We start from the raw sequence: 69,182 nt of genomic DNA, 5'->3' as shown, positions 1-69,182 counted from the left end.
CTGTCCACTTTCTCCATACCTATTCAACATTGTACTTGAAGTCCTAGCCAGAGCAATTCGACAACAAAAGGAGATCAAAGGGATACAAATTGGAAAAGAGGAAGTCAAAATATCCTCAGCTCTTTCAATTGCTGGGTCCGTTTCATGAGTCAAGTCTCAGTGCAATGTCAACTGAGAAAGACCTTTTCTGAGCGTCTCTCCCATCAATCTCCTTCCCAGAGTTCTTTACCAGTCATCTGTTGTTAATTTTATCTACCAATGCCTTACTTACTTATTGTGTGTGTGTTCATGATCATTCGCAGCACCGCGTTCCAACAGGACAGTGCAGTTGGGTGGAACATGTCCATCATTCTGCGCTGACTCACACCTTGTCTATTCATAGTAAACAAATGCTCAGCACTCGCTGAAGTGATAAATGGTCCAGGAGTGTAAGAGAGGTGCTGTGATGCTTAAGCTGACACTTGAAGAATCCTGACTAATAGATGAGTTGATGAAAACTCAAGATTAAGTGGAAGAAAGGTTTTGAGGGGCTTTTCCACCTCGACTGAGAAAATATATGTAAATGTGCGCATGGACATAAACAGAGTAGAAGATGTTCCCAACTTTCCAAGGGAAATGACAACTTCAATTTTAGATAAAGCGACCTTGTGATGCTATGGAAACTGTAGGTGGTGATGTCCTGGGGACTCTTAGATAAGGAAAAGCAAGGTAGAAAATTCTTTGTTAAGGCAAATTAGTTCACATGCACACACACAAACATCCTCCCAACCACCCCCTCCACACACACACACATACTCACTTACTCACACACACACACACTCATCCATACACACTCACAAACAGAGACACACATATCAGATGCTGGGGGTTTAGAATAATTTCCCTTTCCTTATTTTAGGATAGCATTAAGCACTGGTATTATTTTTAAATTTTCACACCATAATTTAAATCAGTTTTAAGGCAAGAAGGGGATACGATTTCACGTTCACAATGCTTGATTTTGTACCGTGGGGTAGCTGCACAGTTTTCCTCTGAGGCTGCTTTTCCTTACTTCCTCTCTTCTCTTTGCTTCACAGCCCGCCCCCCCCCCCGCCCCCCCCCCCCCCGCCCCCAACTTCCCCCTTCCAGGACTAGCTTGACTCTTCCAGGGAATTTCAATCACTTCCAGATGTTGGGCAACATAAAAGATTATGATACTAGGATCTTCAAAGTTCTTAACTCTTACACTTACTTTTTAATTTTAAGTTTTTTTTTTCATTGTATCTCATGGAACAGTGGCACTATGAATCATTCTTTAACACAATTTTGCATCCATATTCACATTTTGTCAATTTCTCATGTCTCTTCCTTTCACCATCGACCTCAGTGACTCTGTTCGTGGTATTTTGTGTCATTGTTCAAGACAAACTGAGCCCCTCGCCAGGAGTGCACTTTCTGAGTGCGTTTTCTGTGTCTCTCAGTGGTGAGGCTGAGATTCTCCTTTGAGCTGCTTTCAGCAGCTGTGTAAATACAGAGGGGAAGCTCCAAGTAGACAGGAGGGGGGCAGTTGGGAGTTATTTTCCTTTCCCTTCTGTGTTTTGGAATGCTGTCCTGAGAACCAGGAACCATGAATTTCATTGGCGCCTCCACAAGGCACCTTTCACACACACATTTAAGGCTTTGAAGGTTGAACAATGCAGGTGTTAAAATGACAGTGACTTCTACCAATTCTCCTAACAACCATGTGTTACAAACCCTTTGCTCTTGTGTATATTTGGTGCAAGGGAAGTATATTAGTTTCTTAGAATGGACATGACTTAACAAAATACCCCATACTAGATAGTTTAGACAATAGACATATATTCTTATAATTGTGCTAATACAAAATCAACAGAGTACTTACTTTGGCTTTTCTGGACATCTCTTTGTCTTGTACATAGCTCTTTCCATCCTCTGTCTTCATGAGTTATTCCCTCTGCCTGTGTCTATGTCTGCGCCTTAGATGTTCTTTTTGAAAGGATAAACCACTTAGCCCTGAGCCAAGGGTCCAACCATATGACCTCATTTGACCTTAATTACCACTTTAAAGACCTTCTGTCTGAGAAGTCATAGTCTGAGTTACTAGGGTCTGGACTTCAGCATATAAAGTTGTAGAAGATGCCATTCACCCCTCAACAAAAAGGAAACATGAGGATAAAGACGATAGTGTTAAGAACCTTACTCCAGGCTAGAGGTTAGAGCATTGCATTGTAGGCTATACATGAAACAGCCACACAATGAACCCCATCACTACCAATTCCTCTGCCAAAATTCATTTTCTTCCTATGTTATGAGTTTCAGGAAAGACCTTCACCATTCCAGCAGGAGCAAAGCCTAATTCCTGGAGCCATCTTAGCCTCTCTTCCAGCTTGGCTCTTGTGTGGTGTGAAGACCCTAAGGAGGTCTGCAAGCCCACCTGCATAATTAACTTGAATAATCCCTTCTTTCCCTGGCTCTCTAGCTTAATTTGAGCCATTCACAGTAACTCACTGGGATTAGCCAGATAACGTTTTAATTGAGTTCACTCTTTCAATTCTAACCATCTTCCATATTCATATTCATTCTCAAAAATAATGTTTCTTGGGGGAAGAAATCAGTTCATGTCACTTTCTGGTTAAATTTTTGCTGGGTTTGTATTGTGATAAGGATTGCATTTGAATTTTGTAACTTGAGTATGCAGCATGATTCTTCACCATCAGTTGGGTTGGTTGAGTCCCCATAACATTCCCACCCTCTCTAGTCTACAATCAAATTCGAGGATGTCAATTCCCATTGACTAAATAATTAGGATCTATTTCTCAAAACTGTCTTGCCTGGATTTGTGGGTTGTATGAGGAGTTAAAAAAAAAACAGCAGGTAAAAAGCCAGTGTGTCATCAACAATGAGGAAAGAAAAGAGGGGTATCAGGGAAGCCATTAACAATGGCATCTTCTGCTTCCCGTGACAAAGACAAGCTTAGAATTCTGCATGGAGGAATACAGAAACTTTCTAAATTGTACCAGGATCTCAATGGTAGATTCCCAAAAGATACAGACTGGTGTGTGTATATGTGTAGAAGTAACAAGGATTGAATCCAGACGAATGCATGCTAAACACTTACCACTAAGCTATATTCCTCAACACTAAGGTAAAATCTACTTCAGCCTCCATAGTGTTAAGGTTGCAGGTGTGACTCTCTGCACTGAGCATCTCAGCTAAAGTTTTGAAAAGGCAGGAGGCAGCAAATTGAAGAAGGGGCTAAGGGGAAGGGGCAACGCATGTGCAGTAGTGAGAGTCACTGGGGAGGAACACATCATTCATTCTCATCAGAAGACTAGATGTAGCCAAGGCTAGAGTAGACATGATATGTCATCTAAGATTTATTCTAGAAACTTCTCTATAAGGCTTACTCTTAACCATGTGCACAGTGCTAACTATATGTGAAACACAGGCCACAATGTCACATATGTAACCCTGTGGGATAAACCTCAACTGAAACCTGCTGAAATGCAGACAAAAAGACTGTACAATCACCCAAAGTTTCATAGATATGTCTTTAACCATTCTCCGTATAGCCTTCTGCCTGGGATTTGTGATTCCAAGCAAAACATTCACTGAAACACAGTCACAGGAATGCACATCTGAGAAGCATTGAGCTGGATGAGATGAGGGTGTACATGAGAATGAATTTTCCAGGAGGGACAGTCCTGCAGCCTTTCTGATCTACTCTGTGATGGAATAGTCCCTGGTATGCTCACAGCCAGGGACAGAGTGCGTGAGTCGAGTTCTAACCCAGGGTTCTTCTTGGGTATCACGAGCTGCAGCATTTCTAAGCTTATGGCTCTTCCGGTCCTGCCGCCCTGGCTTGATATGCCCCTCCCCCTTCCTTGGTTTACTTGAGCCGTCTTTTTTCATGAATTCAGCTTAGGCATCAGCTCTTCATGGAACTGACGGTGAAGCATAGTTTGGTTCCGCGCTTGCTGTACACAATGCGTGCAGAGGAGAATGATATATCTGTCCTTGTCGTACTGCACCAAGTCTTTGGCTTTGATTCTTTCTCCGTCCTCTAAGCTCACAAACGCCATGAAGATAAAGACATTTGTCTACTTTGTTTTGTTTTGTTTTTCTCTTTCTTTAAAGAAACCTCGATTCTATCCAGGGGCCTGTACCCACTCCATACGGTCCGCATCACTCAAGAGAGGCCCTTTCCACCTCAAGGAAAAGACCCGATTCTGATCGTGTAAGTCAGTTTTTCTCAACTAGGGGGAGCTTGCCTCACAGGAGGATTTGGCAACATCTGGGCACATAGTAGGTTGTCACTATGTGTTTTCTACAGGCATTTAACAATGGACAAATGTTTCCTCAGTATCCCATCGTTCACTGTTCCAGTAAAGATTCAGTGGGTCCCACATTTGAGGTTTGAGACTTTCCTGGACAAGGCAATTGTTGAGAGACTTTGCTTCCTGATTTGTAATGGACCAGGATGGATCGGTTACACTCCATGATTAGGAGAGAAGCAAATGTTGAAGTTGGAATGTTGGACTGTGGTCTTTGAGGCTATAAGTGGCCTTTCTCTTGTGAAAGAACAAGTGGTGTCATGATTCAAAAGGAGAGCAAGCCAACTGCACACTCTGCAGGCCAGGCAGTAGTGAGCAGGAGATAACAGTCAGGCAGCCATGAAACAGTTATTGCTAAAGCTCTTATGTGAGGTGGCCTGGTGTGAAGTCCCTTCTATCCTTGAGTGGTTAGTGCCATCCCTTGGAACCAAGAAGGGACTCAAAGGTGCTTCTTGAATGGCTATGTTATAAATGTTTTCTGGAACATAACAGATGACTGGGCTGTGGTTTTGAGCCAGTGTTCCTAAATATCTGTCACCTGATATTTATGGCTGCAATGATAAAAAAAACTAATATTTAATTAATCCAAAATCGTCCTGGTTTTCAAAAGATACCTTGGGGTAATTGTGTCCATGTAGAAGCAGTATGTGTATGTGTATTTGTGCTTGTGTGTGTGTTTAGATGTTTATGGGCTCTCGTGTGGTGTGTGTGTGTGTGTGTGTGTGTGGTCTATGTGTAGGCCAGGAGTCATGAACAACTTTTCCTGTGAAGACACAACATGCACATATTCACTTAGCTCTGAAAGGCAACCCAGGACAGAGTGAAGTAATGACTGCATCAATGTCCAGTTTGGTGGACTAATGAGTTCTTAGTGGGGTTACTAACAGGAGCAGGGATACTCAAAAGCAGCGACATCACAGAAAACCCACACCAACATATCTCACAACTCAGGAAGGCTACATCCATGGAAGTCTCTGCACACACTGTAAGCAGCTTGATGTATCCAAGAACTTTCTTCCCCACGGCTTGGTGGGACAGTCTCTCCCCTCCCCCAGCCTTTGTTTAATGGTGCTATCAAGCTGGGGAGGGGATGGGGAATTCAAAGCTTCCCTTTCCATAGAAGGAGGTGTAAAATTCATTTACCTCTTGAGTTTTAGGAACTTCAACCTCTACCACGATGTAAATGTTTCAATTCAGAGGGAGCTGCTATATGACAAACATTATATCTTGTCTGTCTGTTTTTCTTTCTTTCTTTCTTTCTATCTATCTATCTATCTATCTATCTATCTATCTATCTATCTATCTATCTATCTATCAATCATCTATCAATCCATTTATTTATTTATGTGACTGAAGAAATATTTTTATTTATCTATTACTTGAGAGTCTCACCTATACCTGACCATGCTTACCTCCCAGCCCTGGTGGTGCCCCTCCTCTGGAACCTACCCAACCCCTACCAAAAAAGGGCAGGACTGGGGAAGAAAAACTTAGTACATTTTGTGTTGTCCATATACTCACTGGAGCATGGCCACATTCCTAGTGGGCAGCTTCACAAAGGAGCATGAGTCGTTCTCTGCATCCTCACCAGAAGTCATCAACTGAGGAGAGCTCTGCTGTGGCCAGAGAGGAGCAGGGCCAGCCCTTTAGTGCCTGCACCACAGTCAGCCAGCATGGAGGAGGGTTGGGGCCAGCTCTCTGTTGCCCATAGCACCACTGGGCCCCTGCCTCAGCTATAAGCGGGGTGTGAGGGCTGTGGGGGTAGGGGTGGGGGAGGAGAACAACTATCCTTTGCCCATGGATATCAACATGGCTTCAGGCAGTAGCCCAGACATCTATGTTTGCATGCACTTCATTAGTAACACTGGCCTCAGATATCAACAGCCTCTGGCCTTATTAGCACCAACAACCCACTCATGGCCCTCAGCAGCTGAATGGACCTGAGGCCTCAACATAGCCTCAGGTGGCTACACAGGCCACTGACATCAGCATGAGGCAGCGAAGCCCAAGGACATCACCAAGGTGTCAGTCAACAGCACAGACCATATATGTCCACTTGGATCTCAGGCTTCACACTGCCTGGTGCAGCGCGTGGACCAGAGATACCAACACAGCTTTTGGTTGCATCACGAACCATGGGCGGTCATTCTTCGAGGGGGTCCAATCCAGAAAGTGAACCTTTCCTCATCTCTGGCTTCTCGTTGCCCAGAGCCAGGGGCAAATCCCACAGTCACGTATCATGTTCCAGGCTTGAGCCTGTGTCTGCTAAGTTCCAGACCTTTGAACCCCATCCATCCCACAGACCCTACTGGGCAAAGAGATCATGTTGACCTCAGGCCTCTCTCTCACCATCTGGTACCATCACGCCTCCAGCTGGGCCTCTCTGGATAGCGTGTGCACAGGGCTCTGTTTTTCTATCTGTCCCACCTCTCCATTGCATATCTGTTCATCATTGTGGTGCAAGCCACCCCATACAGCGAGATCTTTGAGGCAGGTGCTGGGGGTCTTCCACTGTTTAATTTTGAGAGAAAACTCTTACTGAGCCTGATGATCTCTTATTTAGCTAGGGTGCCTGGAGAGAGAGAGAGCTCTGGGAAAATTTGCTTGTCTTTGTTCCCCCAGATTTGGGGTTCCGTTCACCCCCCTCACCTGACCTTTTAGGGGTTTTAAGGATCTGAACTCAGGTCCTCCTTTGGGTGCAGCAAGGACTTTGCAGACTGGAATCACCACAGAGGTCAGAGGACAAATGTGTTCGTACATTTTCTGTCTTTTTTCTTAAATCTCTCCGACCCCCCCCACCCCCCCACCCCCCCCATCTCTTGTCTTGAGGATCAACTCAGGTCCTCTGGCTTGGTGGCAGATCCACTGAGCCATCTCTCCTATTCAAGATTTAACATCTGACAAGTTGCTGGGATGGATTTCTGGTAATCTTTGGTTTGGTAGTGAGTGGGGGAAAGATGGCAAAGATCTCCTGTGAAGTCCCTTTGACCAGCCTTTCAGGGGTTCAAACTAGAGAACCGATTTCCTCAGGGCCTCCTCTCCCACAGTCAGACTATTACTCTCCACATTTTCTTTCCAGTATTTTCTGACAGGAAAACATTGACCAATGTCAGGGAAATTTGCTGACTTGCTTTTCTTCTCTTTGTTCTTAGCCACACACACCCCCCTTTCTGCATATTTCCATGCTCTCTGCCCGCAAACACTCCTGGGGGATACAATGACAGTCACATTTTTAATGGAGTCTGAGATCTTTCGGGCTTCCAAAGCACCCTACACGTGTCATTCTGAAAGGTACTTGTTGCTCAAGCTGCTGTTGTAGTTTGAAAAGCACTCCAGTCTTCCAATAAGCTTGTCGTTATTTTAGAATTATGCTTGTAAACGATTACTTTTCAAGGTTTGTTATTTCTGTATCCAGTGCTTGACTCAAAAAAAAAAAAAAAACAACATTCTATAAATATACGGCTTAAAATTGAGTTTTGTAAATGTGTCTTTTCTTTGTTAAAATGGAAAACATTGCTTTTAATGACTAGGGGTAAAATGTACATAGCAAATTTAGAAGACATTGGGAACCTTTATCCAGTGACACCTACCGCCCCCCACCCCGCCCCCGCGTCTCTTCCCTTCTCCTGTCGCTTCCCCCTCCCATACTTGGCAAGGCAATTTAATTAGGAACTAATCTTCACTAAGAAACCTCTGACAGTTACCATAGTATGATACCCTGCTGTCCTGGCAACGCGACCAGTTTGTTGCAACATTTCTAGCTATTACTTTACTAGGAAAAGATCAATTTTTTACATGAACTTAAAAGACAAAACAGATCCTCCCCCCCCAAGAAACCCACAACTCAAGGAAAGTTGCTCTACAGGGGCTGAGCATGAGAACTTCGAAAGCCGGGGGGTGGGGGGGAAGAAAAGCTCTAGGGTCGAGCGTCTCCGGTTGCACCCACCAGGCAGCCCTTTTCTTACAGTCTGTGCGCGCGCGGGGCTGAAAGTGTCCGAGTGCGCGCGTGTGATTGTGCACGCGACCGTGCGCATGTGCGTCCTCCTGCCCGCAGCCCCTGACCCCGCTGCGCCAGCCTCGCGGGCTCCAGGCTCGGGCTTTTCCCGCGCGGGGGCGATCGCCGTGGGGAGCCCGGACCAGCTAGGATGGGAGCCTCCGTGCGCGTCCCGATGCTGCCGTGGGCACCATTTTCTGCTATGCTCAGGACAGGCACATAAAAGGGAAGGCGGCAGGGCCGTGGCTGTCCCGGTTCCCTCAGATGCCCCGGCCGCAGGTTTATTATTACAGTAGGGCTGCGCCGCCTCTCCTTGGCGGGCCGCCTCCGCGCCTGGCACGCCCCCAAACCGCCGCCTCCGCCTCCTTATTTGTCTGCAAAGCCGCCGCGCGGCGAGGCTGCGAGCCCGCCAGAGTGCGCGCTGCGCTCCCGGGGCTGCTCGGCGCGGTCCCCTCCCCCCCCACCCTCCCGGGGCCCTGTGCCCTACGGCGGCGACAGCGCGGGTGCGGGGGCCGGGGAGCGCGCGCGTGTTGGCCGCGCGCCCACGGGGCCGCGAGCCGCCGATTCCTGCCGAGTAAGCAGTCTGGCTCCGCGGTGGCAGCAAGGCTGGGGCGCTGGCCGCGCGCCAGCTCCATCAGAATTAGCTCATTGTTCACTAGTACACTAGCAGAAGAGAGGGGAGGAGGTGGGAGGAGATTGGGGGGAGAGAGAGAGAGAGAGAGAGAGAGAGAGAGAGAGAGAGAGAGAGAGAGAGGTTGAGATTGAGAGACTGATTTAAAGAGAGAGACACGAGACACACACACAGTCTTGGAGAGAGCGCGCAAAGGCAGGGAACCCTTCCCCTCCTTTTCCGAGGCTGCACTTCTTGGAAGTGAAGCGGGTTGGGGTTTTGTTTCCCTTCCCCCCTCCGCCCTCCTCTTCCTCCACCCCTTTCCCCACCCCCTCCCCCTCAGCTGTCTTTCTAGCATGATGCCCTTTTTCATCCACATTTGTGTTTCAGGTGTAGAAAGCAGAGAGTGAACAGGGAGCGGGGCTTTTGTCTGTAAGTATATGCCATTCTCATCCCCAGCTGGGAGCGCTGCTTTCTCTTTTGTGTCGGTTCCTTGCCTTTGCTCTTAGCTGGACCCTTCAACCTTGCAGAGTACATGCTTTCTCCCTCTAAATTTTAGAGCTAAAGCTGACACCTTGGAAAAATTGTGTCATTTCGCTCCTGCTGCATTAACGCTGGGATTTAACTTGCCCCCCGCCTTTGTTTAATGCACAAGTTGAGAGAAATGAATTCTTTTGTGAAGGGGTGGGGTTTTGCTTGCTGGTGTGGTTAATGTTCTTGCTAGTTGTTGAGAGCTGTTTTGTTCCTTTGCATTAAATGCACTTTGGTGCATGCAAGCTTCCCCTCCCTTAATAAACCCTTACACTTGATTACTCTTTCAGGGTTGCTGCTGCAGCGGCGGGCGGCCGGGGGAGGGGGGCTTTACGGGTTTTAGCTCTTGTAACACTTTTTTTCCTCCTTGCATTTTCTTATAAAGCAGTTGAACTTGGAGTGCGGGAGCATTAAAGATAAATGACTACTTTTTTTTCTCGATGCTGCTAATAACCTGATTTGCATTTGTGTTTCTATAACAACATTATGGGAAAACTCTTAGTGCCTCTGATACTGGTTTGGAGAACTTCTAGTTTTTCCATTCATCTGAATTTTTCCGTAACTTGCATTAACAAAAGAGTTGTGTTCTAATGGGATAAAGGTGGAGCGGGAAACCACTGCAGCATGTACATTAATGTTTATTTGCTTTGGGGAGAGGGCATAATGGTGTATATTCCTGACTTTCTCCCTTGTGTAGGTTTTTTTTTTTTTTAAACACGGAAGGTTATGTAATGCAGTGCCATTTCCAAAAATATCCACTCTGAGGCATTACACTACGGTGGAAGGCTGATTCTTGCTCTGCTGTCTTGATTGCAAATATACTGCCAGTAGTATGTTTGGGAACAAAGAGCAGCCAGAAAACAATCTATTTTTATCACTTGGGTCTACTTTTAAGTTGCTAAATCTTTTGAACTGCAATTTAAAGATGAACCAGACACTAAGAATAGCCGGGGAGTGCAGAGCCAGGTGCCAGGCATTCCTTTGTCCCCTATGTAAACCTGTAGACCACTTGGAAAGCCCCTTCAGGGAAACGTTTAGAATAATTTGCGTGGGACGTGTCTTTAGCACACAAAGTGGTTCTTTGTCTGTGACCTCTAAGGAGACATTTTGCATTTGCTGACCTGTGGTGAAGCAGTGTGTCTACTGTATTTAAACATATTTTGCAGGTTGGTCTCCCTGGACTGAAGAAAGGGAGAATAGAAGCCCAAGACTATTAAGATTCTCAAAATGGTAAGAAATGGTCAACAGAGGGAATTCTCAGCTTATCAGTTATCACATAGAAGTATCAGGCTCTCCTTCACCCAGCCTAACTCTTTATTGTTCCCGCCCCATCTGACCTTGGTTCTTTTTGTCTCCAGCATGTAGAGCTTTGCAGTATAGCAGTCTATAGGGTTGGATGTGGTGACTTAGAGCTATTCACTTGCAGTCATTTTGAATACAAAGCTAAAATTCTTGTCTCAGAGAAAGGATGTATTTAACTCAAACAACAGGACCTATTCTGTTCTTTAAGAAGATTGACATGTTGTGACATGCATGAAGGGAGACCGGCAGGAAGGCTCAAACAAAGCAGTGGCTCTTACATTACAGGCAGCTAAAACTTACCAAAAATCTGCGAGTCTGTGCCCAAGTCACAAGCTCTAGTATAGGCTGTCCTTAACAGTGGTAGAGATTATTTTTTAATGAAGACATTATGTACTGTTATTCAAATATATGTGCATTTTTTTTTGCTGACTTATAACTTTTTTTTTTTAAGAGAAAATTCAGTTTTAGAGGGCAGGCATATTAACCTCTAAATTAAGATGTAGCCATTTCTTACAAGGAGTATACAGAGAGGACAGTTGAATTTCCGATTAAATGAAGCCACATAGAAAATATACATCGAAAGCAGCTAAATACATGCGCTGTACTTCTGTGGGAGGGAAAGCAATGACAGAAGTGTTTTGAAGCTTCCTTGCAGTGCAGCGCGCCCTCCTGAAGATGCTGAGGGTCCTCAGAGCACCCAGGTCCTGGTTTATGTGTATGAAGCCTTAGTTCACTTCCCATTTTTTTTTCCTTTTCATTTGTCTTCGAAATGAGGGTGGAATTTAGTGAATTAAAATTGGATCTGATGATATACTTGATGTTTTCTTTGAGAACAACTGAGACTTAGCTTCCAAGAAGAAGGATGAGTCAGAGGCAGTTAAATGAGTTCAGATTGGCTTTCATTAAGAGTGAGCTTTGTAATTTTTTAACATATGCCTTGCCTGCCATTGCAACAAGTGGGCGTCCAAGCACCAAGCAAAGTAGGTTTTGCTTGGGCCAGCTTGCTAATGAATTAAAGAATCTTGGGGAGTCAGGGCGGAGGGGTGTGTGTGTGCGGGGGTGGGGAGGGGGTGCAGAAAGACAAAAGAGGCAAACATAAAATCAAACTAACCAGTGGGTTCTTTGCAAACAGTTGCCTTCATATTACCTCAGCAGTTAAACGTTTGTGTGGAGTACTAAGGTGGTGGTGGAGTGTGCTTTGTTTAGTTCTTTTACTGGAGTGGGCACCCCACTTTGTCTCTCTCCTAGAGCCCTACTCACTTTGTATCACTGTAGCCAGACCACAAAGGCTGTATATTGCAATGTATCAAGTGACAGTTTTAGTTAAACATAAATAGGCCTGTGAACCCTGCCAAACCTGGTCATATAGATCAAGGTCAAGGTAAAATACCAGGTTTCTGTCGTAGGGGGCGGAGTGTGCTTTGTGGAGGAGAGACACACCAAGCTGAGGGTGGAAGCCGGGATCGGGATCGGGATCGCTCAAAGGCTCAAAGGCAGACAAATTACTATTAAATGCTGATTTCTTCCTGTAGTCCGTGGTGTGTGGTGGCAGAGAGCATGGTCACACTTTGTTTCTCTTGGGAGGATTTTTACCCGCGAAACCAAAAAATTCTCACAAGTTTTCGGTGCGCCTTTCATCAAGGCGTGAGTCCTTCCTGGCACAAGCCCATTGCCTGAAATAAAACCACCAGCAGTTATTGTCTGAGGGTGATTCCAAGTCACTTTCTAGCAATTCTCGTATCTGGAAAGTCCCAGTTCTTAAAAATTCCTTGTGTCTAGTAATGTAAGAGAGAAAAAGGTTCAAATATGTATTTTTAAAGCCTGATACTAAAGATGTCTTAAACCTCTTTCTTTTTAGCAAAATGAAGTTAATCTCCTTTCTTTGATTAAAACTGGAACTACTTTGTAAAACTCTTTATCTAGTTTTCTTGAAGATTTGGATCATATTCTCAATGGGGAGCAGGGTGTTTAAATACTGACCAGCTCTGGAATACACATGAGCAATTGCTTTTTCTTTAAACACACATGTTCATCTACATAATGTAAAATACTGCAGGGAATCTGATCTCTATATTCTAAAAAGGTTCATTTCAAATACAAATTTATAATCTATTCAGTCCAGTGTAAGAAATTAGTCAGTAAACTCTAGAATCCTACAGATTATGATTAAATCTCTTGATTTTTTTTTTTTTTTACATAGTCTGAGTTGGTAGGGTGTACTGGTTAGCTTTTGTCAACACAAATTAGAGTAATCTGGGAAGAAGGGACCCCCAACTGAGGAAGTGCCTCAATTGTATTGGCCTGTGGGCGTGTCTGTGGGTCATTTTCTTGATTCATGATTGATGCTGGAGGGCCCAGTGCACTGTGGGTGGAGCCACCCCAAGTAGGTGATCCTGGCTTGTATAAACCAGCTAGGTGGGCAAGTGGTGAGGAGCACTCAGTAGCAGTCTCTGCTTTATTTCCTGCCTGCCTTCGGCTGCCAATCTTGGCTTCTGCCCTGGCTCCCCTCTGGATGGACCGGAACTTCAAGGCCACATGAACCCTTTTATGCCCATGGTTGGTACCATCTTACTTAGGGCAACCAAAACCAAACTAGAACATAGAGTTTCACAGTAGTAATTTGGAGACATGCAAGATTCATAGAGTGCCATTTGCATTACTAACATAAACAGGTGAGGAAGTAGCATGGTAAATGTGAGTGCCTTCAGTTCTCTGGCCTTCGCGCATAGCTGTGCGGGGTGCCAGTCACATGATTTTGCTGTTGGAGGTGATTCCTGAGGCGGTGCCACCCAAGAACACTGTGAAGTTGTTAATTCTAAGTATCGTTTTTTGCACCTTTATTGACCTTGCCGTTTTTATCAATGACTTGTTCTCCAGCTTTCTCAGTTTTCGTAGTAAACATGCCATTCCCTTTACTGTGTGCAGTCTGCAGAGTCTGCATAGCTTTGTAATTACCCCGGGTCTATAGGGATCTTTGATTCGTTTTTCATTTCCTTTAGCTCTTGGGTTTCAATCTCTAAGTCTCTATAATGTGTTGCCAACTTGTCATTTTACTTTATAAGTACATATGACCTGTATATGACGAGGAGAAGGGGTCAGACTATATAGATGATCCTATTGCAGTTAGTTTGAAAAGCCAGATTTTTACTCCACTGCCATAGTTACTGTCCAGGTAGGAGGCCTACCTCCCAGTGTGTGTCTGCCATGCACTCCCAGCAATAGAAGCACAGGCTTGGAATGTTTTTACAGGGATCTAGGAACTGGGGCCATTTTAGTTCTCTATGGCTGATACTTTACAAAAGACCAGTTGGCTCTGTGGTACCTTTCATGGCACTGTGCTTTCTGTACGTGCTGTGAATGGGCAAGCTCCCTCAATACCCCCTACACATAATCATCCCTGGTTTAAGGGAAAATGTCAGGACGGAAAGGGTTGCTCTTGCTGGCAGCCCTTGTCAATGGGTTTGGAATGCCAATTGACTAGTTGCTGAGGTGACTTTTGGTGCTGCCTTGGAGGGTAATTTTATATGGTACCATCTTGTGTTTCACCAAGCCTTCCTGTGCCTTTGAAGGGGAGAAGTGGGGATTGTTTGGGGAATGAGGACAGGAGAGATAATCAGTCTATCGGGATTTAGCTCCAGTCCAGCTTCCTCTTGAGCTATATAGATAGGTTGGAGATGATACCTGAGTAAAATAATCTTGGAATAAATAGCTATTCAAAGTGTGTTCTATTTTACCACTATGCACTTCTTAAAAAGTTAGATATAGGTCAGATTATCATAAATATACGAAAGGAATTCACCTCGTTTTAAATCTGAAGAAGAAATTCTTCTAAAATCAGAAAATGCACTTGTAAAATACAAATACTTTGCAAAGTATTTGAATGAATAATGCCCAGTTAAGAATTTTGAACAGTTAAATATTTATGTACCTGGTCACTTAAAACACTCAAGTGCATGCCGATGCCTTGGGCGAACTGAAGGTGGCGCTAGAGTTGGTGCAGGGGCTGCTAGGTCCTAGACCCCATGCTGTCTCATTCGTGCTTGATGGGTGCAAAGTCATCTAAGACTAGATCCTCACAGCCTCAGTGAAATGGAAGAGTGAAACACTTATCCGAATAATTATGCTTTAAAAAAAAAACCCTTTGATTTCATCTGATTCATCTTGGTAATTCAAATGTTGCTGCGGTGACATAGAAGTGGATTTGCTTGCCTTATCTGTATAATTCTTGTGCTGTGCAAGAAAAGGCGAGGGATAAAGCAATCTTATCAGCAATTTCAATCCAGATATACAAAGGGGACACGATTTCAAGTGTGCTTGGACTGTGTTATCTTGTCAGATGATCCGCTGCAAGATTCCAACTTTAAACTGCTCTTCTGGCTTGAATTAGAAAATACGTTAGCATTGGGGTTAAATTTATCCAAAATAGTTATTTAGGGACATTTTTATCTTTGAGAAAGCTTTAATAATATTTTCTCTCATTAGCTTAAAAAGACTACAATGCTTGTGACCGGTACATGGTAAATATTGTCAGCCCTGCTAGTTTGGGACTTACACATTTAAATTTCTTTCCACTAAGTTCTCAGTATCAATTTGCTCGTTAGTTGCAACGATATGATAGGAACCAACCTGATGACATCATTTGTTAGCAGTTCATAACCTTTTTCCTGTCACTCAACTGATTATAGACCTACAAAGGATTTGTCTACTTCATAGATCATGCTTAGAGAATAGTAACTAGGAGGCAGGAGCTTAGTAGGTATTTTGTGTGTACACACTTATGTCTATTAAGTCGGATGTTTTTAAAATTTAGCACTAATGAGTAGTGATTAGTTTTGGTGAAGTAGACATAATTTGTATCATTAACCTCTCCTGGTCAAGTGCCCTGAACCTGATGTGGCTGTAACTTCAATTTACACAATGAAATTGCTGGCCATTTATTTGTTAAAGGGGCAAGAAATTCTGTGGTCAAACCATAAAGTGTGGCAATTTCCAAAAGAGAGTAGCCTGGACTGCTGGGGTCCCCAGGGCTCAGAGCCACGCCCCGAGTGGGCAATGAGGCGCCTGCACTCTGGGTCTGATCCATCTGTGGCCCTCTAAGCTCTCAGCAGCTTATCCTACAGCTGTAAAAAAAATCCCCTCCTGAATCCAAGAGGCGCTTCACTGCCAGCCTCGCAACTTTAACACTCACTTCTTTTGAGTATAATCTGAGCCTTTGGCCCCAAGGACAGAAAGGCAGCATGCTGAACACACAAGAATAAGAAGAGTTAGCTGTGGGAATAGATGTCCTTCACCTCCCAACTGCACATCATTTTCAAGTAATCATGCTTACTTACATTGCAGAAGGCACACACCTGGACCCTGACCTCAGCACATGCGTATTTTAGTTGTCGATGGAAGACTAACACGCACAGCAAATGTAACACTGCAAACCTCCACAATCCAGAACTATATGTAAGATTCACAAGGGGATACTGAGGTTGGAGATGGGTGGTACTGTTGGAAGGCTTTCTCGTTAATGAAATAGAAATTGATCTAGAGCTAGAACTGGCAGGTTTAGAGCATGCGTGCCACCTCTTAACTACCCACGGCTGACTGCATCAGTCAGCCTGAGTATAGTGTAAGAAGCCCCAACACAGCATTTCAGGAAGATATGCTCAGCTGACTGGTGTTAGCACAAAGCCTAAACCCTATAAGTGAAGCGTTTCTCCTTGATAGGGAGTAATATGCCTTACTACATTTTCTATTCCTAGGTCTTGAAACTTGTCTTCACTGAGCATTGGGTGCACGAAGAATTAAGGATATTTAGGGGCAGCAGAAGGGAATTCCAGGTGAAAAGGATATATCAGACATGTATACTTTCAAAAAGCATTTGATTCCCGTTAAGAGGCTCTGTGCTATCAAGGGTGAGTCTCAAGAGTCAGACCTGGAAGTCAAGAGCTTGATTTGCTAAGCAACAAGAAGCCATGGTGTGGGTGTCTTCCAGATGGCCGAGTGTTCTAGCTCAGGTTACCAGACTAGCTCAGGTTCTTCGCCTTCTGACTGAGCAGAGTGGGTTGGTTCCCTAGCCCATAGTCTCTGGTTAGAAGTACAGCTGTCTTCACAGCTCCCCTCCTATCCTTGGATGGAGGGTTACATGGTGGGGAGAGGGAGACCCAGGCCAGGGACTTGGAAAGGGAGAGGGAGCCTGCCTGTCACATTTCTCAAGGCAGCAGCAGCTGTTTTCTGTGGCAAATCCCCCAGGATTGTCCACAGAGACAGAAGTGCTTCCTGCTCTGCCAGATGCCTGAAAGGAGACACCGTGCTCCCTCTCCTCAAGCAGACAAGGTGCAGGTTCATGCTGACCACATGCCATAGGGATGCAGCTACCTGTCTCTCTCAGGTCTTCCTGACTAACTAGACATACTTCAAACTGATAAGACTGTTTGCGCCCTGACTTGTTCATGTTGTCCATAGTCGTGAGTAGCAGAGAGAAATCTCCTCACACGATTCACAAAAGTTGGGGAAAGCCAAGTCTGCCCAAGAGGGACTTTTTCAGTCTCACTCTGGGAGGTCCACGTGCAGTGTCAGGATTGGCATAGCCTCTCTAGGTGAGTCTGGCTCATCCCTGAGCCTTTCAGTGAGGGCAACATAGGTAAGCGTTGGCCTGAAACTGTTTATCTGTCCTCCATCTTTTTTTTTCCCCAAATATGTTTCATGTTTTCAGCTCATGGTTTTAGATCTTCCTAAATTTAATTTCTGAGGTGAAACCAGCTTGCCAGGAACTGTAATCCATTATTTGTAGCAATGAAAGGAGTTAGTCTAGGTCACTTGTTATTCTTGATGTGTGTGCCAGGGTCCCTTTCTTCTGTGCCTTTGCTTTCTTGGTCTGTAAGGAATGCAGTCCTGACAAAATAAAGGTGTTTTCAGTCTGAGAATGACGACCCCTGGTGGGAATAACCCCGTGGACCTTGTCAATGTATCAGACCAGTACCATTACCATACATACATGTTTTCCTGACCCACTAGGGTCCTAACCTTGGTACTGACTGACCATATAAGCCCGTGTTTCTTGGTAGCAGTAAGGCTGTGATGTCTTGCCCCCCTCTCTTTCCTCTGTGAGGAGGGTGGTGAATTCAAAGATGGGAAAGTTTCATCACTCAGAACTTCCGAATAGCTAGCAAACCAATTTGGCATTGCCATTACACAGCACAGAAACAAACCCCAACCTTCATTAACATGTTCTAATGGGACCTTGGAATAGAGCCTGCATCCATCTATAAGCCAGGTTGCTCTCCCCACTCATGTCTAACTAGGATCTGGCACATCCCCAGCGATCAATAAATGTTCTGATGCTTTCTGAATAAATAAATGAGTCGGTGGTCGTGGATACGTGACAGCCTGTCATTTCTGTCCAGAACCAGGTGGCCTATTTCAGAATTTATAACCTTGAACAGCCTGGCCCTGTGCAGAATCATAGTATCTCAGATCGTTAATCCTGTGGTCCAGAAAGTGAGATGGGTCTAGCCAGATGATGCTTTCGTTGAAGCAAAGCCTCTATCATGAACATTCCACAGTGTTATTGAGGTGAGGGGAACAACTAAGTCAGATCTAACCATCCTAGAAGCACAACTCTTAAATTCTGTGCTCTCTTCTCTGACACCTCTTTAAGCAGAAGTGCTCACACATTAGCTCAGTTTGCCATTTCCAGAGAGAGCCCTAGACCTCATCTGGGGTTCTGGCTGTGGAGTACCATCATGCTCTCAGTTCGTAGTGGTGTGTCTCCAGCAGCCAGCAGGGATCGCCTCTTGGTACTCTAATGGATGTGCTCATGGTGGTGGAGAAGAGGCTTCATTGGCTTCACAAGGTGATGAAATCTCTAAGAACACAATCATTGCTGCCTGTTTGCCCTCGGGGTGTTGTAAGCAGAGAGACAGAAGCATTTAAAAGCCCTGATGCTCGGTGGCCCAGTGTCCGTCCTTATTTTCGTGGAGGACAATACAAGAATCACTTGAATTCGAGATGATGGAAACAATATAAGGGAGGGTGGCTGAAGAAAGGAAGGCCTGTTTGATCCTTTTTGGCTGAAATTGGTAGTTAGAGACACTGATTGGAAAAAAAGGGGGGTGGGGGGGTAGAATTGCCAAATAGCTGCTGCCAGTGAAAATAGTGACTCCAAGCCACACTGATAGGGAGTAAAGACAGAGGAGTTTCAGAGTGTGCACAGAGGCACTGCTGTGCCTGACCAGCTCCAGCCTTCAGCTCCTGCACTCAGATCGCCATCACACACAGCTGTCCTTTGATTACTGGGGCAGGTAACAGCCTTCCTGGTGGAACTAGAGTTGATACAGTTCCAGCAGGGAAAAATACTACAGGCCAAACAGGGAGAATTTTACAAAAGTTGTTTTGTTCAATACAGGCCCAGGCATTTTGAGGACACTTTTATTGGATAAAGTTGGTGTCGAATACAGGAAACCGTCTTTGGACAGGAAAGAGCTAGGATGTGAAGACACTGCTTCTTGGACATTCTGGCCCACAAAGGAAAGACCACATTTAGTAGTTAGATGCATAGAACATACTGACTAAGGGGGTTGCAAACATGGCCCTGATAAGTATTTGATACTAAGTACTCAGTACTTGCTCCACAGGAGAGTTTCATATCCTTTACTAAGTTATCCTAGTAAAGTTAACCTAAGGCTCATTGGGACCAAAGTCTGAGAGTTTGTCAGGCACTTGCTAAGTGTAGCATATTAGCATGTGTGCAGCTGGCAGCATATAGTGGGACATTCACCCCAGTGCATTGTAGGCACCCAGTTAAACCAGCCAAAACAGTGGACACTGTACAAGGTATCCAGCCATGCTTGCAGCATCAGAGGGTTTCAGACTCACAGTCCTGCAGTATCAGAGGGTTTCAGGTGTTCTATGATTAAGACAGTGAGAAATGAATTATACTAACCAGCTCACTGCTTTCCTGAAGAGACTTTCTTTGATTTTGTAGCTTGTGATTTATAGGTGTGTGTGTGTGTGTGTGTGTGTACATCCTTGCATGCAAACATAGAGGCTTCAGGTTGACATCCACTTTCTTCTTCCATTGTTCACCCATCTTGTATTTTATGTCAAGATTCCTTGTTAAAGCTGGGACTTGTGATTTCTGAGAGCCTGAGCAGCCAGTCCTTGGATCCACCTGTCTCCACCCAGCACTGAGGTGACAGACACACACTACCACACCCAGATTTTATATGGTACTGGGGATACACACTATGGCCTTCATTCTTGTGTCAAGTCCTTTTTCCCACGGAAACATTTCCTTAGCATCCGCACCCCTTAAAGCATTTTGGAAAATTGTGTTTGCTTCTTTGGTGATCTTAGTTCAAATCAATGGGACATTACTTCTTGATAAAAATGTGCTTTCTAGTTTTAAAAAGATTACCAAGTGCCCACCAAATACCTACTACTTCACAGAAAGTAAGAACTTTGTACATTTTTTTTTCACGAATTGATTGGACAATTGAATTTAACCAGTTAGTAAACACAGACTCAGATTGTCCGTTTATAGCTCCTCTAATCCCTCTTGTTCTTATACTTTCAGTTTTTGATTGTCTAGATTTGATTTTTCCAAAGCCCAAATGGTTAGAACCAGACCAAGTCTCTGACTTGTGATCTCTTGATGAGTTGGCTCTAACTACACATTACCCAGTGCCTTGGCCTGACAGCTTGCTCAGTTCTTGATAACAGAATCTTAAATTATTCACATCTTGTTACCATGGTCTGGGAGCCAGATCTCCACATCTTTTCATTTAATCATTACTAAGTCTCTTCCTAAACCCCTTTTCCTGAGGACTGTTTTTGTTTTTTCTTTTTAACTTTAGTTGTATTATATGAGGCTTGGTTGTCTATACTGTCACAATCAATTCAATCAAAGGTTCAATTAAGTTTATTCCTTGACCTCATAGAAGCAACTTACTTGCAGTATAAATTTGTGCTAAATTTACTGGCTGTTCTTATCCTATAACTTTGATTATAGTTGAATAGAGACTTCGGTGTGGTCTGAAGATGAAATAGGACACACTTTATTTCATGCTGTTTGGTGTCTTTCTTCCATGAAGACCTAGTAATTGGCTTGCTAAATTTCTCCATCTTTCCATTAGCCTGTCTTTAGAACTGTCTGGATTTCTACTACATTCAATGAAAGTTTCCAAATTAATCCATGTTAAATCTATTTTCCTTCTGAATTTCTGATTCTCGTAGCTCGCTCACTACCTCTCTGCTCTGACTGGCGTTATTTTCTTTCTTTTTAGTCAAGATCACATTATATTTTATGCAATGCATGGTTCGTCTGCACAGATCATTGCTAAATTCTCTTAACTTAGCAGTTTGTTTTAAAGTTGACTAGAAATTTGAAAAGCAAAGCTATAGCGAAGGAGATTCCAGATGCCTTTGATGAGAGAGAGCGATGTGCAGAAGGAGAACAGCCTTCATAGGCCATCGGGGGAGGAGCTGCTGGAGAGTTCATTTGGGGGTCATAGTGAAACTGCGATTTCTCAGCAAATGTCTGCACCGTTTGCTGCAGCAATTGCAGTTACATTCATATTGTGTTGAATGTTTCCTTCCAGGGAAAATTTGAGACACATGGCAGAGGAGTAGGGGAGAGGGAGACAGAGAGAAGGAGAAGGGGAGTGGTTGGGGGAGGGGAGAGAGAGGGAGAGGGGAAAAGAGAGAGACAGAGATAGAGAGAGAAGAAAATTGAGTCTGCCAGTGTTTCTTAGGTTAGGTTCAGGAATATCCAAAATTTTAAGTTAGCCATGTTAAAGTCTCTGCTCACAGAATAGACTTCCACAGCATCAGTGTTAGCACTTGAGCACCGTGAAACAAGTCCTATGTCCTCTGAGACTGCTTCCCCTCCCCCTTTAAGGTAAGTTCTATTTGAAGGAGCCACTGTTTATACTGGAAATGGGTTTTAGAAACAACAAATAAATTGAGAAAATTACTTTTGACAGTGGGTTTCCGAAATCTAAAATTCAACTTCAGGGCACTCAGAGTGGGTGCCAGCACCCTTGGGGTTGAGAGCGAGCCCCAACTCTCAAAAGGGCTTCAAGAAGTCACTCCAGGTGGTTCCTGAGAGAGGCACACAGTGTCAGTACTGACAGGCGGGTCTGTGAACATGGGACATCTGCCTTCTCCATTGGCTGTGTGACCCTGGAACAGATACCAACTTTCCCTCAGTGTTTGCATCTACATATGGTATGTGGGAGGAGGGTGGTCCCAGGAGCACCCACTTATGTGCTTGGCCCTGGCACAAATATTTACTGTGTGTCAGTTCCTCACATCCTTACAATAAAATGGTGAGGAATAAATTATTGATTAGTGCCTGGTGCTGGGGTGAAACTGTGGTGAAATGCTGGCCAGGCATGCATAAGGTACTGGGCTCCCTCCCCAGTACCACTAACTCCATAAATAAGTGCACATGCCTTCAGCTTTTTAAAAAACACACATATAGACGGGGTTGTGTAGCATAATGGTAGAATGAATGTTTAGCACCCACAAGGCCCCGGACTCATCTTCAGCAAGGGAAAAGGGAGGCAAATAGAAACACCAGAATGTTATGAAGAATTCTATGATGCCTTTCTACATGGAAGTGTGGGCCCCTGGATTTATATAATCTGTCTCTGGGTTCCCACAACCCTCACATGTTTTTCATGCTCTTCTCGTGGAAGAGTAGTTTTGATGTTTGGTTTATAGTGGAATAAAGACTTGGGATGGGGAGTAAAATAGAGAGCTGGTGGGTAAAGTCAGGGTTTAGAAAGATGGTGTGATTTTAAAATGGGATTTTCCTGCTGGTTAGAATGCAAGTGGGACCCTTGTCGGGCGCTTTACCTTCCAACTCGGGGTTCCTTTCACAGGCGCCTTCACACCCCTGGAAGCAGTGTTTCTTTCTTGGAAGTGTTACACTCTTTCCACTTGGAGTGGAGGTCTTCCTCTGGACCTCTGCCTCCCAGGACTCCTCAACAGAAAGATGCCTTCAGCCTTCAGACCTTGCTTCACTGAGTGTCATTGAAATCCAGGCAGTGTTGAGAGCTGTAGCCCATCCGTTCTGAGCTTATTCTGTTTCTTGCGTCCTTTTAGGCGTGTGCTAGTTTGTCTAGAGGACAGGCTATGAGAATCTGCTTAGTGGCCTCTTTCGACCTGGGCCCCTATAGGATGTACACACGGATCTGTAGATACTGTTCCTTTATGTGCAAAGAGCAGATTTTATTGTGCTGTGTCTTCTTGTGGAGAAAGCTCTTTCTCTCCAAACCTGGAGGTCTGTTAGGATGCTGTGAAGACACCTCAGTCTACCCGACAGGACAGAGCTCTGCAGCACTGACCAGTGAAATGGCTTTTGCCCAATGCCAAGGTAGCCCAGGCTGCCAGCAGAAGAGAGTCCACCGAGGAGAAGAGCGAATCCTTGCTTTTGGAATGAACGCTGTGGAGGCCATGCAGGTTTTCTGGAAAGCCTGTTCTTAGGTCTTTTACACACGTCACCTAGATAAATGCTCCAGAATGTTTCCAGACCTTCAGAGCAGCAGTCTGTCCTTTTATCCACCCAGACCAGGGAAATTCAGATTCCCCGTCTAGATTATTAAGTACCTTAGTAACATTTGATTAAAGACCTTAGCAAAAGAAATATAGTTATAAGCTATTATTTTTCCATTTGGTAAAGTTTTTTTAAGTTATTAATGGGTAGCATAGTAATGTTTTGGTACAAAGATGGTGGAAATAGCGTCCCTGCTGATGAGAAGTCAGACTTCTAATAGTTGAGGATTGAAACCTGATGGTTGCCGTACCCGGAGTTATTGACACAATTATCATCAAGGCTATAGAAACTTTGGGGCTGGTTCCTTTATTTGTTGGATTTGTTTTAAAGTAATAGCTTATAAAATTTAAAGTAATAAGAAAAGTTACGTCTGGTGTTTCCTGCTAGTCTTGGGACTAGCCACTGGGTGTGCGGGATGGGGAAGGGGGCAGCGGCAGTGTTGCCTTTTCTGTGGTAGACAGTGCCGCCCTAAGGTTCAGTTGCAGTTTGATCCGCTGGGTGTAAGACAGACTAATACCCCAGTGTTCTCCCTTTTCCTTTTGATGGACCTTCAAAGTCGGATCACAAGATGTAATGGTTCTCCTTTCTTGCTGACAAATGAAAATAAATTCATCTAGTGGGACGAGGTAGTCCAGACTTAGGACTCAGATGTGTTAAATAAGTATTTATTGTTTCTAATCCAAGGAGGTAAAAGATTTTATTAACATTTTTGTTGGAGTCGTGGGGGTAAAGAGACACTTATGCTCTGCTGTCGAGCCTCAAAAGCTTTTTGGCTATAGCTTAGCAAAGGCTCCATTTTCTTCTTTTTATTCTCTCTTTCTCGTTCGCTCTTTTTTTTTTTTTTTTTTACTGAAAAGGCAAATGCACTGTGGCCTCTGCTTTGAAACGATTTTAATTACTTTTGTTTAATTAATTAATTAGCGTGTGCATATGTGCACACATGCCTGGATGTGTGCACGTGTGTCGTAGGTTAGTTGTGCAGGTTGGAAGATGGGAGTCATCAGACTCAGCAGCGAGCCTTGCTTGCTGGGGCATCTCACCACACAATTCTCATTGTTCAGCCATAACTACATAATCTCAGAATTTAAAAAGCTTTTGGCTCTTCATTTGGAAAGGCTCTTCTCAGACACTCTGAGCTGTTCCAAAGCTTTAGTCTTGTGCTTTTCCTCGTGGTTTGCTTTGAGCTGTTATCAGCTGTTTAGACTCTGTTTTGTCTTCATTACTGAAAAGTCACCCATTAAAGTCCAGATCTGAAGCACTGAGCTTACTTCCTTGAGTTTAGACCGCACTTGGCTCCGATTCCAGACTAACCTCCGGTCACGGGGAGGTGTCTTGGCAGAAATGTGGTAATCCCTCGATGCCTGCCCTCTGTTTTGGGTTTCTGTAGTCTTTTAAGTGTGTTGGATTGTGCTAAGCTTCTTCCTATTGGGAAAGATGAGGTGGGGATGGGAAGAGGAGTTTGTGCAACATAAGAAATGTTTGCTAGTGACATCAGGGCGTCAGGACTGCTCTGCTCTGTTAAGCCAGCAGGCAGCTGCTGCACATAGACTTGAAGCATATACCATCAAAACCTAGGAAACTCACGGGATGAGTGGGTTTAACAGTGGTGAGAAAGAAAGCAGACACGGTTGTTAGCCTTCTGGGTCTTGTTCCTGCCTTGGTTTGTTGCTACCTTTGAAAGTCTTTGCTGTTATTCTTAGAAAACTGAATCTAAAAAAAAAAAAAAAAACAAAAAAACACAAGTCGGTAGAAACAAACAGACTGTTACATTGTGGCACAGAGTGGCGGTGGAAGCTTTGTGCTGATGACTAATTTCACATGTAAACACTTTCATTTTGTTGCCAGCAAGGAGATTTTCATTTCCTTTCTCTGCCTAGTGGAAGTCTAGAATTAAACTTCTACAGCTGTCACGTTCCCACGTTGTCATCAGCGGCCTCTCATGGCGGCTTTACAATGAGCAGAAAGAGTTCAGAGGATTTCACTATGAAAGGCCACACAGCTTGTTTCAGCAGTCCGACTGATCCAGCAGAGAATTACCAGTCTTTGGATGGTCCAGCACATGTCAGATGGTCACATAATCTGCTACAGAATATGAGTCGGCTGTGAACATTATCTGGGCCCATCACAGGAACACCTAAAGTCAAGCTGATACCATTGGGTCTGACCAAGGTGGGAGCTATCCCTGTCTTCTTTCTTGTAAGGTGCAAGCATCTTCCCCACCTTACTTTCTTCATGTTAGGGGCTTACTTGTCAAGCCTATGGGGAGCCCGGGGGCGTCAGCAGAGATAAAGAGGCCAGCCATTGCTTCTTGACAGGCAGACTCATAATGCATTCCCTCTAATTACTCATTGTTCTAATAGCGTGTGTGTGTGTGTGTTTCATTTACTTCTCAACCTAGAGTGTTTGCCAACTTAGGCACTAACACCTTTATTATGCTTTCTGAAATTTGCAAGGAGTATATCCGTCATTCTGGTGGCCAGTGTTCTTCATGTTTTCCTTTGCATCTTCCAATGGCGATGCATTTCTCCCCATGTGCTTTCCCTTGATGGAGCTTTGTCTGGGTTCTGCAGGCCTCTGAGAGCCAGCACTGTACCTCATCTTTTGCACCATCTAGCCTTTGGTACAGTGCTGCTTAGAGAAAGTGGTCTTTGCTCCTGGTTTTAGTTTCAGCTTACGTTCTTCGCTCCGGTGACCAGCAGCACTTGGGACTCAGTGGCTTCTGAGGAAGAATCATAATTGTGATACTTCAGGGGATATTTACCAAAATTAAGTGTATGCATATGCACATGCATTCTCTTTGAGTTACAGGACTGGGTTTCACAATTTCTGGCTAATTAGGCATAGTAGAACATGTGCATATACAGGCACACACTGTTTAATTGGCAGGGAGATTATGAAATATACCCCTTTGCTATAGAAAGAATTAATTATGGACACCTGCTGCCCTGTTAGTCTGCTTTCTTAATGGCAGAGGTGAGTATCTATCTTTTTTAAGTCACACATAGGACAGGACATGTATATACATTCTTGAAACACAATAGACTCCTCCAAGGGAAAAGAATTTTTTACAATTATAGTCACTCACAGCTAAGCCATGTGGCAGTCTTTACTTCAGATTGTTGCGAAGGTTTGCCAAACAACTAAGTAAGAGGCATTTATCTATGTGAAATATATTTGCTCAGAGTAAAGATATAATTGGAGCCTTTGTTGGCCATTATCTCTGAACAGTTCTCTGAACGAAATGTTGAGAAAAGCAGTTAACAAACAGGGAACATTTAGAAGCTTCTAAATTTCCAGCTGGTGATACATACAAATCCAATTCTGTTGTGGAATAAAGGGAATGGGTAGGAAATAGAACAAAGGACTTCTCCATTGCTCCTAAACGTGGATCACAAGACTACTGAAAGACAAATGTAACAAAACAAATGTAAAAACAAATCAACACAACAAACACCCAGCACACTTGAAATGAAAAGCTTGAAACAATTTAGGCAAGGCTTTAGGTTGCTTTTTTTCTTTTTTTTTTTTTTTTTCCTTTTCTTTTGAAACATGAAAGACTCTTTTTTGATTCCTTCCCTTCAAAACACACACACACACACACACACACACACACACACACTTTAGTTTTCTAATTTGGAATACTAGTTTTAGTTACAGTTTATATCAAATACCAAATTGCTATCAAGCTGATTACTGTATAAGCTTAAAAATTAAAGTTATTTTTACTGTGGCCTTGACAAAGTAAAATATGTCTTCAAAGAGAAGAAGAGGAAGAAAAGGAAGAAAGGAAAGAAAGAGAGCCTTTAGTCTTTAAGATGTACATTGTGCTGGGATATCAAATACTTTAGAGAATAAGAAATAGTTGATTTTCATCATAAGCCATAATTGAATGTATGTCCTAGATGTACATGTGTTTGGTTGAGTTCTTCATATGTTCCTGTTCCCAATTACTCATCAGTGACGTAGCCGTAGCTTTGTGGGAAAAGTACATTAATGAGAAATGAACACAATGTCAGGCAAAATCAAATCAAAAATGCTAAATTCTTCCTTTACATGTGTCCCCGCTGTCCCTACTTGGAGTCTAAGAGAGTAGTATTCTAGGAGGATTTGACTGAGATTAGTTTTTATTATTCTATATGGACGACGATTTTGAAAGAATAAAACTATTTTAGGGTGTTTTCGTGCAAGTTACCCAGAATGTTTGGGTTTGTGAAATATAAACCACCACTGTCACCCAAAGTAAGAACTCAATAAAGTGTGAAAAAGAGAATGACTTTACTTTTCATGAAAAAAACATGAACTGTAATCCAGGGTGATGAGTGTGGTGAGAGCCATGTGTTGAGTTTTGCAGCACAAACCATTTGGTACCAAGGAGAGAGAGAAACTTTGCAGTCAGCATGTGCTGGGGACTCCAGGTGGATTCATAGTACCGTCCTATTGTCTGGCTCTCAGCAGCATCTGCAGGTCTTAGTCACAATCACGAGTCATGGCTAGCTCTCAGTACCCCTTGCTAGTTAGTAAGCCAAGAGTACAGTAGCCTGTGACACTGTGCTGTTGAGACTCTGGGAGCCACAGTGGGCACAGGGCAGCCCCTTGGAGCACATCACCCTTGAATTTGCCCATCACTCTCTGTTCCTGGCTTTGCATCTAATAGTAGCTGTCTTCCTTCCCAGAACTTACTGATAACAGTCCTATGCTGCCCGCACTTCTGAATATTGTACTAAATGTTGGTTTTGTTGGTTCGTAGTTGATACGTGCTCTGATATGCTAAATGCTGAAGTGATGTGACTTTATTAAAATGGAATGTCCCCAGAGAAGCACACAACCACAAATGTCACTTCTTGACTTTGTCTTTGGTTCCTTGGGAAACCATTTTTCACTATTTGTTTTTTTAAAAATTGTGGTGATAGTGTTGAAATGTGATCAATCACCGTGAAAATCAAAAATCTGTGAAAGGAAGGAGGGGTGATGTGATGGATGCTCAGGCTCAGAAAGCAGCCACACTCCAAGGGGAGGAAATGCTTCCACTTCTTTTAAGAGCCCAAAGTGGGTGGTAGCTCTGGACCAGGCCTGTTCTGAGAGAGGGATGGTAGAGAATAGATAGTTTGCTTTAGGGAATAATCTACAACCAGAGTCACAGTGGGAAGAAGAGTTTAGATCAAGGAATGTAATTTGAGTTGCAGTCCTGACCGCAAATGTGTCGCTTTGGGCAAATCATCCTGACCTTTCTGCGTTTTACTTCTCTCTTCTGTGTAATTAAAATATTCCTATTCATAGGCCACCTGTCAAAATAGATTAAATAGTGTATGCAGTTACTCGGTGAGCTGTGGTGTGCTCTGAGCATAACTGATGGGCCAGCCAAAACACTAGGTTATCCAAAGTAATGAACACGAGAGCCATACACGCTTCCTGATTCGGACCCACTAACCGACTAGATTGGTGCAGTCATACAAAATATCAGCCATGAATTCAACAGTTAGTGCTTCCAAGGCTGAAAGTGACGCGAGAGTCTCTTTGTTAACCTGTTAATGAGAGGTGCTTCTTAATGATTCCTGTATAGGAGGCTTCTTTCAAAACTCAGATCTGGAAGGAGTCTCATCTTCCCTCCCTGGATCAAATGTGAATTAGCTCTGACAGATGGCTGTTGGATTCTGTTTCTAAATTTTTAAAAAGAAGATTTCACAGTTTTCCACTCTAAATTCTTTTAGTAATTTTACAATCCCTGTGCCAAGATCTTTCTTATAGCTGACCTAAATCTGTGGTTTCTAGTTTCAGGCCTCCCCTCCCCGTCTTGCTTTCTGGAAATAGAGAACAGCTGGTCAACCACCTTATGCTAATAATCCTTTGTATATTTAAAGAAGACTTACTCAGCTTGCCTCCCTCCTTCTACCTCCTCCCACCCTCAGAATCCATCAGCTCTTATTATCTGAATCATTCATTGCCCAGCTGCTCAGCACCCTGCCCCTCTCTCAGATCCCGGCTGCTTTGGGGAGCTAGCTGCAGTGTGGTGTGAGGGAGGGGCTGTGTGGAGCTGGGGAGGATATAAGACATCTCCGCCCTCCTTCTTTGTTCTGTGTTGGTGGTTCCTTAACCTTCTGATAATAGAAGGCTAATTCCTAACAGTGTTGATGACTACCTAAACACTGATGTCATCAGCAATGAGGTTTGCAAGGGTACTCATGGAATGCACGATGCTTTCAAAGCTCTCCAAGGTGACTTAGTGCACCCTGCCAGACATGCCATTAAGCTGCCAATTTGCTGGCTAAAGATAACATTGATTGATATCTCTGCCCTGCTGGACCCCATCTTGGAAGAGCGAAGTTGAAGCTGAAGTTCTCCTGGGTGCAGTGCATGTTTAGAAAAGGTCTAATGAGTTTCCTGGGACTCTAAGCAGGAGGTGGGGGCTGGGGGGCGGGGCGTGAGGAAGAGAGCTCAGAGAACTGAGAGTTAATAATTAGAGAACTGAGCTATGAGAGAGGAGGCTCTATGTTTTCAGGGTGGGATCTTGTGTGGGATTTAAATGTGTGTGCTTTTGTGTCTCCACAGGTTTACTACCCGGAACTCTTGGTCTGGGTCAGCCAAGAACCGTTTCCATACAAGGAAATGGAGGGAGGTCTTATTAAGGTGAGAGCGAGCCTGAGCTGCCGTTTGTAAACACTGTTTTCAAGTTTGAAGCATAAGCACACACAAGGAAGAAAATTGGGCTTATTTCAGTTTCATCTCAATATTCATTGTATATCCCATAATAATCCACTAATATGAAACTATGATGATATTGGAAATCATGTATACCTATAATCCCAGCACCCCAAAAAGCCGAGGCAGGAAGACTATTGAAAATTTGAGGCTAGCCTGGACTACATAGTGAGATCCTATCTCAAAACACCAAACAAACCACTTGCATAGCCAGAAATCAGTTAACCTTCCCGTTACCTTCTTTTTGTGACCTGGATTCAGATGCAAATGTTCATTTAGGCATCATTGAATCAGTCAAATGTATGTTTTACGGATCTTAAATTTATCTCAATCCTGGTCAGGCAAATTTCAATGTAGATATCAGTGATAAATCCAAAACCACAACCAGGAAGCAAGGTTAAGAGTGGGTGATGAGGTCTTGAAGTGATGGCTGCTGATAGTACCTGCTCATCAGAGACAACCCACAAAGCAAAATGGGAAATCATCACAGACTGTTAGATTGTCTTTCTTCTGGTTATTAACCAGAAACAGTCTATATCAAAATGGTTTTGGTGTGACATTTTGTTGGGCCAAACTTCTCTGTCTTGAGGAATTTTTTAAAAATTAGTACTGTTCTTGAAACAAACAAACAAGCTAAATCACCCGTTTTCCTGGAGCCACTTTGAACAACAAGGTGTCAACTTGACCTTAAGTAGGCTGATTGTGCCTCTTAGCAATGACCTGCTGGCTTCTCAATAAAGACAGAATCCATTGAGATTTAGCAGTTCCCATTTAGCAATTTTATGGAGCTAGGGAGGTAGCTCTGTGCTTTAGGCCTCTGATTCTCCTCCAGAGGATGAGGGTTTGATTCCCAGCACCCACACAATGGCTCACGAATGTCTGTTACTACAGTTCCCGGGTATCCAACACCCTCTTCTGGCCTCCTGGCACTGCATGCTTGTGGTTCCAATACACACATGTAAGCAAAACATCCGTGCACAGAAAAATAATAATATTTTAAAGTCTTATGTCATTGGACAGTGGTACTACCCAGGTATAGCATTGCTGCCAATTTCCTGTAGGAGAAGACCTTATTAACACTAAATGACAGAATTCCCGTTATTGACAGAATTTTCAGAAATTGTAGTCCTGTCCTCTGCCAGCTCGCATGGAAAGAAAACAAGCCTGAGTACTTTTTTTTTTTTTTTAAGTTTTGCAGAGAATTTCTGAAGGTCAAGTTGAAACTTTTGGCAGAGATGCAGATGGACGAAAATTCTGTGGGACCTGATGGAACATAGTCTGTGCTAGTTGTATAGAGCTGGGGTGAAAAAGAACTGGGGTAGACACTCAACCACAGCCCACAATTGCAGCACCAGCACACAGCTGAGAAACGGTGTAACCCTTTATCACCAACTCACCCCTCCTCCTCCTTTTCCTCTTCCTCCTTCTCATTATTACTATTACTACTATTATTTATTGTTACATTATTACTTTGATGGTTCCGGAGATAGAATGCATGCTAGGTACATATTCTGCCTTGGGCGACATGCCTCACCCCTTACAATTATTTATACACATACATGTGTATTTTTGTCCCTAGATATTCTTTTCTGAGCAAAGCTAGGGCATAATTCTCCTGAGGTAGCTGAGGGCGAGAAGAAACAGTGTAGTTAATTCATACCTCAGTCAGGCCTCCCCACAGCCCTCCTCCATACTGGCAATATCAAGCAGGTGGGCGAGCCCAGATGAGGATCCTCAGTGAGGTGTGAAGACAGCAGTCCTTCCCTGCATTTCTTGCCTACACTATAGCATGCGCCATGGTGGACACAGTAAGAGGGGCAGGCTGTCAGCCATCTTGTTATATCTTCTCTAAACATGAAGTAGTCTTTTAAACATAATATAATTGTCCTTTTTCCAGAAGGACACTTCTGGAAAAGCATAACTTTGCATACTTGCATGAAAGATAATCTCAGATTACTTAGTACAAAGCACATTACTTAGCATCGGGCTGGACTAGCAGTCATCAGCAGTATCCATCTGGATGTGGCTTCTGGCAGAGCAGGCTTGCTGGGGCCACGAGCACCTCGGCTTGCCATCCATCCTCAGACTTCTAGATTACTCAGGTCTCTGTCGCACAAGGATCATTACCTGTCGGTGGTGGAGAATGGTAACTGCGTCTCCTCAATGACTGTAAAGCCACACTTCTGAGGACAGGAAGTGTATTAGAGACAAACAGTTCTTTAAAACCAAACAGTAAGTGTCAGGGACGAAGATTGTGATCTAGTAAATTCAGGCTCCAATAAGGAGGTGCAGAGAGCCATATCTCTCTGGGAGTTTGTCTCATTGAAGGGGGTTCAGTTTTTTGGCCCTCAGGGTCTTTCAATAGCATATCTCTGCATGACCTGCTGGTATGATCTGTTGTCCGTTACTTTGCTACTTCCCATAGATGATAGTTAAAGGCAGATTGGGTAGGGACTATTTTTGTTTCGGCTTCTCTTTGTAGACTTAAATGCCAGCAGCATGTGCAGGCATAGAGGAGTACTGAACAATAAGGAGTGCTGAAGTGTGTGAGTGTTTGGGACCACAGGAGGAAGACAATGAATTAAATAAAAATAGAAGAGCTAAGTTCATAACGGAAATACTCCAGGGTTTATTTTTGGTTTTGTTTTGTTTTATTTTGTTTTGTAGTGTGTTTTTTTTCCTGGATGCCAAGAGTTAGTGGGACTGAGTCTCAAAAACCAACACACATCAGTATGCCACACTAACTGGTCAGACTGGGGAGGGGTTGGGGGAACATAACTTGAAAAATATCAGTGGATTTTTTTAAATGTAATTTTTACTTTGTGTACTGGATACTAAAATTTCAAGACCGACATGGTTTTCACAACTGCACAGTACTTTCATCAAGTCACCAAGTACTTCCATATGGTCAACGCCACTGGCCGGAACGTAAATACTCAAAACAACAAAGAAAATGCCAAAAATTAATGGTTTGATTTAGAGAGAGCTTTGTCTTCACTGTGTGTGTGTGAATGGGACATGCAATCTTTCTTCCGCTTCTAATGAATTAAGACGTGTATGTCAGTTGGTCAGAGGGCCCCACTGACCTGCCTGCCCTCTTGCTGCTGGGTTCTGAGGGAGGCTGCACCTCGCTGCCAGCCTCGTGTGTGCCAGCAGGAGCAGCACAGTATGCTTCTCTCCTGTCGGGCTCCTCGTTATAGTCAGCCATCCGCTGAGTAAGGAGGGACTTACAAAGTCTTGGGAGCCTCTGGATGTGGTTTCTCACTCTCCTCCTCTTTCCTGTAGCTGCTATCTGGGATCCTTTTATACCGTGTATCTCTCAAACACTTCCATCTTGGGCACCGTTTCAGTCCTGACCGTCAGCACTTGGATGAAGTGTGCCAATTGCTTTTAGAGTAAGGCTTACATTGAAAAGATTTAAGTATTGTGCTATATATTAAGGTATTCTTATTGTGTAATATAAAATATACTGTCAACCCTCCATCTCATCACCCATTGAAAATTAAAAATACACACACACACACACACACACACACACACACACTTATATGGGTTTAGAGAGATGGCTCAGTGGTTAAGAAGGTTAAGAACACTTTCTGTTCTTGCAGAGGACCTGGGTTCAGCTCCTAGCACTCACATGGTGGTTCACAACCATCTGGAATTACAGTTCCAGGGATCCAATGCCCTCTTCTGTGCTCCATGGACACGAGGCCCACATGTTGTACACACATGGGCATGCAGGCAGACACTCATACACATAAAATAAGACTTTACGTTCAGGAGAATACTGTTAATATATAAACTGTTTGCGCAATAGAAAAAGTTCCAGGACAAGAAAACAGTAGAGAAGCAAAAACTGTTAAAGATGGTTTTAAAAGTGTGACTAAGTATATGTTTGTGTGTGTGTCTGTTTTCTCTGTCTGTCTTTCTGTTTGTCTTCTCCTGCAGGGAAGACTTCCTGTGCCTAAGGAAGTGAACCGCAAGAAGATGGAGGAGACTGGTGCTGCCTCGCTGACTCCACCAGGCAGCCGTGAATTCACCTCTCCAGCTACCAGTTACCTCCACCCTTTTTAATCNTCCCACCTCCATTTGTATTGNATATGGTGTATGGGGTTTTGATGAGGTCTTGGTATCATATATGGGTTTTTTTTTTCTGTGTAAATCATCAACTATAAGAAGAAACTATGGGACTCTAAGCCTGGCTTTAGAGAATTTACAGTGGACAAATAGGTTTCATCAAACCAGTTTTTAATCATTCTGACTCAAGTGAAAACGCTCAGAATTTCACACTGTGAATCCACGTTTACAACCCCCTACAGGTGGGCCTTCAGGCCTGGTTCGCTACAACAATGTCTTCCACAACTCAAAACTCCTACTGCGCTCAAATGACTGGTCCACTCCTGCCTTTCATCACACAGCTCCCGACTGCTTCTTGCAGAGGCTGAGAGTCCCCCCCACAGTTTTTTTTTCTTCATTTAGATGTAACAAGCCTAGTAGTTTATGTTCATCAATTGTCTGTATATCTATATTTTACCCATGTACTCTTTTGATGTATAGAAGTAGTTTGAAACTCATTGTTTCCTTGTGGTAAGTGACTGAGACGCTGCCACAGGGCCTGAGACACTGATGAATGGTGCTATTTTGGACTTTCAACATGCTCCTTGGCGAGGTAGCTCTGGTGGAGTTGTTTTTTATTTCCATGTTCTAAGAAGGTGTTGGTACTTTGTTTCCTGGAATGTTCTTCTCTAGACTGGACTGACTTGTTTTCCTTGTGTCTTGAGTGTGGCTTTCTTCTTCAGTGTTGTAGGTTGANTGGATGCTACCAAGAGTGTGAGAGGCTGTCCTCTCGTGACTGGCCCTGGTGGATGTGCAGTCACGGTAGCGGGAGCAATCACAAAACTGTAATTGACCTACCAGATCTCTTCCTTTCTGCAGCCTCACCTGCCTGACTTAGAAAAAGAAAAGCAATAATTTTTTTCCAGGCGTTCTGAGGTTATCTCTTTGGATTCTTTTTGTTTGACTAGATATTGGGGGAGGGGGGATAAAAGTCCACTCTTTTAATAAGTGCCATGTGGGAAAAAAAAATCCAAAGTGCTGGCATTTGAGTAGGAATTTGAAAATTATCCCTTTCCCAAAGTTGAAATTGGAAAAATGTCTTTACAAAATAGTGATGATGAAGATGATGATTACAATAGTGATGACGATGCTGTTGGTGGTGGTGGTGGTGGTGGTGGTGATGATGATGATGAAAGGCAAAACACCTTTTTGGGGTGGTTTTGATAAGCAAGGTGTAGATTTTACATTTTTGTCCTTGCTCCCAATGAAATGGATAAACAAAAATAAAATCTGACAATGCCATCTCCTCACAGAATGTTGTTGTGTTAGCCAGACTGAAAGCCCACCTTAATTTTTATATAATGTCTTTGGCTCTTCCTTTGACAGGGCAGGCCTTGTTCTGAACTGTTTGCGCTTCTGACTGTTAAACACCAATGANGCATGCACTGTCCCTCTTCGCTCTTTCTCTCGCTTCCCCTCTGGCTTGAGTTTCTTGTNCATTCTCGCTACCCCCACCTCTGTTAGGGTAGGTATATCAGCTATGTAAATAAAGCAAGGAAACAGTATTGTGCATTTGTGGCATTATGTAGAATTGCAGTGTGCGCTGCCGAAAATGCAGGCTTTTGTAACGTGGTCCTCTCATAAGTACCCAATGTATTTTAGCTATTTTAGTAGGATTTGTTCAATAAATATGCAAGCTATAAGGTAACTGTGCTTTGGCTCATCATTGTAGGGTCAGTTGGTCTTTTTTAACACCTCTGTCGATTCATACTACGTTTTGTGTTCCCACGATCCCTCAGGTCAGGCAGGCCAAGAGTCAGAAGGGAGAAGCAGATTTGCCTTTCGAAAATTTTCTCTCTTGAGGGCTTTAAGAGATTAAGGAAGAGGTAGGGGCTCATTAAGATGGTGTTAGCAGCATTGCCCTGGTCACAACGGAGAAGTAAATGCAAATCCTCCATTTCTCCTTAGGGCGTTCCCACACACCTGGAGACGCACATTCTCACCTCAAGATGCATGTTCTCACACTCCCTTACCAGCAAGACCCACTCTGGGAAGGGTTGGCACCTCCACACAGACAAAAGACTCACGTTTGTAAGAGGATCCAATTCTGAGATAGGCGTTTAAGCCATTAGTGTGCAGGCATGCAGTCACCCAGCCCCCTGTGGGTGATGAGTTGCCATCATCAAAGCCTTTTGGAAGTCTCAAGTGATTCTGAAAACTGGAAATTAGGGACCCATGCTCCATGCGCTGCTGTAGATAGAATCTATGGTTGGCACATGCAACGCGAGCTACTCTATAACTGAATTTTATGGTCAAACCCTCTTTGATATATTCTTTAGGAAGGGCAGGTGTATGGGGACATCTCAGTTCTGAACAGAGACCTATGACTAGAGGATCTGAGGTTCTCAACCAATAGCCAAGGGCGTGGGCATTGGCTCTCCAGCTGCAGCCTCGGCATTGAATGTTTGACTGAAGTCTTGGCTGTTGAGAAACTCCTGCTGCATTCCTCATTCAGCCATCGTGGGACTGAAAAGTCACCTTGATTTATGCAAGAGTTTCAAAATCAGCTGGTGGGGTATAAATACTGAGACACCTCACCAGAGGGTAAAGAACATAATTCTGAAATAAAAGCCACAGAGAGAAAGAGAGAGAGAGAGAGAGAGAGAGAGAGAGAGAGAGAGAGAGAGAGAGAGAGAGTTAGGGGTTGGGTAGAACAGAGAATCTTACCATCCACACTCTGGGAGCGTGTCCTCCTCAATATGGGGGACAGAAGATGCTTTCTTGCTTTCTGGAAGATCCTCATTCCTAATTGTGCATGTCAAGAGGTATCTCATCAAGTGGGAGGGTGTTGAGTTTAATTTGAAATTAATGCACATTCCAGGTGAGATACTGGCACCTGTATACATACCCAGAGATTAATGCCTCTGAATACATGGGAAGGTCTCCTATTATTTGATTATCTTTTTACTTATGAGGAATCCTAATTTTCCTCACTCAACAACCTCCCTTTGCTTGGAGGGGCATTGCAGCTATGGGGGATACACTCTACTTGGAGGGGCATCACAGATATGGGAGATACACACTGCTTGGAGGAGCATCACGGGTATGGGAGATACACTCTGCTTGGAGGGGCATAATGGGTATGGGGGATACACTCTGTTTTATTGCCTTACTAAATTAAGACTTACTAAATTATGAAAAGATCATGAGATGGGACAATCGGTAGCATTTTTCTGTTATTTTATTTCTATCCATCTTAATTACCAATTGCTCCTAAAGAGATTGAAACCACGTTTTGCATATTGAAACCATATTTTTTCTTATCCCACAGGTTCTATGGGTCAGGAATTCTGGAGTAGTGCGGCTGGTGGTTATTATACACCTTTGCAGTCAGGATGTCAAACAGGCCTAGAGCCATTTGATATTCTTGCTGGGGTTAGAAAGCCGTGCCCACATCCTTGGCTGTTGGCTGGGCACCTCAGCCCCTCTGTTCATTGGTCTCTCTTCAGAACTGAGATGTCCCCATAACTTCTGCCTTCATAAAGAATATATCAAGAGAGGCTTGGGAATATAATTCAGTTGGTAGAGTAGCTTGCCTCAAATCCACCAAACCTTGGCTTTTATCTACAATGTGTGTGTGTGTATGTGTGTGTGTGTGTGTACATATCTAGGAACAAGCCCAGGTACATATGATCTAGTCTCAAACCTCACCGCTGTGTTGTGCTGGAATGGTGGCTTACACCTATAATCACAGAAACGAAGGAGTCTAAGGCTAGAGGGTTGCCATCAGTTTGAGGCCAGCACATTTTGCATAGTGAGTTCTAGGCCATCCTTCCTTTATAGTGTGAGACCAGAAAAGAACAAGAAGGGAACTAGAAAAGAAAGCAAGCTAGCCAACAAACAAAAATCCCCAAACCAACTACTATTATATTCTGTTCAGGTAAACCAGCTACTAAATATAGCCTTATGACATACTCTACAAGGTAGAAAAGCAAGTTTTATTTCTTGAAGTGGGGAAAACTAAAGAATTTGGAGACATGATTTTGAAATAATGTATCAGTCTCTATTTAGTAAAAGAACACAAGGTTTGTTGTAGGCTAAGGGATAAATTATAAGAAAAACTGAAACCTGGGATAGCAGATGCTTCTTTTAAGTGACAGTTCCCGGAGCCCCACAGAACATGGCTCTGAAGAAGGTTCTAGAACAAACCCGGAGCATCAGGGCTTTCATTTACTAACTAAAGTGCTCTTAGCCCTGCAAGCAACAGTTACTGGCAGTTGTAAAAACAGAGGTTGGAATACATGATATTTACAGTTCTGAGAAAAATCAGTGGTGTTCCACAGGGGTTACTGAGGACAGCTCATTCAGTTTCCATAAGGGTGAAAATGATGGGTGATTGACCCTGCACTCCACTATAAACTTACGGGAATCATGCCAGGAGCAGCCATGGGCCTGTTAATGGTTAATACCTGCGGTGGCGAAGTTGAGCATTTGAAGGCCGGATGAATCTGAAGGCCACTTGGAGTCAAACAGGAGCCCCAGTTTTTTGATTAAAGACTTTGTTCTCTCACCAGAAACAAAAAAGTATTACCATATTGTACTGGGGTGCAGATGGGCAACCAACAACTAAGGACCAGATAGACCCTATTGACCTCTTTAGTTTGTTCCCAGTGTGGTTGATTAGTTATCAGTGCTTACAAAGATGGAAGCACTGCACACGGATGTCTGCGTGGGAAAATGGAAACTGCTGTACACTAGGAGAGTGGAGTTAAATGGCAGACTCTATCTTCAGATGACGGGTGCCTCCTTCCTCCTATGACCCTTACCACCTCTGTTCTTGCTCCCTGCTTCATTCAGGAAAGGTGGTTTGCACTGCTAATCCTGTGGGTATAGAGAGTAGCCACGAACCTGTTTTACTAACAAAGGACCAGGCCACTTACCAAAGCTTTGCATTTGACAGTGGAACTACTTGCAGTAGCACTAACTTCAGGCTGGAAACAAGCTCCTCTATGCTAATCCCACAGCCTGCCTGCTGGACCATCTGTGTCTCCCCAGCCCTCTTTGGAAACGTTCAGTAATCCCCCTCCAAGCACTGAAATCCTGTGACTTAAGGAGAAAAAGGGTGGTGGATTGGTTTGGGTGAGGCTATGTATGAGCAGAAGAGATTCTTGAAGTTCGGACTGGGGTACGTGGCAGCTTCTCGTGGAGACTTATGGCTGGCTTTAAGGTAATTTGTTTTAAACTCTTCTCTATTCTTTTCCTAAAATTGATCTACAGAAAATGACTCTGGGCTCATAATAAACTTAAAAACAAAACAAAACAAAACCACTATTTCTTTTTAAAGAGAGAGGTTTCATCTATCTCAGATCTTAATACGACACATGGCCCTTAACATGACACCGAATCACAGATGAAGTGAACAGAAGGTTTCTTCTCATTAGTCGTGAACAGAGGCTCCGGCCTTTCCTTCTCCTGTTCCTGTTAAAGATGATTACAGTGTTAATGAGCAAGAAATTGGGTCTTTGGGCTCTTAGGGATTTTCAGATTTTAGAAGTATGGAAAGTGGAATGAAGTGAATAGGAACAATATTTACTTCAGACTTCTTCTTCCCCACCTCCCCCGCAGACCCCAAGTGATTCTGATTGTCTTGCTTTCTGGGGAGGTTGTGGGGAGACTGTAGCAGCAGCCGGGATGACAAAAAAAGAAAAATAAAAAGAAAAGGAAAAGGAAAAGGAAAAGGAAAAGGAAAAGGAAAAGGAAAAGGAAAAGGAAAAGGGAAAGGGAAAGGGAAAGGGAAAGGGAAAGGGAAAGAAAAAGAAAAGGAAAAAGAAAAACAGAAAGAAAAAGAAAAAGAAAGAGAAAAAGAAAAGAAAAAAGAAAAAAGGCAGGAGACATCAAGTAGGGGGAAAATGACTTCTGCAAAGGGTTGAATACAGTCATTTTCTATTGCTCATGGATAGACAGTAATACATAGGATAGATTTTGAATATTTGACTAGGAAGAAAATTAACAAGAAATAGGTAGGATATCACAGACTGGCTCTGCTGGGTTTTGTTCATTAGTTTATAAACTCACTCATGCATGCATTCTGAGACCAGACCTTGCTTTGTTGCCTAGGCTGACCTTGAACTCCTGGGCTCAAACAATAACCCTGTCTCAGCTTCCCAAGTGGTTGGAACTGCAGTAGGATGTCACCAGGTCTCTTTTGCTGACTATTTTAAATGGAATTACAATGCTTTCTGGAGATATCAAGTGGATAAATCCAAAGATAAAGACACTTTCATGAGGACTCTTTCAGACTTGATGCATAATGTTTGATAAAGTTGTCAAAACCATTGCCCAAATTATGACATGAAATGTTTATTCAAGTATAATCATTTCTTCTCATATATTATCATATAAAGTATTTAATATTGCTTTATAATTGGAAAAAATCTTCTGTGCTGTGATGCCGATTAGCAGCCTGAGAGAACATTTTCATTCTTAGTGGTATTCTTGATTTTGACATGAGTTCTTCCATGATTACTCTTCAAAACCAGCCAACAGCATTCAAGAACTTCATCCAGTGTGCTGGAGATGTTATCTGCCTTGAGTGCTAGTTACCTTCATGCCATTAAGACCTAAACCTGACAAGCAAAGACTTAGAAGAGGGATGAGATATTCTGGCTCATGGTTTGAGAAGTTGCAGTCTATCATAGTGAAGACAGCATGTTGGAGCCCATGGTGACAGGTGCACATGGCCAGGAGCAAAAAGCCAGGGTCCAGCTATAACCTGTAAACCCAGGGCACAACCTCTGCTAGTCAGGCCCCTTGTCCAACAGGCTTAATGACCTTTGAAATCAAGCCCTTAAAGGACATTGCATATTTAAATCATAACACGTTTGTCTTTGTTAGGGTTTTGCTCTGATAAAACACCAAGATGTAAATCGGGAAGTGAAGGGTTTATTTCATGTAACATTTTCTGGTATCAGCTTATCACTGAGGGAAGTCAGGGCAGGAAGTGACAGCGGAAGCTGGAGGGAGGAACCAATTCAGAGGCCGTGGAGCAATGCTGCTTACTGGTCTGCTCTCCATGGCTTACTCAGCCAGCCCAGGGTGGCACCTCCTTCAGTGAACTCCTCCCTCCCATCAATCATCAATCAAGAAAATGTCCCACAGGCTTGCCTACAGGCCAATCTGTGAGGTTTCCTCTTCCTGAACCTCTTCCCAATCTGTGAGGTTTCCTCTTCCTGAATGAGGCTAGTGTGTGTCAAGTTGACATAAACTTGCCGGGCACAATTTTGCTTTATGTCAGAGCATGTTGATCATCTTGCTCTGTAACACATTTAAATATGCAACAGCTCTATCTGCATCACCTTGATTTGTATTTTTAGTGATCAATTTGACAATGTTTTGTAGAATAAAAATAGTTTTTTTTTTGAGTAGAAAAATAAAGCCAACTTTTCTCTGACAGAACTTGCACCTTAGCCATTTGATAGTGAATGTTGCCTCCATTGATGAGCATTTTTGAAAGACATTTTCCATAATCAAGTAAAATCTACAGCTCTAAAGTAGAAAAAATACACTTAAAGCAAAAATTAAGATGGAAGTATTTCATCAGAAACCATTGTTTTATCAAATGTTTAATCAGTTTTAGAAAAAACATGTGTTTTTATTCCTGCCATTTCTAAAGAGATAGTTTTTTTTTAAAGGTGCCCCTAAATGTGTGTGTTACAGCATAATTAAGAATCATTTGAGAAGTCAGAGTGAATGTGTCTTGGTGTGCTTCCCAGAAACCCGGAAAGTAAATTATTCAAAATAACTGGAGAATAAGGCTCTGCTACTCAGACTTTCCAGTGCATTACTTTAAAAATGCAGAAGAGCACTACCAACTTGTCAGGCAACAGAAAAGCAAAAGTATTTTTGATTACAGATTATTACATGAATTTTGCCACATGGCATCAGAAATTCAAAGAACTGAATTTTGATGCTGTAGAATAATGTGTGTGTGTGTTTATATACACATACAAAAGAAATAGAATTTATCTTGATCTGTTTTATGCGAGCAATAAATAATTCCTCATTGGCAGATACGTGAATTAATGAGTAAAGTTCGCCATCTCATTAATCCTTGCACTGGGGTGTGATTTTGCATTTGTTCTTACTAAGTGGAAGGTGTTACTGTTTTCATTTGTAGTGTACTGCTTCTAAAAAGTATTCTCTTTGCAAAGATTACTTTTAATACTTAGATATTTCTGGTCAAAGGAAATAAAACTGAAAGTTTAGGTGCATTTTAATTGCAGGTGAGTGAAATAGGGTGTTAAAAAGTGGTTTTGGTCAAAATAGTACAACATTAAGATAAAGGTCTTGGGTAAAAAAAAAATGGTTCACAAGGAAAGAAAATGTTCAATTCTGAAAGATAGAGAGGTATTTGTTTCTGAAAGCAGAATGATGGTGTCTTACCCAATACCATGATGTTTTCATTCCATTGTATACATTTGTGCAAGGAATTATAGCAGCCATTTAAAAACAGAAGCAATTACAATGTTCTTTAAATTACAGCACTTGAAAATATATAAACTTAACCATCCAATTAAAAATTGCACAGCCGGGCATGGTGGCGCATGCCTTTAATCCCAGCACTTGGGAGGCAGAGGCAGGCGGATTTCTGAGTTCGAGGCCAGCCTGGTCTACAAAGTGAGTTCCAGGACAGCCAGGGCTACACAGAGAAACCCTGTCTCGAAAAACCAAAAAAAAAAAAATTGCACAAAGTACCTTCTTCAGATTTCTATAACATGAATATTTGGGGCTGGGCGAGATAGCTCAGTGGATCACCACAGCAGCTCCAGTGTGAGGGCAGAACTCCAGATCCCCAGCACCCAAGTCATTCCACACGCCATTGTGCAGGTCTGTGATCTTCAAGAGTCAACAGCAAGATGGGCAATAAGGAGAGCCCCAGAACCTTGTGAGCCAGCTAGCCTGACATATACAGCTGTGAGCAAATGAACGTCCTCAGACAAGGTGGAAGATGCGGTCCGACACTCAAAGTTGTTTCCTGACCTCTGCATGCTTTCCATGACACATGGATGCCCTTTCCCCAAGCCCTCACATGCATATGCATACTGTACACGTATCATACATACATGTAAAAACAGCAACATATTTTTGAAAACTTTTGGCTATACAACAATCTAAGCTCTGTGTTATTTCATTTGCTGCTTTATTATTTTTAGAGAGCATCTCACTGTCTGTTTGACTATGTAGCTCTGACTGGCCTAGAACTTATTATATAGACCAGGCTGGCCTCAAGCAGAGATTTGCCTACTTGTGCCTTCTGAGTGCTGGAAGTAATGGCATGTACTACCACACCCAGCCTAGTGCCTCGAGGAATTTATTCTTGGCTAGAAATACTTGGTAGCTAGTCTTTGAGCTTAAACATACCTCCCTGCCCCCAAAGCCTTGTCTGTTGCTGTGGCACTATCAACAGCAGTGCTTGGGAAAGACACCAAGGGGACCCTGGGACTAGTGTTCTTTTGATGAAGAAAGGAAAATGATATCCAGTATACTCATTAGTGCTTAACTATGGCCACCTGGGTGGGGCAGTAAGGCACATGGAGTGGTGGTGGACCTCAGTGGAGTACATTATCTTCAATTGTAACTCAACTGTTCAGAGGTGAGCCTAATAGACATATACAATAAAGGGAAAACTAACTCTCCTTTCTGGCCCAGATTCACAAGCTGCTTTCTGCACTGACTTTTTTAGGACTCAGGAATAAAGATTGGAACCTAATTAATGCTCCGTCTAGTTTCTCCCATTGACTTTTCCTCCTGCCATGAGGATGATCATTCCTCCAGACCTCTGGAATATACTAGAGATGTAATAAAGATGTTATAAGTACCCAGAGAAAATGATAACAAGCTCTAGAGAGGGCTGCCTGTGCTTAGCTGTTACAATCAGACTCACTTGGCTGTGTGTGAAAGTCTTGCAGAAAGAGAATTTTAGGAGTGTGTTCATTTGCTGAGTCCTTCAAGTTGAGCAGCTTTAATAATTAGTTGGGGTCTCTCTGAGCCCAAGGCTTCTATTAATTCTCTTCAACACTGGCCCAAGATGAGCTCAGAGGCCGCACGGACAGGGCTATATCCCTTCCATGTTTCCACCTTTCCCATCTTGCTCCTTCTTTCTTTTTTTTTCTTTCTATCTCTTCATGGATGAAAAGCCTCAGATCCTTTAACCAGTCTCTCTGTACCTGTTTCTTCCCCCACTGGGACTTTTAACATCCTTTTCAACTTCTTATATGAACCCTTGTCTGAGGCCAACCCAGATTCTTTTTTTAAATGATGGCTGAAGTCTGGAAGGAATCAATGGTGAGGCCATTAGGGTGCGCTCTATGGGATAACTAAACGGAAGGAGGGATGAGTGTCTGTGCCCTAAGAACCTGCTGTAGAGCTGGCCTTCATGTGTTCTTCTCCATCTTTTGCCTTGGGCAAGTCCCAGCCAAATGTGCCCTTTACTCCTCATGACAGCCTATAAGGCCAGACAGTCACTTCTCTGCATGAAGGGTCCAAGCTCCTTCTGATCGTCTCCTTCCCTAAGCTTTGTTGAGAAGCTGCTGGCTATCTGGGAGAGGAGAAACACGGCAGGCAGAGATGTCATCCGGCTTCCTCTAGGACGTCTGTCTGCCTGGTTTGTTCCTTGCAATTACATGGCTAGTTTCTGAAAAGCAGATGTTCCCTGGAGAGCTCAGGGCACTGCCTTCTAGGAGAAGGGTAACTGGAACTCCTGCTTGTCACTGACGGCTGCGATCTGCTTTGTCACATGGATAATGAGGGGGTATTGTATGTGAGTTCTGAAGGAAGAAGGACATTTTTAAAAAGTGTGGTGGCAGCAGCCCCCGGGAAGAGTGTGGAAAATAGCCACTTGCTCATCGAATGTGTAGGACAGTGTCACTGATATCATTGTGCATATGGCCCCTCCACAACACCATGAAGTCAGCAGCAGTGTGTCAGCGGAGGGATGTCACTCTGCTGAGAGAAGTGTCTGTGTTCAAATGTCAGGGCTCCTCTTTACCTTCTCCATGGTGGCATCATAGGACTCCAACTTTGCTATTAATAACGTCCCCTAAATCCATTCTCATTTCCCATATGAATAAAGAAGAAACACTGGGGATTGTCTCCAGAGAAACAAAAAGTAATATACATATCGAGTTTTTAAGGTATACATTGTAAGGTTGAGGCTTATGAAACATCCCATCGTCATTGTCAACCTAGAGACCTGACCAGAAAGCCTGAGAATCAATGGCGTAGACTCTAGTTCTTGTCTGCACTCCTGAGAACCAGAAATGCCAAGACCAAATTGTTAATTGTTTTATTTGATAGTGAGTTTTGCTATGTTGTCCAAGCTAGTCATAAACTCAAGGTAATTCTACTGCCTCAACCTCCCGAGAGGTGGAAGTATAAGCATGAGCCACCACACCTGACTTAGGATGGACTGATCTTCCAGCAACAGGCATTGGGTTGAGAAAAGGCAAATTCAGCTTCCTTTGCTTTCCTGTTATATTCAGGCCCTCAGTGTTTGGGAAGGCGCTTGTATCGGGAGGTCCACTTGCTTGATTCTGTTCATCACCTCAAACGCTAATATCTTCCAGAAAGTCACATAAACAGTAGCTAACCAACTACCTAAGCATCCCATAACTCAGTCAAGTTGACAAATTAAAATCAGACACCATATATCACTTGTATTAGATATGCTTTCACCAGGTCTGTAGTACTTTAACTTAATCAGATGACCAAAAGCACAGAAAACAGGTGACCATGGAGTGTTCAACCACAGGGATATATCTTTCACCACTACATCTCTCCTCTGAGGTTCAGGAAACCGTGTGGAAGAGGAGACAGAAAATTGTTAAGAGCCAGAGGTTAGCTCAGACTGCCAGGAAAGTGTTTTCTGGACAGAACAGAGTCACTGCTGTCAGAAACTCAACAGCAGTTGTGGTTCCCTATACAAGATCAAGCAAGCCAATAGTCCAACACCGATGGAGGAGGGATGCAGGAGGCCACACCCCTAACTGAGGGGTGATTGGCAGCTGCTGGCTGCTAGGAGGGCGGGTCGGCTTTCTTGAAGGGTGTAGCCTCTCATAGGTTGCCTATGCTCCAGTGGATGGTCCAGCATCCATGCTTACATGGGCAGCACCAGTTGGATGACTATACAGCACTCAGTAAGTTAAAAACAAAAAGAAAATGAAATAAATAGGAGCATTTAAGATTGGGAGGGAATAATGGAAGCCTAGGAGGGGTTGGAAGCATGGAATGGGGGTATATATTATCAAGGTACATTATATGTAGGCATGAAATTCTCAGTGAGGAAATAAAATTACTCAAGTAGTTGCCCTGGTTTTCATGGGGGCTCCGTGCATTTTAATGTAGCAGAAATTCTTCCAGGAAAGCATGGTGTGCTATTATAGAGATTTCAGAAAAGAGACATGAAAGGTAAGAGAAATCAAGTGTCATTTTACCTATGCCTAGTAAAGAGCCTTCTCTATGAGCCTGGCTTTCAACAGACTGACACAATGCCATCCTATTTGGACAGGAGCCCAGCACAGAAATACTTTGTGTTTCTCCCCTGGTTTCCATGTTTCTAGGGTACCATCTGTTTGAGACATCTGTCACAATGCTGATCCCCAGGCCTGGCTCAGCTGGCCTGGCTATCTGGGTAGCTGTCCTCTTCTTCTCTTTCTACTCCACATAGAGCCATGTGGCAATTAGAGACAGAAGAACCACCTCTGGTCAGGGACTCCTATAAGGAACACATCGATATGCTGTTATAGCCTGATTAATCTGTTAAAAAAATAAAACCAATAGTGGATTTTACAAAACATTTTGCTTTTAGGAGGATGGAGATGATGGAATTGGTCTTGTTTGGTCACATACCATAACCACTACCCAGAATGCTAGGGGTGATGGAGATGCTGTTATCAGATCTCACGGCTGACTCCATCACAGGCTGGGGCTACAGCCTTCACAGTCAGCTGATGACCTAGCACTTATGCTCATGTGCTCTGGGTGACCTCAGTGTTGCTTCTCATGAAGATGTTCATATTACAACTTGTATCTTACTCGCCTTTGTAAACTTGTTCTAGTACTAGGATTCAAAACCAGGAGATGACTATATAGCTTTGACAAGTTCAAGGTACTCAAAGTGAGTTCAGAGCTTTGTTTGTTGTCCAGACTTAAGAAATATGGGGGTAAGTAGGGCACTAAGGATGATTTTTATCTAGTAACTTTCCACCTTGGCTGTGTATCAGGGTTGCTTGGGAAAAGTTGGGAGAATTTCTGTGGTTATCTTCACCCTCAGGAGCAGGTAGCTCCTCGTTCTTTCTCTGGGCAGAGCCTAGGTATTTTTTCTCTCTACATTTCTCCAAGTCATCCTGAGACCTACCTACTAATTGTGTCTCTGTCCATGTTGAAAAGCTTCCTAATGACAACTGGGCCACAGCTGAAGGTCAAGTAGAACATATCTAATAACGTAAAACAAGAGTTATTATAAGAGCACAGAATGATTAGCAAGAAGAAAGGGGTTTCTCTCTTTCTGCCCTCATGACTCAGGTGTAAATCAAATTACATCTTGCTTTCAGACCCTGTTCCTGTCCTTAACCAGATGTACCAATATCCTTGTATGGCTTAGCTTTTGTCATTTGTTGTGTGGAAAGACTCATACCTGCCTTGTATATTGTGAAGAGATGCTCTGACAGTGAAAATCTCATCTTCTGCAAGATCAGTGTGTGTGTGTGTGTGTGTGTGTGTGTGTGTGTGTGTGTGTATACAACTGTCATTCTCAGGAAAAAAGAATCCTGAGAGAGATGGGAGTAATTGAGGACAGGTATAGGCTGGGCAATCTGCACAATTATCAGAAGTGTCAGGCTCAGAGATGAATGACTAGAATGTTCGAGAAGGTAGAATCTGCAGGAAGATGAGGGAAGCCTTAAAAAGTCTTCGAGTTCCATCCAATGTTTGGCTGTGGGTCTCTGCATCTGTATCAGTCAGCTGCTGGGTAGAGCCTCTACCTAGCAGGTATGCTAGGTTCCTGTCTGTAAACATAACAGAGAATCATTAATAGTGTCAGAGATTAGTGCTTGCCCAGGGGATGGGTCTCAAGTTGGGCCAGTTATTGGTTGGCCATTCCTTCAGTCTCTGCTCCAACTTTGTCCCTACATTTCTTATAGACAGGACAAATTTGGGGACAAAAGAGGACAAAGGGACAGGAGATGGGGAGAGGAATTCTGTGAGGGAGCATCAATTGGGATGTAATAAATAAATAAATAGGCTTTGATCTACATTGTTTGTGGCCTGAAGTGGGGTCCTGGGGAGATGAGGAGAGGAAGACATGTAGGGAGTCAAGATTTGCCTGCACCATCATTTCCTATAAGTACATACAGAGATTGAGGCAGAAGGCACAAGCAGAGACAATTCCCACAGGGGGTAGATAGGAAAACTCTCTGATCCAGAGCTGGCACATGTCAAGATGAGGACCTACAATGGAGTGACCTGGAATATTTAACTTTTCTTTTACTATGATAAAGTGGATGAGCCAGGGGCTTTCCAGGTGCCACATTATTCCTAAAATAAAATCTGAAGAAAATTTCACATAAGCAGGCATCTGGCTTCACTTCAAGCATTGAAAGGAGAAAAAGACCAGAACTCTGGGTAAATCTGCGCAGGGGGAACAGGTCTAAGCTCAGACAGACCCGGGAATCAAGAGTGGAGCAAGCTGAGAAAACTTTGGTTAATCCAAAGAAATCACCTTTTTAGGAGTCAGCAATAATTTTGGTCAAAAGAGGATCCAGACCAACGCAGTGGTGGGAGGGTGTTCAGTCCAAGTGTGCACATCCAGTCCCATTAACAGAGCAGCAGGTGGAGCTGGAAACCATAAGGATCGATAGGAAACACCTGGAGCTGAGCTGGCCATCCGCACCTACAATCCAGGAACTCTTACCTGACATAGAAAATGGGGCAGAGGCTTTGAAAGTTCTGGGTGAGGCAGGAGGCAGAGGAGTAGGTGAAGGTATTGAATTTCCCATGCTATGTGGAGAAAAAGAAAAACCGGAAATAAGCTCTGAGGGGGCCAGCTGTTCACAGCAGGAAGCCAGTGGTAACTCTATGCTCAAAAAGTGGCTGTTGATGGAGAATGTGTGGGGTATGAATACCTGGTCAGGCATCCTGTGGAGGGAGCCAGGCTGGTGTTCTCACTCAGAGAAAGAAAAGATAAATGTTCCATAATAAATATTAAAGCGTGTAGATTACTATGGAGATGAGGCAAGGGGGTGTACAATAGAGAAGTTACTACGATTGGGGCAGGAAGTGAATTACATGAACACCTTAGTCAGTGCAGAAAATCCTAGAGTGCTTTGCAGTCAAAAGTAATCTAATTCTTACAAGTCAAAAGGAAACTTTGAAAATAATCAGTATACATATCTCTGTCACTTACTTATACTGATATTTAGTGTGATGTGTGACATTAAGTCTTATCACAGAAATAAATGAATTATTACCACCAAATGTAGAAAAAAATCATTTGAGGAATTCAAACCAATTACTGAAGTTTTTTCTTTAAAAATATGAAAATGCTGTAGCTAACATTAAACGTGATGGCAAGGGCCCAAACGATTTTCTTTTATGACAAGGAACAAGGTAAGAATTCTGCTTTCCCCATCATTGTTCAACATAGTGCTAAAAGTTTTAGCCAACACAACAAAACAAGAAAAGGAAATAAAAAGCACACAGATTAAAAAAGAAATTTTAAAAAGCTGGTCACAAAGAACACACTGTCTTAAATGTTTAGAATGGAAAAATCTATGGATTTGACCTCTTGCTTGGTGACACTAAGAAGGAATTCATTGTTGCTGTAGCCAGCAACTTGGATAAATCCTCAGAGAGGTAGGCTGGGTAGGGAAAAGCCCAATTCCAAGTGATTCTCATACTATATAACTCATTTACACATTCTTTTTTAGAGATGAACAAAACTAATGAATAAAGAAAGATTAGTGACTGTCAACAGGAAAGGGGAAAAGTACGACTGAAAGCATTTTTGCTTGACAGATGCTTTGTGTCCTGACTGTATCTGGCAGTGTCCTCACTGTGGCATCTGACCTCACTTACCAGATGATGTCACTGGGGAAACTGAATAAACTTAAAAGACAGCTCTGTACTTCCTTCCAGTTATATGTGAATCGCAAGCACACCAAAATAGAAGAAATAACTAAAATTAGAGGCAGAAAATACAGAATCTCATTGAAATATCCCACAGCAGAAAACTAGGCATCTAGAAGATTCTGTGGTATGCCTCAATGCTTTATGTTTCTGTTGGGTTTCTTTTTTATACTGCTCACTGATTTCTAAGACTTTTTGTTTTCTATTTGTTTGCTTTATTTTGACCAAACTCCAGGACTCTTCACCAGGTATGGCATGAGGTTACTGCCAGTTTTAAAGGTGTGCATCCAACCTCCTTGCTTCTACTTACATTATGTATTAGTAAAGCAATACATTTTAAAACATTAAAAATCATTCACATCATTGTATGTTTTGCCCATCTATCAAGATTAGAGGGATCCCTCTGGCTCTTGATGTGTAACCAATAGGCATGGGAGATATGAGCTGGCTAAAAATTGATTGTAATTTATTAAAGTTATAGTAGAATTAACAGAGGTGGGCATTGAGGAAACATAACAGAGACATACATTTAGGATGAGTAGAATATCAGGGTGATCCCTGGAATCCCTCAGGACACAGGAACTAAGGGGAGGCCTGGAACAGGAACCTTCTGGTTTAAGGCTCCATACCCAAATGGTGCTGGGAGGGAGTAAGCCTCCCAGGAGTGTGGACAGGCCTGTGAGTGCAGGTAGGACCACCACTGACACTCAGAGGAACCCACCCAGAACTCTCAGGACCCAGGAACCAAAGGACTGCCTGGGGCAGGAGTTTGCTGGTCTCCATCTGCACCCAGAGATAATCCTGTGCCACAGAGCCACATACACAAATACTGCCAGGGGAGAGCTGGTCTCCCAGGAGTGACTACATGCCTGCAAGCACAGAGCTGACCCTGTACCACAGCTCTCCATACCCAAATTACTCCAAGAGAAAACTGGTCTCCAAGGAATACTAACACACAGGTTTGCAGGAGGGAAAAGACAACATCAGAGACAGCAAGACCAGCTAACACCAGAGACAATCAGATGGTGAAAGGCAAGCACAAGAACATAAGCAACAGAAACCAAAACTACTTGGCATCATCAGAAACCAGTTCTCCCAATACAGCAAACCCTAGTTACCCACAACTCACCAGAAAAGCAAGACTCTGATTTAAAATCACATCTCATAATGATTATAGAGGAATTTAAGAAGGACATAGATAGCTCCCTTAAAGAAATACAGGAGATTACAGATAAACAGCTAGAAGCCCTTAAAAAGGAAATACTAAAATCCCTTAAAGAATTACAGTAAAATACAACCAAACCAGTGAAGGAATTGACCAAAACCATCTAGGGTCTAAAAATGGAAATAGAATCAATAAAGAAATCACAAAGGGAGACAACCTTGGAGAAAACCTAGGAAAGAGATCAGGAGTCATAGACACAAGCATCACCAACAGACTACAAGAGATAGAAGAAAGAATCTCAGGTGCAGAAGATACCATAGAAAACATTGACACAACAGTCAAAGAAAATGCAATATGCAAAAGCTCCTAACCCAAAACATGAAGGAAATCTAGAACACAATGAGAAGATCAGACCTAAGGGTAATAAGTATAGAAGAGAACAAAGATTCCCAGCTTAAAGGGCCAGTAAATATCTTCAACAAAATTATAGAAGAAAACTTCCCTAACCTAAAGAAAGAGATGCCCATAAACATACAAGAAGCCTACAGAACTCTGAATAAATTGGACCAGAAAAGAAATTCCTCCCATCACATAACATTCAAAACACAAAATGTACAAAACAAAGAAAGAATATTAAAAGTAGTAAGGGAAAAAGGTCAAGTAACATATAAAGTCAGACCTATCAGAATTACACCAGACTTCTCACCAGAGACTATGAAAGCTAGAAGATACTGGGCAGATCTCATACAGACCCTAAGAGAACACAAATGCCAGCCCTGACTCCTATACCCAGTGAAAATTTCAATTACCCTAGATGGAGAAACCAAGACATTCCATGATAAAACCAAATTTACACAATATTGTTCCACAAATCTAGCCCTGCAAAGGATAATAGATGGAAAATGCCAACACAAGGAGGGAAACTACATCCTAGGAAAAGCAAGAAAGTAATCTTTCAACAAAAAGAAGATAGCCACACAAACATAAAAATAACATAAATAACAGGAAGCAACAATCACTATTCCTTAATATCTCTTAACATCAATGGAATCAATTCCCCAATAAAAAGACATAGACTAACAGACTAAATACATAAACCAGACCCAGCATTTTGCTGCATACAAGAAATGCGCCTCAGTGTCAAAGACAAAAACTACCTCAGAGTAAAGGGCTAGAAAATATTTTTCCAAGAAAATGGTCCTAAGAAACAAGCAGGAGTAGCCATTCTAATATCAGATAAAATCAACTTTTAACCAAAAGTCATCAAAAAACATAAGGAAGGACACTTCATACTCATCAAAGGAAAAATCTAGCAAGAAAAACTCTCAATTCCAAACATCTATGCTCCAAATGCAAAGGGACCCACATTCATAAAAGAAACTTTACTAAAACTAAAAGCACACATTGCACCTCACACAATAATTGTGGGGGACTTCAACACACCACTCTCATCAATGGACAAATCAGGGAAACACAAACTAAACAGACACAGTGAAACTAACATGTTTTGGACCAAATGGATTTAAAAGATACCTATATTCACCAGGGAAATGCAAATCAAAACAACCCTGAGATTCATCTCACACCAGTCAGAATGGCTAAGATCAAAAACTCAGGTGACAGCAGATGCTGGAGAGGATGTTGAGAAAGAGGAACACTCCTCCATTGCTGGTGGGATTGCAAGCACTGCTCTGAAAATCAGTTTGGTGGTTCCTCAGAATTGGACATAGTACTACTACCTGAGGACCCAGCTATACCACTCCTGTACCCAGAAGATGCTCCAACATATAATAACTCTACTATGTTCACAGTTGCCTTATTTATAATAGTCAGAAGCTGGAAAGAACTCAAATGTCCCTCAACAGAGGAATGGATATAGAATATGTGGTACATTTACACAATGGAGTACTACTCAGCTACTAAAAACAATGAATTTATGAAATTCTTAGGCAAATGGATGGAACTAGAAAATATCATCTGGAGTGAGGTAACCCAATCACAAAAGAACACACATGGTATGCACTCACTGATAAGTGGATATTAGCCCAGAAGCTGGAAATACCCAAGGTACAAGTCACAGACCACATGAAGCTCAAGAAGGAAGACTGAAGTGTGGATTCTATGGTCCTCCTTAGAAGGGGGACAAAATACTCATGGGAGGAGTTATAGAGCCAAAGTGTGGAGCAGAAACTAAAGGAAACTCCATCTACAAACTGTCCCACCTGGGGATCCATCCCATATACAGTCACCAAACCCAGACACTATTGTGGATGCCAACAAGTGCTTGCTGACAGGAGTCTGATATAGCTGTGTCTCCTGAGGGGCTCTACCAGTGCCTGACAAATACAGAGGTGAATGCTCTCAGCCAATCATTGAACTGAGCATAGGGTCCTCAACGGAGGAACTAGAGAAAGGACCCATGGAGCTCAAGAGGTTTGCAGCCCCATAGGAGGAACAACAATATGAACCTACCAGTACCCCTAGAGCTCCTGGGGACTAAACCACCAACCAAAGTGTACACATGAAGGGACCAATGTCTCCAGCTTCATATGTAGCAGAGGATGGCCTAGTTGGTCATCAATGGGAGGAGAGGCCCTTGGTCCTCTGAAGTCTCTATGCTCCAGTGTAGGGGAATGCCAGGGCCAGGAAGCAGGAGTGGGTGGGTTGGTGATGGGGGTGGTCAGGGGGGATAGGGGATTTTCGGAGGGGAAACCAGGAAATGGGGTAATATTTGAAATGTAAATTAAGAAAATATCTAAGAGAGAGAGAGAGAGAGAGAGAGAGAAAGCACACAGACACACAGACACACAGACACACACACACACAAGAACATGAGGGTGAGTCAGAGACACGATTCAGACAGGATTTGCCTCTGTGAGGACTTCAGGAAATGATGTCTAAGGACAACAGTGTTATAGCCAGGACCTTTTCACTATTGAGTGGGGAGTGGACTTCCTGGTAGAAGAAACTAAGCTAGAGAGAGGGAAACATGAAAAGATTGTGCAAGTCTCAGGTGGCACCAAGGGACAAATGGTGGAAAGCTGAACAGGCTACTTAGGAATGGTTTCACTCCCAGAAACAAACACCACTGCTTCACTGGAGACCTTCCCTCTATATTAAATACCAACTAGGCTTTGTTAAAGCTACGTGCAATGTGTGAGTTTACACACTGGCAAGTTTCTAGACACTTCTCCTGATAAAGGAAAACCCAAAGCCACTCACTGTTGCTGGTAGAAAGGGGGACACAGGTAAGCTTCCGAGTGTTATTTAGGATGAAATCCCAGTTAAAGAGTAGGCGGTTTCTGTTAGACAAATCCAACCTGTAAACTGATGAAGCTACAGACTCTCCCGTGGATGGAAATTTGATAATCACAGTCAAATGTGATAGAAGGAAGAGAAATGGGCCAGCATCCCAGAATCCGTTTGTTGTAGGATGATCCTTGGCCTCTCATTTCCTGTCTCCTTGGGAATGTTCCTAGAACCTGGACGAGTCCTTGTATTGATTCAGAACATGCCTTCTTTCCTGGTTCTGATTCTCATCCCTCTTGTTACAGAACCACATAAATTGCTCTGTTACCTAAACACATTGCATCATTTACTTTACTGTCATTCTGCCTACAACCTTTTCAATAGGTAGCTTTTATTGCTCTGGCCTTCAGACAAAGAAGTGAAAGGCCGAAGGGATTGTGTAACAACTTTCCCAAGCCAGCGGACAGCTCAGTCCTCTCTATCCTTTCTTGGTTTTTTTTCATTTTCTTTCTTTCTTTCTTTCTTTCTTTCTTTCTTTCTTTCTTTCTTTCTTTCTTTCTTTCTTTCTCTCTCTCTCTCTTTCTTTTTTTTCTTTCTTTCTTTTTTTCTTTTGCAATTTGAATTTGGAAGGTTCTGCTAAACTACCTTGCAAAGCTGCTTGCTGTCCTTTTGAAAGTTGTGTTAGTTTTAGAAGCAAGCTGTTCTGTAAGAGTTATAGATATGACTGCCACTAAAATACAGTCACACCTGCCATGAGAGATGTCATCTTGAAAGCAGGGTCATTTCATATTATAAGATATAGAACTGGGGTTCTGTCCCGTCCAGCAGGACTCAATTATTCGAGGGTGCAAGAGGGACCACAAACCTGGGAGAAAATGGGATGGGAGAGACAAAAAGAAGTGGAGACCAAGGAGGGAAGTCCTGTCAAGGTCTCCGTTTATTAGGTTGAAACGCCGGGTTTTTAAAGCATACATCGAGGGAAATAGGGAGGGGTTGAGGGGAAATTAGCAAAGAACAAAGAAGTGAGCATCTGGGGACATGAAGGCCGAAGTCAGGCTCCAGGCGGCGGGTACTCTGCGTCTTATCTCTGGAATTTGGATCCTCCTTGACAGCCTTGGGTGTCAGGCCGGGCTCAGCACATAACTCGTCCTTGGAAGTCATGGGAGTCAGGAAGAGATAAGGAAGAGGGGACTATAATTCAGCTTTTACAGCCTCAGGTGCCAGGAAGGGAACAGGGAGAAGGCCATTTGGCTTGTCAGAGTGGGAGACTGTGAAAGGCTCGCTTTCTTACGGTATGGTCTCCAACAGGGTTTGGGGTCTGCTTACTAATGGAAATTGTTTTGAAAACATGTGGTAGGAATCTAGAGATAATAATTTTTGCCTAATCAACATCTGACAGAATTTAGAGAGCTGATTTTGTTATAACTCACTAGGGACATTTTAGGGAATGAGAGAAAACAGTGTCTCTAACCCACTACTAGTGACGTTTCACCATTATCCACTAAAAGAAGTAAATAAAGGGAGAAAGGAAGGAAGGGAGTATGGATAGAGAAGGGGGATAGAGAAAGGGAGGGAGGAAGGAAGGGAGGGAAAAAGGGAGGAAGGGGGGAGAGGGGGGACATACTTGCTCTGGACAGTTAATAACAATGGCCTTAAGATTAGTTTGCAGGAAGGAGTTTAATTAACCAAGTGACAGATCAGTTCAGAAGGGAGAGGGCATTCAGGGGAACACAGGGGTGTCAGTGTCTATAGACAGGCTCTACCTTCTGTAACAACCACCAGCTATTTTAGGATGCAGCCATTTTCACACCTTCTGCAGATCCATCTACTTTCTGGGCAAAGTGCTGTGAGATTTTGTTTCATACAAAGATTGCTGTCTTATTTGGAGAAGGCTCTTTAGACATTTCTTTCATTCTTAAAAGTTGCTGTTATTCACTCATCTCATCTGTTCCTCATAAGCTCATTCACCCTTGTGCTCGTGTCTCTTTGTGAATCTCTCTCTCTTACAAAGCAGTCTCTGGGGTTTCTGCTATGTTTGTGTGAGAGTCAGACAGCATACAGAGACAAAATGTGGAAAGCTCCACAGGCTACTTAGGAACAGTCTAAACCCTACAGGCTACAAAGGAATGGTTTAAACCCAACAGGCTACGTAGGAATGATCTAATCCCAGAATCATATTTGACTCTTTTCAAAGTCCAGTGAATTCAACACTTTCATACATCTTGAAATGTGCTTTCAATTTTAATATATTTTATTTCCCTCTAGAGTAATTTGATTGCTTGACTGGCAAACCTTCCAAAGTAATTCACATAGACCTAACAAATAAAACATATAAATATTTGGATCCCTGTGTTCGTTGAGTGCTATAATACTTGTAATAATATTTATAAAGTTAATAAAAATTGCATTGTAAAGTGTAAATACAAATTAATTCCTTGATTAGATGTTTTAAATTGACATTGAACTATAATTATAATATAAATAGATGTAACTATAATTATAAGTAAATAAAACATTGGCTATTGGGTTCTTTTAATTTGAAAAATACTAATATTATTAGCTTCTAACTTTCTAAATTATTTGTCCTCTTTTTTCAATTCTGAAATTGAGAGGTACTTTACCCTTTTAGCAGTCAAGTCCCATCCTAGTTAGTCCAGGCTCTTGTGGACAACATCTCAGCCTGAACCTGAGGGTCTGTAGTCACATTATTCTTTCTTTTAATACAAGGAGGCATGCTGCCTGCCTATATATGTGTGCATTAAATCATGCACATCATCTCTTACTTAAGTGTTTGCATGGAAATATACAAATATACTCCCCCATTCTTGCCAAGAAGACCAATGTTTCATCCCATTCCGCTCAAGACGTGGGGATGTCATACTGCCTAGGCCTTTAGACTTGACTGTGGATGCCTTTTTTTTAATATATATTTTTTTATTATATCTTTTCCTCAATTACATTTCCAATGCTATCCCAAAAGTCCCCCATGCCCTCCCCCCTACTTCCCTACCCACCCATTCCCATATTTTTGGCCCTGGCATTCCCCTGTACTGGGGCATATAAAGTTTGCATGTCCAAAGGGTCTCTCTTTCCAGTGATGGCCGACTAGGCCATCTTTTGATACATATGCAGCTAGAGTCAAGAGCTCCAGGGTACTGGTTAGTTCATAATGTTGTTCCACCCATAGGGTTGCGGATCCCTTCAGCTCCTTGGGTACTTTCTCCAGCTCCTCCATTGGGGGCTCTGTGATCCATTCACTAGCTGACTGTGAGCATCCACTTCTGTGTTTGCCAGGCCCCGGCATAGTCTCACAAGAGACAGCTATATCAGGGTCCTTTCAGCAAAATCTTGCTAGTGAATGCAATGGTGTCAGCGTTTGGATGCTGATCATGGGATGGATCTCTGGATATGGCAGTCTCTAGATGGTCCATCCTTTCCTCACAGCTCCAAACTTTGTCTCTGTAACTCCTTCCATGGGTGTTCTGTTTCCCATTCTAAGGAGGAGCATAGTGTCCACACTTCAGTCTTCATTCTTCTTGAGTTTCATGTGTTTAGCAAACTGTATCTTATATCTTGGGTATCCTAAGTTTTGGGCTAATATCCACTTATCAGTGAGTACATATTGTGTGAGTTCCTTTGTGATTGTGTTACCTCACTCAGGATGATGCCCTCCAGGTCCATCCATTTGGCTATGAATTTCATAAAGTCATTGTTTTTAATAGCTGAGTAGTACTCCATTGTGTAAATGTACCANAATTTCTGTATCCATTCCTCTGTTGAGGGGCATCTGGGTTCTTTCCAGCTTCTGGCTATTATAAATAAGGCTGCTATGAACATAGTGGAGCATGTGTCCTTTTACCAGTTGGGACATCTTCTGGATATGTGCCCAGGAGAGGTATTGTGGCATCCTCCGGTAGTACTATGTCCAATTTTCTAAGGAACCGCCAAACTGATTTCCAGAGTGGTTGTACAAGCTTGCAATCCCACCAACAATGGAGGAGTGTTCCTCTTTCTCTGTGGATGCCTTTTATGCTATTTTTTTCTCTGACATTTTAACATTTCAGATATTAGAATAAACTGTGGTTTTTCCATGTTTCTCAAAGCAAAAGTTGCTAATGAGAATCTCTCTCTCTCTCTCTCTCTCTCTCTCTCTCTCTCTCCCTCTCCTTCTCTCTCTCCCTCTCCCTCTTCCTCCCCCTCTCTGTCTCTGTGTGTGTTTGTGTGTATATGTGTCTATGTCTGTATCTGTGTGTGTGTCTGTGTGCTCACATGCTCGCACATGTGCATGTATGGATGAGCATGTTTAAACCTACTCTGATCCTGCTTTGGTTATTATCAGACCATTCAAGTGTTAACTTTATGCTCTTTTCTCAGTGTCCAGAGACAACCTTCTCCTTATCCAAGGTAGTGAAGGAAGTCTTGACTGGAATAGGACCCTACAAGGCATTCTGGGAAGTCTCTCAATAGTTTTTCTCTGGTAAGTCAGCTTGGTGTGGTGCTCATTTGGAGCACTTTCCAGGATTTTGACCTCTGTACTTTACAGTAGCGCCTCAGGCTCAATCATCAGATCCCTGGGCCACAGAGGCTCCTCCACTAGAAAGCTGCTTCTACAACAGCTGCTTCTATTTTTGTCTCATCTGGAAGGACAGAGCTAGAGTGTCAAGTGTCTTACAAGGTCCTAATTAACTAGGTCTTTAGGCTCTGGGCCTCTGTACACTCTTTCTTGCATGAAAGGCAAGATTTCTCCTTATAAAGCAAGTGGAGCCTGAAAGACCGTCTCCTGTCTTCTCATGAGCTCTGGGAACTCCCCAGAGATTGCTTCAAAGAATGTACGTTTCCCATGCCTGAAGAAATAGAAACATTTTCTTGTAAAACAAACAAAACTGCCCAAACACAAGAACTAAACAAACAACCACAACAAAAAACATACGAAAAGGAATCTGTGCAAAAATATATGGATACGGGATTTCTTAATGGCGCCTTTTGTCTTGAGCATTTGCTGTACTGGTCTCGTCTTCATTTGAAGAGCAGTGTGATGAGACCATGTCTCGCTTGTGGCTCCTGAGCACACAGCTTCTGCTGGGTTTCCTGTAGCTAATTATCCAGTGTTCTTGCAACTCTGGCTCACCCTGGCTTTTCCTTCCACCCTGCCAACTCGCTCCCCCTTTCTTCTGACTGTTCTAATCTATTGCAAGAATGCACTTTACCTCTGGAAAAATCTTGGCACTGGGACTTTACCTCTCATGTGAATACTTTTTCTAAATCCCCTCTTAACTGAGCAGTCATCCGTAACTGACCACTCTCAGATGCTTGGCTCCATGGCCACTTCTTGGACTTGGACCGGGAGGAGAGAGAGGGCTTCCTTTTGGAAGCATTTAATGCAAATTGGATGGGCATGGCTAAGGCCTGCCTGCTTCTATGCCCCAAATTCTATGTTCAAAGTGAGGCCTTTAAAATGGGACCTTCCAGGCAGTTCCACTCTGGAACAATTGAGTACAATGGGGCTCACTACCATTATAAAAGAGCTATCAGGGAGCTGCTTTGCCTATCCCTCCATGTGAAGACACAGCATTCATCCCTTCTGTCTTCCTATTATATGAAAGGCAGGATGCTGACTGTCCATGAGAAACCAGATACAGAATCTATTAGAACCTTGATCTTGAATTCCCTACCATTAGAACATAAGAAATACAGTCTACAGTTTTCAGGTTCCTCGGCCTAGGTGTTTTGTTATAGTAGCAAGAACAGTGTAGGGAAGAGACCATGAATATTCCAGGCCTTTTCAGTCTGGGCATTCAGGTCCAGTAGAGGGAGGAATAGAGAAAATTCCTATAGTTTTCCCCAGACTCAGTCTGGGACATCCATGTGCCTTGGCCTATGTTTGTCCAGTGCCTGCTGGCAATGGAAGGAGGGACAAGGTTGTTTGATTTTACTTTGAAGATAGTGTTATTTTATATGTTCCTAAAATTTCACTATCTATCGATCGATCGATTGATAGATATAGATATAGATATATGTATACACACATATGATAGATATATAAAGGATATGTTATGCCACTAGAGCTAACAATGCTCTCATAAGAATCATAAACTAACAAAAACCCCAATTCCAGGCACAAGAAGCCTCCTTTCAAATGGTTGGTCAGGGTAGCTCAAGTCACTCCCAAGACAACATAGACTATTAATATAGCCTTGGAGGTTGAAGGTAAGCCCTTATTGCTGAAGCCAGCTCCTGCATCTATGGCTCAGGGAACATCATGGGAGAGGGAATGTAAAGAATGTAAGAACCAGGAAACCAGGAATTTGGCTTGACATAGATTCTCCTAGAAATGGCTATATAAACAAGACTGAAACAGTGACAGTATCAGAGAACATGCTGATGTTGTAGGAGGAAATTATAACAGGGTCCTCCCCCTAGATAAAGAACTAAAGACAACTACTGACTACTGGGAAAAGGAGAATTAACCTCTCCCAGGGGTGGGGCCCTTTTTTTGTTGTTGTCCAATACAGACTGGTCATCCCTGAAACCATACACACATTACCAACTAAATGGACTGCACAGGTTTTATTTGTGTATTTGTTCGCACATGCTCTCCTTCATAGCACACTGTGTGCCACAATATACATGTATGTGTGTGTAAAACAATATAGTATATGTGTAACAATAATACTCAATGAAAGAGACGAAGTGGAGACATGGGAGAGGTTGGAGGGAGAGTAGCTAGGAGGGATGGAGGTAGGAAAGAGAGGGGGAAGGTTACATAATTCTAATTCAATTAAAAATACCTTTTTTAAAGTGGGGGTCCCAGTAACATTTGCTTTGTAGTTGGCAAACAACGGCTCTGCTCTAATGTTGCTTCTGTGCTCCACACTGACTGCCTCATCTTGAGAGCTCACTGGCCTTTTCCAGTGTTCAATGTTTTCCACTGGCTTTTGATAATCAAATGATTTTATCTGCCCTCTCAATTTATTAGCAATTGGTAGTAAATAAAAGTATATGTATGTATTATATGAACTATAGTCTCAGACTTAGTGTTACCAAACTTATAAACTGTTATAAGCCAAGGACTACCAAAATAGTGAGAAAAGTTATTCTGTAAACTTGCTAAAAAGACATTTATTTATTTGTCTGCCACTTAACACACTTCTGGGGTTGGGTTGTACTGAAACAAGAGCAATGCATTGTCCTAATAACTAACCTCTAGAGCGAGCATCATGGTGCACTCACTTAAGGGTCCAAAGGCACAGAGTCAGGTAGCATTCTCCATCAAAGGTTCCATCTGCAAGCAGGCTGTGCTACCAGACTCACCTAACCTAACGCACGAATGGGCAAGGATATCTGTCTAAATCACCCTGGTCAGCCGCTTACTCGCAAACCTCCAATTCCAGCTGGGGAGAAAACATTAATATATCTAATCCTAATTAAAAACTCTGGTGCATGTTTAGATAAGGATGTTACAAACTATTGGTCATATGAGTTTTTAATTAGGTTACTACATGTGTTAACTAACACCTCAGTAGTATATATTAAAAGTTCACTTGTGGGTGTACACACACACACACACACACACACACACACACACACACACACTACTGCAAAGACAGATAACAATAAAAGGCAAAATTAAAATTTCCTTACAGTGGTACTTTTCCCAGTTCCTCAGTTGGTGTCCCTTTGATGGCTGTAGCTCCTGGTAGAGTAAGCCGTCTTGTCCTCTCCCTTGGGGGGTTCTCATGTCACCCCCACCTTACCCCACCCTTTTCTTCCCAGCATTTTTATGCCACTCCAACTGATGATGCATTCAGAAGCTCAGGGTTTGGGGTTTTATATTTTACATTTCCTTCAGAATAGACTTGAATGACCAATCAGTAAGAGACATGACTAGATTGTAAACATGGATCCAGAGAGTCAACCTCAGAAGTCCCAGCTCTGCTTCCCTAACGTGAGCTCTTCGTCCTTATTAAAACAACCATTCTACCCATTGCCCAAGGTGAACAAGGAATAATTACATTCCTCCTGGAAGCATTTGCTACAGGTTTTAGAATGTGTCTGTAAGTGAAGAATGAACTAAGACTTTTATTGCCCAGGCAGTTAATTCTTACCCTAACTCATACATAATCAGCTCACATCACACACAGATGTGTAGACAGTGAGAGGGTACATCAGGATGAGATGAGCAGGAGCATGCATGCAAAGGAAGAACATGAGGAGAGAGGGAAGGCACTGTGGGAGGCTGGGTCCAGGAAGTGCAACATTCCAAATATCCCCTATAAAACTCTCTGGTTATCACGCAAATCCTTTCTCCCTCTGACTTGGAGAATTTGCTTAGTACACTGGTAAGAGTTCTATGGTAACACCAGAATTTTTTGTGCATTTTTATTCTAGAACCAAACAAAGTGTGCTTGTTTTAAAGTACTGATCTTACCATAGCTGAAGATGTCCTATTCAGAGAAGATCGCCCATGATGAAATGAGACTTGGAACCAAAAACTCATCACTATTTTTGGATGCTAAATTTCTGACTAAACAGATAATCAGGTTTCATTTTTCGACAGTAGAGACATAGTGTTGCTAGATAACTTCTCAAGCTATAATTTTGGTGGTTGTCATGGCAGTGGTAACAGTGGGAGTGTCACTGGCCAATACTGAACTAGAGTCACTGAATGCTTATCTCCGGAGCTCATTGTCAACTCGAAGCTTGTCGCTGAATGCATCCTCACTGCACTTTGTTGGTCTCCTGGAGTGCTTGGTTCTTAGCAGCCAGAGAAAGAATGAGGTCTGTGTCTGCCATATGTCACCCCGGCAGGCATGTGAGCTCCCTCACTTCAGAACACCTGGAATCACCCAATGGTTTTAAGTTCAGGGAGATAATTTTAATCATTTGAAAGAAAAAAGTCTAAAATTTTTACATATATTTGCATGTTGACTTTTAAACATATGGAATCATCTATACGAAAATAAATTTGATTGCATCCTACTATGTTGCAGGCCAAATTCAACTCAAAGAAATGGTGTGCGTAAGGAGTTCTCAGTTGATTAGTAGAAAAACACATATTGGGGTAAATGGACTAAAGGAAAATGGAGAAGCCTTTGTCAATCCTTGCTGCATTCATGAAGGGGACCCTTTAAGAAGAAATGCTCACTCTAATCAGACTGGTTAAATCCACTTTAAAACTGTCCTTTTGTTCAATACACACGCTCTTTTCTCATTTCTACAATAGAAAGGCTGGAGATGCAGCCAGGAACAGTCAGATGCAAACATCAGAAGAATCTTGGCACTGAGGGTGCCATTGTCATTGATTTTTATGTGACTGCTGTTACTTTTTGCACAGGTACCATGAAGGATTTAATTTCAGTAAAGTCATCAAGGGTGGCTACCTCCTTCTCAGCTTGCAAGTTCCTCTAAAAGAAAAATGCCTTGCCTTCTGGTCTCCTGCCAGATGCTCGCACCGACCTCCCTCGTTTCCAGAATCCACGTAGCAACTGTTGCTATATTTTCAAAAGCAGGGTTTTCCTCTTTCTTTTTCCAGCTAGAAAAATAAGGTGCAAATGGAAAAAAATTCAAATGTTCAAAGAATTAAATGTCCTCCAAATCACATAGCCAAAGGTTGGCCTCTTTAGCTTGCAAATCTCCCTGATAGCATGTATTATCTCATGGGCTTTATTTTCAAAAATCAGCTCATTACCGATGTATGAAATGTAGCTTCCTTTTTGTTGTTGTTTTTAAGTTTGCAACCTCTTGAGTGCATTTCCATGGGCCAGGCTATAAATCTCTTTCTTGTTTAGAATACATGTTCAGTATTCTGACTTTTTACTATGCCACAATTTGACTTTTAGTACCTCACTGATAGACTTTTACATTATTTCTAATCACTAATTATTATGAATAATTTTATAATGGACATATTTGTGAAAATGCTCTTTGTGGTATAATGGGAGGAAGGGTAGGCTGTTTCTGAAAATGAAATGGTTTAGAAAGGACAGATAAAGTCAAAGTTTGCAAGGCTTTCATCAAATTGTCTCCCAGAAAAACAGAGAAGTGTACACTCTTAGCAGCAGCAGCAAGTGTGGAGCTTGGACGCGCTCCCTTGCGCATCTCATGTCTAGCTATGATGGGCTGTTGGAGCTCTGATGGTATAGTGTCCGTACAGTGTGACATTTGAAGTTAGACCTTTGCACACAGATGCTCGGGCCTCATATGCATACCAGCTGAACACGGGGCAGTCAGCTGAATGGGGACACTAGGGCGGTACGAGAGAAATATCCCTCTGGGAAGGCTTTCAAGTCAACAGAGGCTTGTGATGTTGTGAATGGTTAATCTTCACTGGTAACTCTACCAGATTTGGGATCACCTAGGAGCCATAGTCCTGAGTGTGTCTTCAAGGGTATTTCCAGAGAGGTTTAACTAAAGACAGCAGACCCACTATGCATGGGAGTGTTCTAGACAACATAAAATGGGGTCAGGGAACATTCAAATAACACCATTTATCTCTCTGCTCCTTGATCCACTCAGATGGGAGCGAGAAGTTTTACACTACTTAAACTACTGCTCCCATGCCTTTGCCATCACTGTGAACTGTATCCTCTCAGACTGAACCAAACCGTCTTTCCTCTCTTAAAGGCTGTCTGCCATTATCCCATCACAGCAATAAGCAATATAACAGGAAAGGGTACTTTTCAGCCATGGCATGGCACTGGCTAACTCTGGGCTTTGGCTCGGAGTCTTTGGACCTATGTCAAATTAGTGGTGAGTTACCAAACTTTGCATCTCAGGAGGATGATGCTTCTAGGATGAAAGAGGCCACGGTGGAGTGTGGTGTAATCTACATTAGCAAACCAGAAACTAAAGTTCTATGTGTTGTTTAGTTCGCTATTGAGCCTTACTAGGCTATGTAATTTAGTTAATGCCCACATTCCAAATTCTCTGAGGCACACATATAAATGGCCTTTTTCACGTATTCACACTGATCCAACACTCACTAGACTGATATGTGTAGGACACTGTGCTAATAAAGTGAGAGAGGAGAACCAGTATATCAAATTGACTTTTAAAGCTCATTTTGAATGGCAGTCAGTCATGTTAATTGTGCTACATCATTCTTTCCTCCCTACACCTCCTTTCCATAGACAGTATGAACGTTTTTATCTCCAGTGGTCATCTCTGAAGACACAACAAAGCAGAGAAAACTACTGTTAGTTGTTCAACATAAGAAACCTGCCATGTCTGAACTGTCTGGGCTGCTGTTGTGTGAACAGAAAGAAGGTCAGTTTCTGCCCTCACAAAGCTTGTCCTGCTGCAGGGATGCAGACAGGCCCAAGGCATCCCCTGGTGACCCCTGAACCATAGGAATGGGAACGACGGCATGAGGAAATAAAGATGAAAAAAGGATAAGTTCTCTATTATGTGATGTGATAGAATAATGATCCTCTAAAATACCTGTGGTCTGACCCCTGGAGTCTGTGAACATTTCATTTAAATGTAAAAGGGACTTTTAGGTGCAATTAAAGATTTTGAAAGAGGGTAAGTTCTTGGACTGTCTGATTGGGTCCTTGAAATAGGGAAATAGGAAGAATGAGAAGTATAGGGGATGGAAAAGAATCATATTTAAAGACCACACCCCGCTAAGTTTGAAGTTGGAAAGGGTGACATCAGGCAAAGAATGGAGCTGAGAAAACCTTTGGAAGAAATAAAGATATACTGGCACTTTGTTATCAGGGCCATTTTGGAATTTTATTTCTGTCATACAAGGAAGGTTACATATTCTCCTGAACATGGAGCCTATTCTTCCCATTTTTCGCCACCCTTCTCCTTCACATCCTTGTCCCTCACAGCTTCATTTCTACTTTCACATCATCAGTGCATATGCATTGCTATGGAACTGTAATGTCTAGGACCGGCAGTGAAGGAAGATGCAATGGTTCTTCCGGGGACAGACGTAACGTGCTTTGTCTTATCATCTACAGTTACACCCATTTTGCTGCAACTGATGACATATCTTCATCTGCCTTTCTGGCTGAAAATATTGCCATAGTGTAGAAAGTTGCCCTCATCCAGTATTGTTAATAGACATCTAGGTTGATCTTACAATGTAGCTATAGTGAACATGAGTATAATAAACTCTGATGCGCAAGTGTCTGTGAAAGATATTAACTTGGAATCTTTGGGAATAGAAGTGGTATAACGGGATCATGTATGGTTGATCTATTTTGAGGTATTCCATACTAACCTCCATAGTGACTGGATTTGTTTGCATCCTCACCAGCAATGTATGCCGGTCCTTTTTTGTATAATTTCCTACCAGCATCTCTTGTTATTTCTTTCCTTATTGCTGTCCTGATATGAGTGAGATGGAATCTTGCTGTAGTTTTGTTTTGTGTTTTGTTTGTTTGCTTGTTTTGGGCTTTCAAGACAGGGGTTCCCTGTGTAGCCCTGGCTGTCCTGGAACTCATTCTGTATAATAGGCTACCTGCAAACTCATTAAATCTGCCTCCCTCTGCTTCCTGAGTGTTGAGATTAAAGACATTCACTACCACACCTGGATCAATATAGTTTTTAATTTGCTTTTCTGTGATTGCTAAGAATGTCTATGGTTTTTTAGAAGATGTTTTTACTTACCATACTGTAAATTTTGAGAAATGTATGCTCACTTTATTAGTCTATTTGTTTAGTGGGTGTTTGATTCCCTGTTAATTAGTTTTTGAGTTCTTTGTGTGCCCTAGATATTACTCCTCTATCATATGTATGACTGGCAATGATTTTTTTGAAAGTTTTCTTCCATAATTATAGGCTAAGAAATAGCTTTTTAAACCATTACACTAACGATTTCTAATAGCAGCAACTGAATAAAGAGTATGAGAAGCACTTTACAGAATGGATTTTAGGGGAGCTTGGCTTGATATATTTGTAGGGTTCTGTAGGGAGACACACACAATGGGCTTGCAGGCAACAGAAAAGGGAGAACAAATTCATAGATGTGAGGAGGGAGAAGGTGCAGCATTTTAAAAAGCACCGCAGCCTTTAGAGAAAGAGAATCTCAGAAAGCAGAGGCACAAAGTCCAAAACCCGACTTTAACCACACACTGACTAGAGATGGCTTCAGAGTGAAAACCAAGGAGATCACTAACCAGCAAAGCCAGGAAAAAAGAATTTGCTCTAAATGATTCAACTAGAGTTGTGTGAAGCAGAGAGGGGATGGAATGCTGTCTGGGAGCAATGCACTGCACAGCAGGGCAAGAACATGGTGGTCAGAATGAAAGCAAAGAGACTTAGTGTTGAGGAGTGGTGCTGAACTTCCAGAGCCAACAGGACGAATTCAAAGAGGCCAGGAAGGCAATTTAATGTGACCTCTGCTCGCCATCAAATGCTGTTTCCCTGTTTCAGGGGCTGGTAGATGAGTAAAATGCTCGATGTTTTACACAGAGAAGACAAGATTACCTTCTTAGTGTACATCACATTTACACGGACCTATAATTGTTATTGGCATGCATAGAGCTGACTTGTAAGGTTTTGAAGTGGGCAGCACTATGGGATATGTGAATGTCAGGGCAACACTTGAGATCAACAGAGAATAGTATAAAATGGAGCTGCCTGGAAGCCAAGGAACCGAGTTACACACTTTCCCGAAATGAGCAACATGAACTTGAATAAGTCATCTATGTTTCTCAGACTAGTCTCTTACTGAGATAAGGCACTTTTTACGTATGGGAATATAGTTCTGTGGCATTATGGAAACATTTTCACACTGACTGGGTTTTACAGGCCCAATTCTTTCCCCAGTTACTCATCCTTCTGTGACCACAGGCTTTAGTTTCTTGGCAAATAGCAGATAACTTAGCAGACATCCATAGTCATTAGGTAGAGAAGACCAGCCGAGAGTTCAGAGCCAGCATTAGCTGATGCCAGTGCAAGGTAGCCAGGTGGGAGAGGAGACACTGTGGGTGGAGGGTGTTTTAGCATGTGGTTTTTTCTGAAGACCAAGACACTGAAAGGAAAGAGAAGTTGAGATCATAGAAAGAGAGGCATACAGCAAAACGTATCAGGCCACCCATGCAGAAACATAGTAAAATAATAAATAACATAATGCTGAAATTTAATAGTCACTTACATTTCTCACACATTAATAGAAAAATAATTGGGCCTCAAAACAAGAACAAAATGACAGAAACAAGCCGGGCGTGGTGGCGCACGCCTTTAATCCCAGCACTCGGGAAGCAGAGGCAGACGGATTTCTGAGTTCTAGACCAGCCTGGTCTACAAAGTGAGTTCCAGGACAGTCAGGGCTACACAGAGAAACCCTGTCTCGAAAAACCAAAAAAAAAAAAAAAAAAAGACAGAAACAGTCTCTGGAGGAATCACCCTAGACATTTCCATTTCTGACCAACACTAATAATTGCCAAGCAGAAATTTCTGTACTACCCATAGGCTTAGTGCTCTTCAAATGTGACCATGACTAATCCTGGATATAAATACTTCAAAGGGTGACTCAAGGTCACTGCTGAGAGCTTGGTTTG

General features: G+C 42.8%; 1 protein-coding gene across 3 annotated transcripts; it reads left to right on the top strand.

Annotated features, from left to right (window-relative positions):
• The first annotated feature begins 8,477 nt into the window (after positions 1-8,477).
• Nrep (neuronal regeneration related protein) lies at positions 8,478-35,781 on the top strand. Of its 3 annotated transcripts, none has more exons than XM_029472148.1 (5): positions 8,478-8,511; positions 9,329-9,370; positions 10,636-10,699; positions 29,868-29,945; positions 33,966-35,781. In XM_029472148.1, exons 3-5 carry the CDS (start codon positions 10,697-10,699, stop codon positions 34,089-34,091), a joined length of 207 nt encoding a protein of 68 aa, XP_029328008.1. In that variant the 5' UTR covers positions 8,478-8,511; positions 9,329-9,370; positions 10,636-10,696; the 3' UTR covers positions 34,092-35,781. The 3 variants fall into 3 exon arrangements, with proteins under 3 accessions (XP_029328008.1, XP_021006412.1, XP_029328009.1); XM_021150753.2 differs by lacking the exon at positions 8,478-8,511 and adding an exon at positions 8,724-8,902; XM_029472149.1 differs by lacking the exon at positions 8,478-8,511 and adding an exon at positions 8,946-9,013.
• Positions 35,782-69,182: the final 33,401 nt, after the last annotated feature.

This window comes from Mus caroli, chromosome 18 (assembly GCF_900094665.2).
Source record: "Mus caroli chromosome 18, CAROLI_EIJ_v1.1, whole genome shotgun sequence".
NCBI classification, from domain to species: domain Eukaryota; kingdom Metazoa; phylum Chordata; class Mammalia; order Rodentia; family Muridae; genus Mus; species Mus caroli.
Note: the sequence above shows the minus strand (reverse complement) of the source record. Positions and strands in the feature narration are given on the sequence as shown.

Bases quoted from the DNA above. Each gene is read 5' to 3' on its own strand.
- Nrep (XM_029472148.1), top strand. The intron at 29,946-33,965 runs GTGAGAGCGAGC...CTTCTCCTGCAG, and splicing joins TGGAGGGAGGTCTTATTAAG to GGAAGACTTCCTGTGCCTAA.